The sequence below is a fragment of the Lithobates pipiens genome, unplaced genomic scaffold (genome assembly GCF_037356315.1).
Source record: "Lithobates pipiens isolate NorthernLeopardFrog02 unplaced genomic scaffold, aLitPip1_a1.2 Scaffold_101, whole genome shotgun sequence".
Classification (NCBI taxonomy): Eukaryota; Metazoa; Chordata; class Amphibia; order Anura; family Ranidae; genus Lithobates; species Lithobates pipiens.
In genome coordinates this window covers 38,872-110,960 of record NW_027507688.1, presented here as the reverse complement: position 1 = coordinate 110,960, position 72,089 = coordinate 38,872, and the positions used below count along the sequence as shown (strand labels likewise).

At 49.0% G+C, this 72,089-nt stretch overlaps 1 protein-coding gene and 1 non-coding gene across 2 annotated transcripts; both read left to right on the top strand.

Moving 5' to 3' along the window:
- Nucleotides 1-34,665: 34,665 nt before the first annotated feature.
- On the top strand, nucleotides 34,666-34,737 carry TRNAG-UCC (transfer RNA glycine (anticodon UCC)). Its single transcript has one exon. It is a non-coding gene; the product is annotated as a tRNA-Gly (tRNA).
- A 7,626-nt stretch (nucleotides 34,738-42,363) lies between these two features.
- On the top strand, nucleotides 42,364-61,693 carry LOC143958096 (TOG array regulator of axonemal microtubules protein 2-like; the record flags this gene model as incomplete). The annotated part of the gene is made up of 7 exons (XM_077467551.1): nucleotides 42,364-42,563; nucleotides 43,297-43,414; nucleotides 43,761-43,867; nucleotides 45,951-46,161; nucleotides 55,728-55,944; nucleotides 58,384-58,470; nucleotides 60,753-61,693. Coding segments are annotated over 7 exons (1,194 nt in total), but the record flags the coding sequence as incomplete, so codon positions are not given.
- Nucleotides 61,694-72,089: the final 10,396 nt, after the last annotated feature.

Here is a 72,089-nt window from a genome sequence, read left to right as displayed (position 1 = left end):
AGAGACGGTCAATAGACTGAGGACACAATGCAAGAGACGGTCAATAGACTGAGGACACGATGCAAGAGACGGTCAATAGACTGAGGACACGATGTAAGAGACGGTCAATAGACTGAGGACACGATGCAAGAGACGGTCAATAGACTGAGGACACGATGCAAGAGACGGTCAATAGACTGAGAACACGATGCAAGAGACGGTCAGAGAGGACACGATACAAGAGACGGTCAGAGAGGACACGATACAAGAGACGGTCAATAGACTGAGGACACGATGCAAGAGACGGTCAATAGACTGAGGACACGATACAAGAGACGGTCAGAGAGGACACGATACAAGAGACGGTCAGAGAGGACACGATACAAGAGACGGTCAGAGACTGCAGACTGCATTTTTCCTGAGCTTTTCTTGCAGTAAAAAGGTGCCAATAATGGGCAACAATAACCTCATATTAATTAATATCCTCAATTTAATAAGTCAAATATAATACAATTGTATATAAAAATAAAGGTTTTCGGTTTTCCACTAAGTGCATCCTGCATTTTCGGTTTCAGCACCCCTAATTTTTCTGAATTATGGAGTGTCCATAATCAGAGCCCGTCGGTGTCGATCGGACGAGGATCTGTTTCTGGCCACTTACAGGACACGGTGTCCCCGCACATGAAAATAAAACACACATCTAGAAACGGTGACACGAGAGATAATTATTTTATTACACGACTACTGAGAGATTCTACATCACTTCCATTAAACAAACTGCATTTCAATATATAGAATTTTTCTCTTTTATTTTTTTATTTTTTTGCTGATAGAAATCCACACTGCGGCACACCCGGGAGATGGCGAGGGGGGCGGGGGCAGGTGGGAGGAGCCTGGCTCACCCGCTAACCCCCCCAGCTGCTCTATGAGGCGCTGACCAGCGCACGCTCCCGCAAAACACTGGACCCTGAAAATGCGGCATTACAAGCTGATCCGTATGATAAGAGGCTGCTGAAAGGAGAACAAAGAAGGAATATCGATCGACACATTTATTGTTCCTAAGTGAACAAATAGATTTTACTAGATCACATCCCCGCTTCTGCTCCCTTACCAGGGCTTCAATTACCATCAATAGAGGGGCCCAGGAGGTGGAAGCAGAAGAGGGACTTTTTTTTTTTTCATTTCTGGGGCGTAGGTGGATAAAGTCAGTGCTGCTGTTCTGCTACACCCCTTTGTAGGCGAGGTTGGGGGGCCTCATCAGGAAGGATATATGGGGCCCCATGATTTCTAAGTGGCCTTGCCTACATATACTTACCTTTCTGGCAGCTTGTTTCTTGAGAAGCCAATAAGTGGTAAAACAAGCCTTTTTTTTGCACATGTTGTCCCTGTCGGTATCTTTTAATGTGAACAAAATAGGTCCACTTGGAGGTGTAACTCTAGCATTGCAGTATAAGGATGCTGAGAGCCTGGGGGGGGATTGGCGTTCCAAAAGAGCCATTTACATGAGGAGCCCGGGCACACTGGCAAAGCTGTGCCCATTAAATGTTGCCATCTCTTGGGGCACCATAGAGGTATAAGGAGACGTTGATGCCCATTGTGGTCTCCTGAGGTTGTAATTTGTGCCGTTCTCCTCCACAGTCACCGAAACAGCGCAGTGAGGAAATGTACGGCCAAACATCTGCTCAGGGTGATGGAGCTCCTGGGGGCCCAGAAACTTCTGTGTGGAACCAGAGAAAGTACAGACACCTTCCTCCGCACCCTCGTCAGACTGGTTCAGGATGGACAGCAGGACACCAGGTACTTTCATACAGAGGTCACCCTCCCAGCCATGCCATTTGATGGACTTTGACTTATTATGGGATTATTTTATAGCTCCCTTCCTTGGAGGGGCCCCTTTTCCTCTGCCCAGGGCAACTCACACATGCCATCAGGGCCGCCGATAAGGGGTACCACCAGGCCTCCTGTAGGGGGCCCAGGAACACAGGAGGGCCCAGAGAATTGGCACGGAGGGCTAGAAGGACAAGTACAGAACGATGCACTGTGTCTGTGTCTCTCCCTCCAGCAGCAGAAAGCTGTTTTCTCTCCTCTCCCTCCTGCCAGCTTTTAGCTGCTGGAGGGAGAGACACAGACACAGTGCATCGTTCTGTAATTGTCCTCCCACCATCCCACCATACTGACCCCCCTCCCTGTGCTGACCACATCTGATTCCCCCATGTACCTCCCCTCCTCCCCCTGCAGACCGCCCCCCCGAATCCAAAGAAAATTCAAAGGGTGCGGGGCCAGGGACACTGGATGTCCTCCTCTTAGGAAATGAGGCAGGGTTTATCTGACTTTCTGCAGCTTCTAATGCCCATTGTGAGAAGCTGACAGTGTGCAGTGACATCAGAGTAAGACATTCCAGTCCATGAGAAGAGCCGCTACAACTGTGCAAGACTGAAGGGGGGGGGGCGGAGGGAGGATTTAAGTGACCACCTCCCCCACCTACAGTCCTGAGTGTATTCCACACATTGTAATAATGATCACCCGTATTGCAGGTTTTACGGACGTCGGATGTTCAGCCTGGTCATGGCTCATCCCAAGTTTGAGGTGCAGATGGAACGTTTGATCCTGTCACATGAGCTCCGCGACCTCATCGCCACTGTGAAGCAGAAAGTATGTGAGCTGTGTGATGTGCCTCATATGCCTCATATTTCAGGTTTTACACCAGGGGTCTCCAAATGTTCTAAAAACAAAGTGCCAGCTTACTGCCCTTCAAATGTGAAGGGGGCCGGACTGTGGCCAATGGGTATAGAAAATGCCCCGGCATCGGAGGGAGTAATCAATGGCACAGGCTTGGTGGTCAGCGGGAGTAAAATAATCATTGGTGTCAGTGAGAGAATTTGTTTCCCATCTCTGGTATCATTGGGAGGGATAGTGCCCACATCCGGCCCACGGGCCGCAGTTTGGAGATCCTTGTTTTACACAAACTTTATAATACATGATATGATGATTATTCCAGGAGCTGAGTGACAGCGTCTCCGAGATCCCGTCCGCTAGAAGCCAGCGTCCTCCTCAGAAGAATAGCGCCACCGTGATGACCCAGGATGTCCAGCAACCAGAGGAAAGGTAAAGTGTGTGTGTGTCTGTGTGTATATATATATATATATATATATACAGTGCCTTGCGAAAGTATTCGGCCCCCTTGAACTTTTCAACCTTTTGCCACATTTCAGGCTTCAAACATAAAGATATAACATTTTAATTTTTTGTGAAGAATCACCAACAAGTGGGACACAATTGTGAAGTGGAATGAAATCTATTGGATATTTTAAACTTTTTTAGCAAATAAAAAACTGAAAAGTGGTGCGTGCAAAATTATTCGGCCCCTTTACTTTCAGTGCAGCAAACTCACTCCAGAAGTTCAGCGAGGATCTCTGAATGATCTAATGTTGTCCTAAATGACTGATGGTGATAAATAGAATCCACCTGTGTGTAATCAAGTCTCTGTATAAATGCCCCTGCTCTGTGATAGTCTCAGGGTTCTGTTGAAAGCGCAGAGAGCATCATGAAGACCAAGGAACACACCAGGCAGGTCCGTAATACTGTTGTGGAGAAGTTTAAAGCTGGATTTGGATACAAAAAGATTTCCCAAGCTTTAAACATCCCAAGGAGCACTGTGCAAGCGATCATTTTGAAATGGAAGGAGTATCAGACCACTGCAAATCTACCAAGACCTGGCCGTCCCTCTAAACTTTCAGCTCAGACAAGGAGAAGACTGATCAGAGATGCAGCCAAAAGGCCCATGATCACTCTGGATGAACTGCAGAGGACTACAGCTGAGGTGGGAGAGTCTGTCCATAGGACAACAATCAGTCGTACACTGCACAAATCTGCCCTTTATGGAAGAGTGGCAAGAAGAAAGACATTTCCAAAAGATATCCATAAAAAGTCTTGTCTAAAGTTTGCCACAAGCCACCTGGGAGACACACCAAACATGTGGAAGAAGGTGCTCTGGTCACATGAAACCAAAATCCAACTTTTTGCCCACAATGCAAAACGATATGTTTGGCGTAAAAGCAACACAGCTCATCACCCTCAACACACCATCCCCACTGTCACACATGGTGGTGGCAGCATCATGGTTTGGGCCTGCTTTTCTTCAGCAGGGACAGGGAAGATGGTTACAATTGAGGGGAAGATGGATGCAGCCAAATACAGGACCATTCTGGATGAAAACCTGTTGGAGTCTGCAAAAGACCTGAAACTGGGACGGAGACTTATCTTCCAACAAGACAATGATCCCAAACATACAGCAAAATCTACAAAGGAATGGTTCACAAATAAACGTATCCAGGTGTTAGAATGGCCAAGTCAAAGTCCAGACCTGAATCCAATCGAGAATCTGTGGAAAGAGCTGAAAACTGCTGTTCACAAACGCTCTCCATCCAACCTCACTGAGCTCCAGCTGTTTTGCAAGGAAGAATGGGCAAGAATTTCAGTCTCTCGATGTGCAAAACTGATAGAGACATCCCCCAAGCGACTTGCAGCTGTAATCGCAGCAAAATCATTTTGCACGCCCCACTTTTCATTTTTTTATTAGTTAAAAAAGTTTCAAAAATCCAAAAGATTTCGTTCCACTTCACAATTGTGTCCCACTTGTTGGTGATTCTTCACAAAAAATTAAAATTTTATATCTTTATGTTTTGAAGCCTGAAATGTGGCAAAAGGTTGAAAAGTTCAAGGGGGCCGAATACTTTCGCAAGGCACTGTATAGCAGGGAGGAGATTCCCTTGGACACTGCAAAGTTGCTCCATCTTTATAATGGGGTCCTTGGTGTGCAGCCTGCATTGTCCCCGGAGGGAACGCCATGGACAGCCATGGACAGCCATGGACAGCCATGGACAGCTATGGACAGCCATGGACAGCCATGGACAGCCATGGACAGCCATGGGCAGCCATGGACAGCTATGGACAGCCATGGACAGCCATGGACAGCCATGGACAGCTATGGACAGCCATGGACAGCCATGGACAGCTATGGACAGCCATGGGCAGCCATGGACAGCTATGGACAGCCATAGACAGCTATGGACAGCTATGACGTATGAGAACTTGTCCTCTCTCTGGATCCTGAGGATCAGTTTGGAATAAATAAAACATATTTTTTTTTTCTGTAGCATTACCAGACCTGCAGATGTGGAAGCAGAAGCGCAGGAATCCCCGGTCCCTGGAAGGCCGCCGGTCCGGGCAGCGGAAGTGACGGAGCAACTGAAGGAGCTCAGCAAACTTCTCTCCGCTAAGGAATATCAAAGCAAAATGGAGGGAGTGACGCTTCTCCTGGAGCGCTGCAAGAACAACGTGAGGTTTGTCACCTCCAACATCACTCCAGTAAGTGGAGAAGCAGAAAAAAAAGAACGATTTAGAAATAACGATCAATGAGATAAGAGGCTTCTGATCAGTTTAGTTCTGCAGGAGAAACATTATTGGCATCTTGTTATACATTGTAGATCATTTGTTATCCTGTATACACTTACCTCCGTAACCTCTGCTATTGTGTAGCACCCTGCTCTGTAACCTACCTACTCAATAAGCCTTTATTTTATAAAAAAGAAAAATTGTTTCCTGTGACTATAGTTGTGTAATTACTCATTCCTATTCACTTTGCTGAAGAATCTGTTGTAGCATGACCACCAATGAGGTCTGTAGTCAGTGGCGTAACTAGAACCTTCAGGGCCCCGATGCAAGAAACCATGAAGGGCCCCCCCTTTAGGTGCCCTATTGGGGGACTGTCCCTAGGCAGGATTGGGTCCCCACCCCAGAAGAGATGAGGTCCTTTTCTCCAGGGCAGATGAAGTTACTGCCCACAGGTGAGAAGGGGTCCCTGTCCCCAGGGGAGATGGGGGTCCCTGTCCCCACGTGAGAAGGGGCCTCTGTCCCCTGGGGGAGATGGAGGGGGTAAGTAATGGTGTGTGGGGGATGGGGTCCTCTCACTCACCATGACCAAGCTGTAGGCTGCGCACTCATCCATGTTGGCCTGGGGAGAACAGACATCGGACTGAGAGGCAATGCATGGAGCAGGAGAGGGGTACTCTGAGGAGCCGGCCGAGGACACAGGTCATGTGGGGAATTCACAACTAAAGAGCAGCCAGTGCGATAGTCAAGCATGGAGCTCTGCTAGTCACCCTCCACCTCCAGCCACCCGTGTGCATGGTGCACTGGTACCCCTAGCTGCCTATGCTGCTGCCGGCCATATGTAGAGGGGGTTGCATGGGCCCCCTGCATCACATGGCCCAGTTGCGGTCGCAACTGCTGCACCCCCTATAGTTACGTCCCTGTCTCTAGTGGCCAATCACATTCCAATCTGGCTCTTCTTCTGTAATCTTCAAGACATTTCGTATCTTCTCCAAGCCGCTCCATTTAAGAATCTCAGCAATGAAAACTTGGCAGAGGAATCCAACCTTTCCCTAATCTATCCAAATAAAAAAGAATAGATTTGGCTGGAGTTATACTCGAATGCAACGTCCACACCATCGCACTTCCCCACAACAAAACCGCGGATTATTGTTGGAAGGCTGTTGGCTCCAACTTGTCTTGTATACACACGGCCAGGGGTGGACTGACAACTCATGGGGCCCCCAGGCAATAGGAGAAGATTATGGGGCCTCCGGGCAATAGATTATGGGGCCACACAGTATACACACACATACAGTATACACACAGACACACAATATACACACACAGAATACACACACACACCCTGAAAAGGTATTGGAGAGGCGGGGCAGCTATAATCTTGGGATTTTTTTAAAAAAAAACACAGATTTTTACATACTGTCGCTGGTTTTATTGAGGCTGGCAACCCTGATGGGGCCCCTTAGTGGCATGGGGCCCTCGGGCAGAGCCCGAGTGCCCGAATGGTCAGTCCGCCCCTGCACACGGCACACAAATGTTGGCCAACAACTCCGAACGTAGTGGCGTACAAGACGTACGACGAGCTGATAAAAAAGAAGTTCTATAGTCATGTGATCTCTCCATTACGGACGCTAGTTTTACAAGACCTGGCGCTTCCGGCTCATACTTGATTCCGGGCGTGCGTGAACTTTTGTGCGTCAGACTTGTGCGCACACGATCGGAAATTCCCACAACAAAGTTTTGTTGGTGGAAAATTTGAGAACCTGCTAGCCAACATTTGTTGGCAGAAAAAGTCCGACAACAAATGTCCGATGGAGCGTACACACGGTCCGACTTTCAGCCAACAAGCTCACATCCAACATTTCCCATCGGAAAATCCAACCGTGTGTACGAGGCATAAGCCCTTCCCTCATGAAGGCCAAATCCTGCCCCTTGTCAAATGCCAGCACTTTAGTGGGCAGTAGAGCCTCTGGGGCAAGTACTTATCCTCAGCAGGGGGTGGGGCTTATTCTCTTCTTGGGCAGAAGTCCTGGTCTAGGATCCAAGGGATTCTTCAGGGACCGATTTGAAGACCAACACAGGTACCTTTACCATTTATACGAAGCTGCTAAAAACCGCTCTGACCCAAAAGAGGTATATGGGTGTGGAGGCTGAAAGGGTTAATGTTTTCACCCAAGATTCTCACAACTTTCACCCAAGGTTCAAATATTTTCCACATAGGATTCCATTAGAAACGAGTGAATCTTATGTGAAAGTCTTGGGAATTTTAAGAGACAACCTTGACAAATAGACCCCTAGTATGGGGAAGGTGAATTTCCAAGGGTAATGGGGACGCTATAATGGAAGACTCCTATAGAAGGTGTGTAGGAGGAACGTCACAAGCTGATCGCTGGGAGATTATAGGTGGCTGTGGAAATGTTTAGTAAATGAACTTTGTTCCAAATTCACATAACTTCATGAAACCAATTCATATTATACAGGATCCTCGCCAACAACCGTCATTTTATTACATCTTATTTTTATTATATTCACAGATATTTGATGCCTTTAACCCGAGGATGCAGGACGCCAACAAGAAGGTCAATCAGTACGCTCTGGAGTCTGCGGTGGTCATGATCCCGATTCTGAAGGACAGTCTGCACCATGTGTTAGTCCCTATGGTGACTGTCGTCACGGACAACCTGAACTCCAAACACACCGGTATCTACACGGCCGCAGTGACCGTCCTGGACACACTCATGAAACATATAGGTAAATCATTGCTGACTGTATCCGGTACTCTTCCTTCCACATTAGGAGGACCTTCCACCTCCATCCTATATTCATCATTCCTGGCGTTATAGCCGGTAACCTTTATTGGGGTTTTTTCCTTTTCTTGCAAACACTCTTCTCACATTTTTTGGGATGAATAAATTCTCATTGACCTCCAAGGGCATATGAGGAACCTCAGGCCAACATTTCACCTCTGCATTTAGTTCTCAATGGAGTAGTATATGTTGTAACGCCATGACCCCCAAAGACATATGAGGAACCTCAGGCTAGCATTTCACCTCCTAGGTTTAGTCTTCAGTGGAGTAGTGTATGTTGCAGCACCATAACCCCCAAAGACATATGAGGAACCTCAAATGCGGGGCAGGCCAGTATTTCACCCCCAGGCCTAGTCCTCAATGAAGTAGTGTATGTAGCAATTCCATGACCCCCAAAGATATGTGAAGAACCTCAGACCAGCTTTTTACCCCCAGGTCTAGTCCTCAATGGAGTAGTGTGTGTGTGTTGCCACCCCATGACCCCCAAATACATATGAGGAACCTCAAATGCTGGTCAGGCCAGCATTTCAACCCTAGGTCTAGTACTCAATGGAGTAGTGTATGTTGCTACCCCATGAACTCCAAAGACATATGAAGAACCTCAGACCAGCATTTCACCCCCATGACTAGTTCTCAATGGAGTAGTGTATGTAGCAATTCCATGACCTCCAAAGATAAGTGAAGAACATCAGACCAGCTTTTCACCCCCAGGACTAGTCCTTAATGGAGTAGTGTATGTTGCTACCCCATGACCCCCAAAGGTATATTAGGAACCTCAGGTGCGGGGCAGGTTAGCATTCACGCCAAGGTCTAGTCCTCAGCAGGAGTGAAGCAGTGTGAACAGACGGTCAGTTTTTAGACCAAATAAAGAGTTCATTACGTTTCACCCAATACTCCCGAAGGAGAGGGCTGGGGCATAGGACACCCATGGACTTGGCATTTCACCTCTACATTTAGTTCTCAATATAGTATTATATGTTGCAACCCCATGACCCCCAAAGACATATAAGGAACCTCAGGCTAGCATTTCACCTCCTAGGTTTAGTCTTCAGTGGAGTAGTGTATGTTGCAGCACCATAACCCCCAAAGACATATGAGGAACCTCAAATGCAGGTCAGGCCAGTATTTCACCCCCAGGCCTAGTCCTCAATGAAGTAGTGTATGTAGCAATTCCATGACCTCCAAAGATAAGTGAAGAACATCAGACCAGCTTTTTACCCCCACGACTAGTCCTCAATGGAGTAGTGTGTGTGTTGCCACCCCATGACCCCAAAGACATATGAGGAACCTCAAATGCAGGTCAGGCCAGTATTTCACCCACAGATCTAGTTCTCAATGGAGTAGTGTATGCAGCAATTCCATGACCTCCAAAGATAAGTGAAGAACATCAGACCAGCTTTTCACCCCCAGGACTAGTCCTTAATGGAGTAGTGTATGTTGCTACCTCATGACCCCCAAAGTTATATTAGGAACCTCAGGTGCGGGGCAGGTTAGCATTCACGCCAAGATCTAGTCCTCAGTAGGAGTGAAGCGGTGTGAACAGATGGTCAGTTTTTAGACCAAATAAGGAGTTTATTGGATTTCACCCAATACTGCCGAAGGAGAGGGCTGGGGCATAGGACACCCATGGACTTAACTGTCACCAGGAGAGTGGCAAAAAGTACTTACAGCCTTCACAGATTGAGAACCTTTAAGTCAACCCAACATTCTGTGAAATTAGATACTAAATAGTTCAGTGACCGCCTCCTAGGGGAGAGACCACCACACTGCAGTCAGGGGCAAAGCGTCTGTCCAGTTTCTCAGATACCCGGATTGAAGTTGAGTTCTTCCATGGTGCTTTTACCCCTCACTTACCTCACCAAGTCCCAATCCTTGGCCTCTATCCAAACAAATGGTCACTCTACCCAGGCAGCGGGCCTAAGAGGTCCAGCCATCTACATCCTCCCACCCTCCATGATTAGTGCAGCCCCCCACACTCCATGATTAGTGCCGCCCCCCACACCATTCTCGGGGGCACTACCCAGCAGCAGGCAGAAGCAAACGAATACCAGAGAGTTCCAAGAACGACGAACTATCAATCTAGCTCTGGCTGACTACAGCCTAGTAACTCTAATTCTAAATCGATGTTCCTGCTCAGGGCGGGGGGGGGCTGCATTTAGATGACAGTTCAGAGGCTGCGTTTGGATTTTGCGTTGCATTTCTTCGCATGCAGTGGCTCCAATTGAGGGGAATTTGGATTGCAGGCAAAGCAACTCACACAAAGCCTTTCCTTGCCGACCACTGCGGCCTGCATTGGGACGCATGCATTTGTGCAGCGCTGCGTTAGAATGGAGAAGGTTGCGTTTGACTTGAACTCTTCTTCTGCTGTCAGACAGCGTGATGTAGTCGGGGGCGGGGAGAGACGCATTTTTTGGAATGTCGGTCACATGACTGAGAAAAGCGTGAACTCTCAGCTTTCCCTACAAACAGGAAATCTTTATTGACCATCATTTTTACATTACAGACAATCTGTGGCTTCTGCAACCATTCGCCAGCCGCATCCGCTTCCTCAGCGGCCGCGCCATGAGTGACGTGACCGAACGATTGTCAGGTAACTCACCTCAACGCAGGAAGTAGATTGACTGGAAGGCTTAAAGGGGAACCAATGAGGATGGAGACATGGGAGATGCCGTGGCTTTAGAGTTCCATGTTCCTTCATTTTATAGCAAGAAAGGGAAAAGTAAGAACCTTTGTCAGAGTTTTGGTTGTCCGTCTCTGTCAGGGCGACTTCCAGAGACGTGAAGATCGCTGCGTTCCGAATCGGACACGTTTTTCATTATTTGATGAACCCGAATTTCCAAATTACAATAGAAACAAATTTAAACTGATCCGAAATAATGAAACAAAATTCAGCCGAAATTCAAATAGAAAATTAATTAAAATTTTTATTTGAAAACAAGAAAGAATAAAATAGAGAAAAAAAAAAAGAATAGAACAGATTAGAAAAGAATAGAATAGAAAAAACAATAGAATAGCATCAGAATAATAGAATAAAAAAAAAAAAATAGATAGGCTATAATCACCTTCCGAAATTTGAATTTTGAATAGAAAAGAATATAATAGAATAAAATAGAAAGAAAGATAATACAGTCTTTCAAATTTAGAATAGAATAAATTCGAATGCCGATTCAAATTTTCCAAATTCGATCAAATTGAATTCAATTCAACAGAATTCGGAAAATTTAAATCGAAAAGTGAATAAACTAAACAAATTCCAAAAATGAGTGAAGCAAATTTATCAAATTTAACTAGATTCAATTATTTAACAAAACAAAACAATTTTTTTCATTCTGCACATGTCTTTTGATTTCTCCTCACTTCCTGTGACGCCTCTAATCAGGACAGGAAGTGAAGGGAAACCTCTGCAATGGAGACACAGCCAACAATAAAAACCTGCCAGAGGTTCCGACTTTTCTCCACTCTATCCAGATCTTCTCCAGTACCGCGCAGTATTCCAAAGAATTCTCACACAGTCATTTATGGATCGCATGTTTTCATTTTAATGCCTAACAAACATACAACACCATCATACAATACAAACATACAACACCATCATACAATACAAACACACAACACCATCATACAATACAAACACACAACACCATAATACAATACAAACACACAACACCATCATACAATACAATGGAGCCCCCTTCTACTCCATGGCTCTGGGGGGGACTGCTTAGCATCAGCAGGGGTGTAACCACAAATTATGGAGCCTCCTTCTACTCCAGAGCTTTGGGGGCACTGCTTAGCATCAGCAGGGGTGTAACCACAAATTATGGAGCCTCCTTCTACTCCATGGCTCTGGGGGGGACTGCTTAGCATCAGCAGGGGTGGGGCCAGGGGATGTAATTACAAATAATGGGACTCTCTCCTACTCCAAGGATCTAGGGGCACTGCTTAACATCAGCGGGGGTGGAGCCAAGGGTATATAACTATGAAGTATGGCGCCTCGCCTAATCCCGGGCTCTGGTAGGACTGCTCAGCATCAGCAGGGGTTTAACTAGAAATTATGAAGGCCCCTTCTACTTCAGGGATCTTTGAGACACAGCTTAACATCAGCAGGGGTGGGGCCTGCGGTGTAACTATGAATTATGAGGCCCCTTCTACTCCTGGTCCAGGGCTCTGAGGGCACTGCTTAGCATCAGCAGGAGAGTGACTAGGGGCATAACTACAAATTACGGGGCCCCCTTTTACCCCAGGTGCCACATGGGCCACTCTGGCTGTTGGTTATGCCACTGGGTGGAGCTTAATCTCTTCCTGGGCAGAATTCTTCATCTAGAATTCAGGGGGTTCAGCGGGGGATGGGACTGATTTGAAGACTAACACTGGTACTTTCATGGTCTACAAGGTGAGGCACATAGTGCTGTTGCTCTAACAAAAATTTTAGGCCACGTCTGATGGCATTTGCAAGAAGCCCCTGAAGGTAAAAACTGTATTATGTGGCGGGTTCTCACCGCATTATTATTATTAGACATGTGCATTCGTTTTCGTCCGAATGCATTTTCGTCCGAATTTCAGGTATTTTCGTTTTCGTTTTGACAAACGATAACGAAAGTGCAGATTCCGAAAAACGAAAGATCCGACATAAATAAATGCTTTTTTTCGTTTTCGTTGTTACAACAGTTCGATATAGAATAGGAGATTCGAAGTGGCCGTTCGATATAGAATAGGAGATTCGACGTGACTCCATATGTCTATTGAACCTGTGGTCGAATGTGCCTAATTTTCGTTTACCTCTATTAGTCCTATTATATAGAAAAGCTTCGACAGAGAGTAAATATTCGACATAGAGAGAACAGAATCGACAGAGAGAAGCGATACTGGAATTGGGTGGGGGAAGTAAATTAAAAAAAAATAATGATAATATTCGACGGGATCGTTGCACGTTTATAATAATATTCGACGGGATCGTTGCACGTTTATAATAATATTCGACGGGATCGTCGCAACTATACGACACTGCAATCGTACATTTCGGCAATCGAATGCTCCGCCTATAGGCTATATAGTTTAGCAGCTCCATCGAATCTTCTTTATCCATTCGACAGATACCATAAGCCTTCCAAGACAGATTCGACCGTAATTCATGTGGATTTTCGGACGAATGCAATTTTTGCACAAAAAACGAAATAAATAAAAACGAATTTCGGGAGTAACTAAATAAATAAAATTTACAGACGAAAACGAAAAAACGAAACGAAATATTCTAGTCTGCACATGTCTAATTATTATTATTTCTATAATGAACCCCTCAACATTTCTCCATTGCCCCCCCAGGTCTTGTATCCTCTGTCTACCCCCGGAAACCGCAGGCCGTGGAGCGCCACGTTTTGCCCGTTTTGTGGTTCTTCCTGAGTAATATAACCGGGAACGGAGTGCTGCCCGGCCGAAACGGTAACTTCAAGGACGTCATCACCAAACTTACCAATAACTTACACCGAGTGATGGGGCGGAGCCTGGAGGAGCCTGGAGGAGTACGCCTCTGGACAGTCCCAACACGCCACCAAAATGCTGGCCGACATAATTCCAAACAATTTGAACTAATTATAAAAAGGCTGAGTTAATCAGATGAGTCAGAGGAATGACTGATCTCCCCCCTTCTCCTTCCCTCCCTGCCCGCTCTCTTCATAGAGGTTTAGGGAGTTTCAATTAGAGAGAGAGAGTCTGAAGGCAAACAGCTTCTGGTTGTTCTTTATAAATGCTCTGTGACACCACTATTGTGTGTGCGTTGGCTATTAATTGCTTACTTGTAAAATGAAGAATATGGTAAGTAAATTAAGATATATATTTTTTTTTTTTTACCATTAGCAAATCAGTATAAAGACGTATAATTCATACAGAAGTAATACAAAGCAGTGTGCAAAAAAAAAAAAAAAAAAAATCATACATATGAAATAAAATCATTACTGTGAGATACTAAAGTGAGATATAATCACATTACATCGCATATACAAAAAACAAGTCTTGCGCTAAACATACATTTTGCTCATAAAGTGTTAGAAAAAGTCCAATTGTGAAAAAACTCAAAAGACACAAATCCGTGAAATTGCAGATGAATCCAGAAGAGCCCCACCTCGTGCAGATACCTCCCCCACAAGCAGCATAGCCTCTTACCAGAGGGCCTGGACCCTTTATTACAGAGGCTTGATGTAATGGTCTTTGCCGGGGTAGTCAGCTGGAGATGTGTCCTCAGATCAAAGTAAGAATTTTCATTGGACAATCGTGGGGCTCCATTCACCCCATGACCTCAATGACGGGTTCCATGGCTTGAATCCAGAACTGCTCAGCTCTTGGCTGGATTGAGGCTTTTCAAGGTCTGAGCAGCAGTAGGGATTGGCGGAGCCGGAAGAGTCTTGTAGAGGGGAGAATTATCGTTTTATCTCTGGAGTTGATCCCTTTTTAATGCCAATATTCTGTTTGCTTTGTTAGCAGCAGCTTGGCATTGCTGAGCCCATCATCTACTAGGACCCCCAGGTCCTCCTCCATCCTACATCCCCCCAGTGGTTCCCCTCCCCCAGTCTATAGATTGCATTCAGATTTTTGCCGCCCAAATGCATTATTTTATATTTTTCTACATTGAACCTCATTTGCCATGTAGTTGCCCCTCCCCCCATTCATTTGTTCAGATCTTCTTGCAAGGTTTCCACTTCCTGCGGAGAAGTTATTGCCCTGCTTAGCTTAGTATTGTCCGCAAATAGAGAGATTGAACTGTTTCCCCCATACCCATCCTCCAGGTCATTTATATACAAATTAAATAGGATTGGTCCCAGCACAGAACCCTGGGGGACCCCACTACCCACCCCCGACCATTCCTAGTACACCCCATTTATCACCACCCTCTGAACTCACCCTTGTAGCCAGCTTTCAATCCATGTACTCACCCTATGGGAGTTATCCAGCCAGGCTTCAGGGGGACAGGAAAGGCTGACAGATCTGACATTTGTAATAAAGAATATTTCTACAAATGGCGCCCTCTATGTGACACTTCAGGGGCCACTTTAATGTAATCGGTAAGCTTAGCCCATGGGCGTCCGCAGCAGGGGGCAAGGGGAGTCAAGTGCCCCCCCCTGGAATCCCCAAGGTGTTGCAGCAGCCAGCAGCGTCTGCCGCCGCCGCCGCCATGCTGCCTTTTTTTCACTGAGTCCACTGGCGGCTGCATCCTCCGCCCTCTCCTATGGATCACAGCACTGGCTGGCTGGCTCTGTGTTCGGCGGCCGCGCTGTAACATGGCCCCCCCCAAGACCAGCTCGTGTGATAGTAGAGAGAATCAACGTTCCACCTATCACATGAGCCGGTCTGAGGGGGCGGGGCCATGTTACAGAGCGGCCGCCGAACACAGAGCCAGCCAGTGCTGTGATCCATAGGAGGAGATACTGCAGGTACAGCCCGCCTTGTGTGCCACAGTGCCTGGATAGGAGGATCGAAGGGGTGGGGGGGGGGCGATTCTCCTATCCAACTTATTTTACTGTCTCCAGTTCACCTTGTGCTCCCTGCCCCCCCCCCCAGTGCTCTTCTCCACCACCACACTCTCCTGCCCCCCCCACAGTTCTCTCCTCCCCTGTTCTTGCTGCCCGCCCTGCTCTCCAGCTCTCCCCATCCTTCTCTAGCCACCATCCCAGTGCTCTCCCCCCATGTTCCCCCCCAGTCCTATCTCCTCCGTGCTCTTCCCCCATTCTCCTCCCCAGTGCTCTCCCCCCTGTTTTTCCCCCCCGTGCTCTCCCCCTGTTCTTCCCCCCCCCGTGCTCTCCCCCTGTTCTCCCCCCCCCCAGTGCTCTCCCCCAATGCTCTCCCCCTGCCCCCACCAGTGCCCTCCACTCCCCCCTGTTTTTTCTCCCCCTTTTCTTTCTCCCCCCCGTGCTCTCCACTCCCCCCCAGTGCTCTCCACTCCCCCAGTGCTCCCCCCGTGCTCTCCCTCCTGTTCTTGCCCGCCACCAGTGCTCTTCAGCTCTCCCCATCACTCTCCAGCCCCCACCCCAGTGCTCTCCAGCCCCCCATTCTCCCCACCCCTGTTCTTTCTGCCCCCCCTGGTGCTCTCCACCCCCCCAGTGCTCTCTACCCTCCGTGCTCTCCACCCCTGTTCTTTTTGGCTCCCCCCAGCACTCTCCACTCCCCACCCCTGTACTCTCCACTCCCCCTGCATTTTGCCCCCACCCATGTGCTCTCCAACCCTACCAGTGCTCTCCACCCCCCATAGTGCTCTCCAGTCCCCCGTGCTTTCCACCCCTGTTTTTTCTGGCCCCCACTGGTGCTCTCCACTCCCCCCTGCTCTTTCTACCCCCCCAGTACTCTCCAGCCCCCATGCTCTCCACCTCGGTTTTTCTACCCCCCCAGTGCTCTTCACCGCCCCACACTCTTAGCCCCCCCCCCAGTGCTCTCAGCCTACCGTGCTCTCTACCCCTGTTCTTATTGGCCCCCCCAGCGCTCTCTGCTCCCCACCCCTGTGATCTCCACTCCCCCTCGCTCTTTGCCCCCACCCATGTGTTCTCCAACCCTGCCAGTACTCTCTGCCCCCCCTTCTCTCCGACTCCCACCCAGTGCTCTCCACTTCCCCAGAACCAGAGCGCAGGCTGACTGGGGCCGGAAAATGAGGACGGCTAAAGGTGCAGGTGGCCAGGGACCACTCCATCTCACAGCAAACAGATCCTCTGGAAGGAGCACCGTCCCCATCCAAAACGAGAACAGACCCTGCCTGCTGCTGTCCATCATGGATATCCTGATGGCATGCAAGGTACCGTACCGAGCATCAACAACACCCCTTCCCACAGACAGGGACTGCAGACTGGGACATGGGGCACAGGAGGGTCTGCAATGATGGGCACAGTTGAGACTGTATTCACGGCACAGTAAAGCTGCATTTGATGGACACAGTGAGGCGGCATTGTTGGGCACAGTGAGGCGGCATTGTTGGGCACAGTGAGGCTGCATTGTTGGGCACAGTGAGGCTGCATTGTTGGGCACAGTGAGGCTGCATTGATGGGCACAGTGGGGCTGCATTGATGGGCACAGTGAGACTGCATTGATGGGCACAGTGAGGCTGCATGTAAGGGGGGAGTGAATACGATAATGTAAGGGACACTGATATAAAGGGTTTCCTCCTTATATATATATTTTTTTTTTCACGGTGAATAAAGTTCGCTTTATTGATACTTGACACACAGGTTACAATCCAGAAAAAACAGAGTTAAAACATACAGCAAGAAAAGGAATAGGAATATAGTATATTCCACGTGCAATACAAGATTTTTTGTACAAACTTCTCTGACATTAACCAGGTGAGGCCAGTGGACACCCAGATACCGCAGAACAGTCAATGTAAAAAGGTAGCCACTGTACCCCCCATCAGACCCTGCAAGGGGGGAAAGGGGTGGAGAAGGGAGGGGGGGCGGGTAGGAAAGGGGAAGGCAAAGGGAGAAGGGGAACAAGAGTAGGAGCATGACAAGGGGAAGAAAAGGGAGAAGGGGGAAGGAAGGGGGGAAGGGAGGGAGACCATCCCCTACGGACCCAGCAGTAGCAGTTCTGATTTCTATATACCCTCTCTATCTCCTCCCTTCCAGGGCAACCATATCAAATTTCTTAGGACACTTCCTGCTTATATATGTCATTATGTATAACTGTAGGGCCTTATTAATGATGTCATCCGATGTCATAAAGCCACCGACGGGGGGAAGCAGAAGTCCAGCGAAGGAGAATGGCCTTCTTGGCATAATAAAGCAAAAACGCTATGCTGGTCCTCCTCCTGAATGCCAAGAAGAGCCAGCTCCGGGGACCGGGGTAAGGACAAGCCAAGACGCTCATCAATGGTGTCAAACACGTCAGTCCAGAAGCCGGCCACAGCCGGGCAGCTCCAGAACATATGGAAGAACGTTCCCATATCCGTTTTGCACCTGGTACAGGCAGGGTCTCTTTGCTGGTACAGTCTGTGCAGCCGCTGTGGGGTATAATAAACTCTATGTAGAAACTTGGTCTGAATTACTTTATCCCTAGATGAAATCACCAGGCCTAGGCTATCCTCAAAGCAGTCATTCCAATCCTCTCTCGCCAGGGTAGGAATATCCCTCTTCCAGGCCTCCCACAATTTCTCCATCTTAGGAGAGTCTCCACACAAATTAGCGAGATGTATAAGGACGAGAGAGGCTTGGAGTGCTGGTCCTGGGTCAATAGCTCCTCCATGGGGTCCATAGAGAGGCACGTGACTTCTGGCAGATGCGCCCTGGCTGCATGTCGCAGTTGGTGGTAGCGGAAGTACATCCACCCGGGCAATTTAAATTTGGTGGCGAGTTCCCCATACGACCCCAATCTTCCATCTATGATAATGTCTCCTACCGTCTTCACCCCGTAGCGCACCCACACTATCGGGTCAGGTACAGTCCGAAAATACGGGAACACAGGGTTCTCCCACAGGGGCTACCGGGGAGACCAGACCCCTGGCCTAATAAACCGTCTCCTAGCCAACCCCCACACCCTAAGTGTCGTCCTAGTCGGCAGTGGAAGCCCAGGGTGTGCGCCAGGCCCTCTGTACACTAAATCGCCAAGGTTGTCCAAAGAACCCACTCCAGCTGCCTCAATGCAGACCGCAGCGTTTGTCCTAGAACGGGCAAACCACCAACGGACCGACACGAGGATCGCTGCCCAGTAATAGACCCTAAAGTTGGGTAGGGCCAGCCCTCCACCACGCACGGGTAGACACAGAGTGGATCGTGCAAGTCTAGGGGTGGAGCCCCCCTAAATAAATGACCCAACACAACTATCTAGATTAGCAAAAAATACACCCGGGATCAAAACGGGGGAGTTCCTGAATAGATAGATGAATTTGGGGAGGAACATCATTTTCAACAGGTTGATGCGACCCAACAAATTCAGGGGAAGCTTCCCCCAGGAGGCACATCTAGCCTTCAGCTGAAGGAGGGCAGGCTTCAAGTTAAGGTCGTAATAGGTCGACGGGTCACTGCCCACCACCACTCCGAGATACTTAAATTCATTGACCCACTGGAGTTGGGTATCCGCTGCAGCCGCTCTCGACCCCAGGTCCAGAGGAAACAGGACAGATTTGGTCCAGTTTATTCTGACCCCAGAAAAACTACCAAACTCGTTAAAAATTTCCAGAGCCGCTCGTAATGAGGAGTCCGCGTCCTTCAAGTAGAGCAGGGCATCATCGGCGTAGAGCGACACCTTCTCCTCAAGGGAGCCAATTCTCAACCCCTCCACCCTTGAGGACGCTCACAGGGCTACCGCCAGAGGCTCCAGCGCCAGCGCAAATAACGAGGGAGAAAGGGGGCAGCCCTGACGGGGACCCCTCTCCAACTGAAACCCCTCCGATAGCCTACCATTAATCCGCAACCGAGCTCTGGGTCGCCTATAAAGCAGCTGCAGCCAACTCAGGTAATGGGAACCATACCCATATCTGTGCAATACCGCCATAGGTATCCCCATTCCACTGAGTCAAATGCCTTTTCGGCATCCAGTGAGGCAATGACCCTGGTCCCAGCATTATCATGGGGGATAGACAAATTAAGAAACAGATGCCGTACATTAATGTCGGTGCCCTTACCAGGCATAAACCCCGTCTGGTCAACATGGACAAGCTCCTCCAGGACCTGCGCCAGCCGATTCGCCAACACCTTTGCCAGCAATTTGGCATCGACATTAATCAAGGTTATTGGACGGTAGGACGCACAGTCCTCGGGATCCTTACCTGGCTTGGGCACCAACACAATAATCGCCTCTGACATGGAATAGGGGAGCAACCCCCTCTCCAGAGACTGGGCAAACAAAGATACTAGCTTAGGGACGACCGTCTCCTGATAAGTGGAATAAAATTCCACGGGAATACCATCCGCCCCCCGGGGACTTCCCTGCCTGCATTTGGGCCATTGCCACCTGAACCTCCTCCAATGATATGTTCCACTCCAGGTGGTCCACTGCCCCCCGGGACAGGTTAGGAAGTTCCACCCCGTCCAGGAAGGCCAGCAGAGCCGAGTCATTGTAGTCTACCCTAGTGAAATATAAGGTGCTATAATAGTGCACAAACCTAGACAGGATCTCTTCCAGGTCCGGGATAGCGGTCCCCCCCTCGTCTCTGACCCTGCCAATATGGGCACTGGTAGAATGTCCCCGGGCTAACCACGAGAGCAGCCTTCCATTTTTATCCCCATACTCAAAGATTTTCTGAGCAGTGCCCAGCATAGACTTCTTAGTGAAGTCTATCCTGTGCAGCTCGACCGCCCTAAGTGCCATTCCTGATAGCTAGGGGGGGGTGGGGTCCGCCACGTGTCTACTCTCCTTTTCTCTCAACGACCCCTCTAATTCCTCCAGCAACTGCACAGACCGTTTGCGACACCTGAGAATTCGGGAAATGTATTCACCCCTCAGCCAGCCCTTGAATGCATCCCAGACCACCAGGGGTTCGGTAGAGTCCGCATTATCCAACCAGTAGTGACACAGGGCCTCCGGCATATCCTCCTGAACCCCAATGTCCGCTATCCAATACCCCGACAGCCTCCACAGTCCCCTCCACAAGGGGAGCCCAAGGGACACCCCAAGGAGGAGGGGAGCATGATTAGACACCCCCCTAGGCAGAATCCGCACGTTCGCCACTCGCTGCAGCATAGCTGTCATGAAATGGTCCACCCGTTGGTGGCGCTGTTGATCTCTTGGGTTGCAGTACCAGTGTCCACCAGCGGGTGTCTTCTAACACCCAGGGCCTGTAATAAGAGGACATACCTCCTGGTGGCACTATTGGATCCCTGGACTGTAGTACCAGCGCTCACCAACGGGTGTACTCCGGCAGTGTGGAACAGACAGCACCTGCAGCGATCAGCTGTTACGTGAGGGAAATCAGTAGTCTTATAAAGACCCAGCAAGCCCTAACATGCTTGTCTCAGTATCACACTCTCTTCATGTAACCTGAACCTTTGGACCTGAACCTTTGGACCTGAACCTTTGGACCTGAACCTTTGGACCTGAACCTTTGGACCTGAACCTTTGGACCTGAACCTTTGGACCTGAACCTTTGGACCTGAACCTTTGGACCTGAACCTTTGGACCTGAACCTTTGGACCTGAACCTTTGGACCTGAACCTTTGGACCTGAACCTTTGGACCTGAACCTTTGGACCTGAACCTGTACTTTGTATTTTCCTGACTTGTCCCTTCCTGATTCTTAGCCCATCCTGGACCCGTCCCTCTTGTATCCTGCTACCTTGATCCCTGCTCTGCAGCCCATCCATCCGTCCTTACACTTCTACTGTTTTCCCGGTGTTTGACCTCGGCCTGGCTTTCGTTGACGTCACTGGTAGTCCCATTTATTATATATATATATTACTTGTTATGGTTGGTAGTGCACTGTTTGTTTTCATTTTCCTTTTTATTTATAATAAACACGTTTGTTATTGCATTCACATGCGTTTGGGTTTCCTCTGTGCAGTCCACACAGTCTGGTCTAATCACTCCCTGACAATAGCCTGCGAAACATACCCCAGGTCTATACGGGAGAAGGTGCGAAACGTGGAGGAATGGCAAGTAAACTCTCTGCCCGAGGGGTGAAAGTGGCGCCAGACATCCATCAACCCAAAAGTATCGGCCCAACGTGTCAGACCCGGCGCCTCACGGGAGGACCGGTGGAGCCTATCCAGCTCTGAGCACGGGGCCATGTTATAATCCCCTATCAACAGAACATTCTCTACGCCATACCTTATAACTAAGTTCATAATGACAAACAAAAGGTCAGTATCCGCAGGGGGAGGCAGGTATATACCCACCAGGACATAGTGCACCTTTGCGATGGTAGCATGCAGAACAACAAACCTACCCAGGGCCGTCTTTAATGTTGATTGGGCCCTGGGCAAACATTTTCTTGGGGCCCCCAACTGCTATTAGACATATAACAAATAGCAGCAAGACCCAAATCAGTTTACTGCAGCAGATCAGGCAGCAATTGCAATTGGTTGCCAGAGGATACAGCATATTAATACCGATCACTGACTGGTTGCTAGAGGTTACAACACATAATTTCTGCTTCCACATTCATTGCTAGAGGTTACTGCACATCATTACTGCTCACTGAGAAACGTAAGACAGGAGATGACCAGAGACTGCGGATCTAATACAGGAGATGACCAGAGACCGCGGATCTAATACAGGAGATGACCAGAGACTGCCGATCTAATACAGGAGATGACCAGAGCCTGCCAATCTAATACAGGAGATGACCAGAGACTGCGGATCTAATAGAGGAGATGACCAGAGACTGCGGATCTAATAGAGGAGATGACCAGAGACTGCGGATCTAATAGAGGAGATGATCAGAGACTGCGGATCCAATATAGGAGATGACCAGAGACTGCGGATCTAATGCAAGAGATGACCAGAGACTGCGGATCTAATACAGGAGATGACCAGAGACTGCGGATCTAATACAGGAGATGACCAGAGACTGCGGATCTAATACAGGAGATGACCAGAGACTGCTGATCTAATACAGGAGATGACCAGAGACTGCGGATCTAATACAGGAGATGACCAGAGACTGCGGATCTAATACAGGAGATGACCAGAGACTGCGGATCTAATACAGGAGATGACCAGAGACTGCAGATCTAATACAGGAGATGACCAGAGACTGCGGATCTAATACAGGAGATGACCAGAGACTGCGGATCTAATACAGGAGATGATCAGAGACTGCGGATCTAATACAGGAGATGACCAGAGACTGCGGATCTAATACAGGAGATGACCAGAGACTGCAGATCTAATACAGGAGATGACCAGAGACTGCGGATCTAATACAGGAGATGACCAGAGACTGCGGATCTAATACAGGAGATGACCAGAGACTGCGGATCTAATACAGGAGATGACCAGAGACTGCGGATCTAATACAGGAGATGACCAGAGACTGCGGATCTAATACAGGAGATGACCAGAGACTGCAGATCTAATACAGGAGATGACCAGAGACTGCGGATCTAATACAGGAGATGACCAGAGACTGCGGATCTAATACAGGAGATGACCAGAGACTGCGGATCTAATACAAAAAACATCCCTTGTGACAGTAATAGGTGGTGACAGGTACTCTTTATGGAGGGACCCCTCCTTTACACTTCAAAGTATTCAGATCGCCAAAAACGGCGATTCTGAATACCGTATATATTTTTAAAACCGGCGCCATTGGCAGCCGAGTAAAAGGGAAGGATATAGTCTCACAGCCCCCTCCCCCTTGATGAAAACAGCCAATAGAGTGACAGTATGAGATGAATATATGACCACAACAGATGTATTGCAATGTAAAGAGATGTAGATTCTCTAGGCTATATGGGCCTGGAACACGGCCGCCAGAGTCACTCCCAATACAAAGTGAAGATGAATTATCTCTTATATAACACAAATGTATTACCAGTGGAAAGATTTTCATGAGATTGTTGAAAAGGGGCGGAGCATGAGCGGCCTTAAAATGATGCCCCCCCTTGGAAAAAGTTGTGCGGACGCCCATGACTTAGCCCATAATAAGGCTGGAGCGATCACTGTAACCATGGAAACCAAATGTAAGCTGTGGTGAAAAACTGGGATTTCCTATGGCTGCATTCTGTAAACACTTTTCACTAAAACTGAATCTAGAAATCTCTGATCTAGAACTGGAATTTCTATTCTGGGCGGAGCCGGCGAGATTTCTACATTAAAAGCCCTCTACAGCTCCGGCCCTCGAGGGCCGCCTATGGACAAGGTGTTGGAGGGGACAGAATGATCCCACCGTACCTCCATGCCTGCCGTCCTCCACCTAGAGGAATCCTATGGGAGTGGGCGGAGCCTGGCCCTCGAGGGCCGCCTATGGACAAGGTGTTGGAGGGGGCAGAATGATCTCACCGTACCTCCATGGCTGCCGTCCTCCACCTAGAGGAATCCTATGGGAGTGGGCGGAGCCTGGCCCCCACGGACTGGAGTTCTGCACATCTCATTATGGAGAGTCTATCCGGATTGGATGTAGGCGCCATAACTGGGAGGAGTTATAATCCGCAGCCGTCCTCTCCCCTCCTCCACCTAATGACAGCTAATAGATGATCAATAAAGTCCCAGTACACAGATGGTGACCATAGCAACAGTCCCCGCCCACCCCCTGTGTCTGCAGAGCTCTCATTGGCTGCTGCAGATTACAGTTTTTTTTATAATAAATCCTGAGAGCTAACAGTTTAGACTGACCTTATTAGCATAATAACAGCCCCCCGCTAACAGTTTTACCGTATTTACCATAATATACCGACCTTGTTTTACCTCCCAAAGTGATGTCACAAGATATAAACCACTTGTCTTGGTAAACATGTCCCGCCTATTAGGGTGAATACAACTAACGGCTAACGGCTGACGGTCATATAAAAGGGCTGCAGCAGAGGGCTGGGCATCATTTGTACCGGAGCAATCCTGAAGGTAAGTTCACCTTTTCTCCTCTCCTGAGACCCGGGACAGATTTCCACCCAACATACCCAGAATGACCCCACATCACAAATTTCCCACAATCCCCCGCTTCTCATGTATTCAATGTATTCATCCATTTACAAAATATATCAAAATATTTTTTTTTTTTTTTTATAAATTTGATAAGAAAAAAAATCCCTCCCGATCTCATTATTGATCATCGTTATTGGAGCTCATTGATATTACAGAGAGGATTTTATATGTTAAATATCAGATTGATCAGAGTTTCCATAACATGATTGATATTTATAAAAATTATATATTATATATATATATATATATATATATATATAATAAAAAAAAAAAAATATATATATATATATCCCTGCTTCTCATTTATTCATCCATTTACAAAAATATATCAAAATAATTTTTTTTTTTTTTATAAATTTGATAAGAAAAAAAATCCCTCCAGATCTCATTATTGATCATCGTTATTGGAGTATTGGAGCTCATTGATATTACAGACAGGATTTTATATGTTAAATATCAGATTGATCAGAGTCACCATAACATGATTGATATTTATAAAAGTTATATATATATATATATATATATATATATATATATATATATATATATATCCCTGCTTCTCATTTATTCATCCATTTACAAAAATATATCAAAATATTTTTTTTTTTTTTTATAAATTTGATAAGAAAAAAAATCCCTCCAGATCTCATTATTGATCATCGTTATTGGAGCTTGTTGATATTACAGAGAGGATTTTATATGTTAAATATCAGATTGATCAGAGTCTCCATAACATGATATATATATATATATTTCCCACAATTCCCTGATTCTCATGTATTCATACATTTACAAAAATATATCAAAATAATATATATATATTTTTTTATAAATTTGATAAGAAAAAAAATCCTTCCAGATCTCTCATTATTGATCATGGTTTTTGGAGCTCATTGATATTACAGAGAGGATTTTATATGTTAAATATCAGATTGATCAGAGTTTCCATAACATGATTGATATTTATAAAAATTATATATATATATATATATATATATATATATATATATATATATATATAAAAAAAAATATATATATATATATATAAAAAAAAAAATATATATATATATATATATATATATATATATATATATATATTTCCGACAATTCCCTGCTTCTCATTTATTCATCCATTTACAAAAATATATCAAAATAATTAAAAAAAATAACTGATGGGAAATAAAATCCCTCCAGACTTATGATTATTGATCATTTTTATTGGAGCTCATTGATATTACAGAGATTGATAAGTCTCCATAACATGATAGATATTATATATATACATATGTATATTTATTAAAAAATGTTCTATCTAATATTTCATAGATGGATGTAATAGATTGATTATGTATATATTATATACAGTCACAGGTCACAAAGCTCCCACACAATGGGGGGGTGGGGTGATCTTTGTTATCAGTCATGTGATTTCAGTTACAAACCCCCCTGAATGGGGTCTGTCAGTGGCAGTTTATTTTTAGCTGATCCCAATGATATTTGAAAATGGCAGCCAGCCAGGCCCGGATTGGCCATAGGGCACACCGGACAATTGCCCGGTGGGCCGGGGCCGCCGGGCTGCAAGTCCATGGAGGGCACAAGGCTCTTTGAGCCCGCGCCCCTCATGCAGTCTCTCCGCGGTAGCTCGGCTCAGCCCATCGGTGGCGGGGGACGTACACAAAGGGGGGGTGGAGCTAGATGAGAAGCCTTCAGCCTCTCCGCGGCTGCTTGTATAGGTCAGCCATCTGTACCAGGGGGCGTGACTGCAAAGGGGGAGGAGCCAGAGCAGACGCCTGTCGTTGAGTCCTGAAAACTTGAAGCCAGATAACAGTAAACGTGAGTTCCGCCCATTCTCTGCGCTCACCCCCCTGTAACCAGGATAGGAGGAGCGGTGGGGGGGCAGCTGCATATAGAACAATCATTCTCTCCATCTTCCTCCTGCAGTATTGGAATGCCTGTGAGAGGGAGAGGAGAAGCAGGAGACTGCAGGAGGAAGATGGAGAGAATGATTGTTCTATATGCAGCCGCCCCCACCGCTCCTCCTATCCTGGTTATTTCTGCTGCCCCTCCCGGCTCCCCACACCACCCATGCTCTTTGCCTCCTCATGCTCTCTGCCACCCCCAGTGCTTTCCACCTCCCCCCTGCTCTCTGCCGCCCTCCCTGTGCTCTCCGCCACCCCCCTGCTCTCTGCCACCCCCCTGCTCTCTGCCACCCCCCATGCTCTTTGCCCCCCCACGTGCTCTTTGCCAACCCCCGTGCTCTCCGCCACCCACCCCGTGCTCTCCGCCACCCACCCCATGCTCTCCGCCACCCACCCCATGCTCTTTTCCACCCCCCATGCTCTTTTCCACTCCCCGTGCTCTTTGCCACTCCCCGTGCTCTTTGCCACTTCCCGTGCTCTCTGCCAACCCCCTTCTTCTCTCCTCCCCCCCTGTGCTCTCTGCCGCCCTCCCCGTGCTCTCTGCCGCCCTCCCTGTGCTCTCTGCCGCCCTCCCTGTGCTCTCTGCTGCCCTCCATGCTCTCCGCCACCCCCCATGCTCTCCACAACCCCCCATGCTCTCTGCTGCCCTCCCTGTGCTCTCTGCCACCCCAGCATGCTCTCCACCACCCCCGCATGCTCTCTGCCACCCCCCCATGCTCTCCGCCACCCTCCATGCTCTGCGCTCACCCCCCTGTGCTGTTCATATCCCCCCATGCTCTCCGCTTCCCCCTCATGCTGTTTGCTTTCCCCTGTGCTCTCCACCTTCCCCAGGTGCTCTTCACATCCCCCCATGCTCTCCACCTTCCCTTTGTGCTCTCCCACGCCCTCCCTGTGCTCGCTACCCCCATACGTTCTTCAAATCCACCATGCTCCCCGCCGCCCTCCCTGTGCTCTCCACTTCCCCCATGCTCTCCGCCGCCCTCCCTGTGCTCTCCACCAGCCCCCCTGTGCTCTCCACCTCCCCCATGCTCTCCACCACCCTCCCTGTGCTCTCCACCTCCCCCCCATGCTCCCCACCACCCTCCCTGTGCTCTCCACCTCCCCCCATGCTCTCCACCACCCTCCCTGTGCTCTCCACCTCCCCCATGCTCTCCACCACCCTCCCTGTGCTCTCCACCTCCCCCCATGCTCCCCACCACCCTCCCTGTGCTCTCCACCTCCCCCCATGCTCTCCACCACCCTCCCTGTGCTCTCCACCTCCCCCCATGCTCCCCACCACCCTCCCTGTGCTCTCCACCTCCCCCCATGCTCTCTGCTGCCTCTTGTGTTCTTCTCTTCCTCCCTATGCTCTCGTCCCACCCCATGTTCTCAAGGTTCTTCCCTGTGTTCTCCATCCCCCCATGCTCTTTCCTGGTCTCACCTCACCTCACCCCCCCCCCCCCACACACACACACCTCTGCTGGGTTCCCCTCTCACAGGGGATCTGTCAGGGTGAAGAGTGGGGAAGGGGTCGGTTAACATGTCATGGGCTGCTCAATCCAAAATGCCTGGGCCTATTTTTTGTCCCAGTCTGGGCCTGCAGCCAGCTGTGTAATATGAAGGTCCTCAGCCTTGTGTTAGAGCTTTGTGAATGAAGCCTCTCTGATTCAGTTGCCCGGGGGATGTGTACATCCGATTTGTACCCGTCTGCACTGACTTAGAGGATCCCATTATTTCCGGTTATACGTCCGCCCCGTTACATAAGCCCATTTCCAGCTGAACTCTCACCCGGCAGTTTCCCTTGACAACGACATCACCCACAATTCTCCATAGGGGGCACTCTGAGAGCCTTTACATTCCATCAGTTTAGAGTTATCTGTGAATGGCGGCCCCAGAACGATCAATGTCATTGGGGTGTGTGCGCCCCATCCCTAATATGTGCACCCCACATCCGCGCTTAAATTGTAGCCCCGCCCCCTATTAGTCTCACTGTTATTTAGCACCTTCAAAATGTTCCTCATTGAAATAATCTGCAACTCTTTATAATAATTTCGGGGGGGGGGGGATGGAACCTCAGTTGGTGATAATTACTGGCATCTGTGATGTGGTTGGTAGACTTTCCCTCACTTCTTTTCCTTCTGAGAGGACAGGAAGTGCGGGAAACTTTCCCAGGCAGGTCACAGAAAACAAGGAAAACCTCAGAAAAGTTTGAGCCCCGCCCCCAACTCCATACAAATCTAAAAGAAAATGTTTTGGAGTGAAGTTTTGCTTTACAATCTGAACGTCTACTTACCCTTTCTTTTTTCTTTTTATAGGTTCAAAGTGATTGAGTGATGTATTACAAAACTAAAAATATGATGTCGGAATTAGACGAATGGAGAAGAGTGGAGGAGGATTGGGATTTTATAAGGATGACCGAAAGACAAGTGAACGAGAGGAGAGAGTTTCTAAACAGAGCTAAAGACATGGTGGCGGAAATTAAGAGAATGGCGGAGGATGAATGGAAGAAATTCCGCGCTCTGAAGGCACTCTCCAGAGGAGAAGCCGAGATGGAGGAGAAGAAATATGAGGAGGGTAAGGTGGAGGAGCAGACAGGCGGGGAGCTGAAGAAAGCAGAGGAGAGAAGACTTTTCCAGAAAGCCTATACACTGAAGGCATACTGGGAGAAGGAAAGAAAGATGCTTACAGCAGAAAGAAAAGGAGAGCTTCTGCAGAAAGTTCGGGCAAGAAAAGCCCAGATAGAGGAGAGTAAGGTGGAGGAGCAGACAGACCTGCAGCTGAAGAAAGAGGAGAGAAGACTTTTCCAGAAAGCCTATACACTGAAGGCATACTGGGAGAAAGAAGGAAAGCAGCTGACAACAGAAAGAAAACGAGAGCTTCTGCAGAAAGTTCGGGCAAGAAAAGCCCAGATGGAGGAGAGTAAGGTGGAGGAGCAGACAGACCTGCAGCTGAAGAAAGAGGAGAGAAGACTTTTCCAGAAAGCCTATACACTGAAGGCATACTGGGAGAAGGAAGGAAAGCAGCTGACAACAGAAAGAAAACGAGAGCTTCTGCAGAAAGTTCGGGCAAGAAAAGCCCAGATGGAGGAGGGTAAGGTGGAGGAGCAGACAGACCTGCAGCTGAAGAAAGAGGAGAGAAGACTTTTCCAGAAAGCCCATGCACTGAAGGCATACTGGGAGAAAGAAGGAAAGCAGCTGACAACAGGAAGGAAAAGAGAACTCCTAGAGAAAGTGCGGGCAAGAAAAGCCGCGATGGACAATCAAAGATACGGGGATCAATGGGAAGTCGGCCCTGATGAAGGCAGAGACAGACAGGTAAGTACATGTTCTTGCATATAGAATATATAAAGTGAAGGGGGGACATTGCCTTCATGGAGGATTACACATCAGTAGGAGGATATTATGCTGGTTGGGTATAAAATATCCGTATGTTATAGACACGCCCAGATATAGGCAACAGAGATTGTTGGGGGACCTTCTCATGTCCCTCATATGGAAATCCATAGAAGTGATCAGTAGGCAGAGCTCCTCCAATGATCAGATAGATTAGATCTAGACCAGATATAACCATACAGGAAGGCAATGAATGGACTATATAGAAGGTGATCCTTCCTTCATTGTTGGATAGTGGAGGAATGAGCGGCAGGGAGGCTCCGTACCTAAAGACAATATATCCGAGTGAAATATAGGAAAGTTATCACGTCTGCAAAATAGGGGATAGATTTATAGCATTTTTATTATTGCTCTTTTTTTTTTACCGGTTATGGCGGCGATCTGCCATTTTTATCGGGACTGCGACATTACGACACATCGGACACTTTTGACACATTTTTGAAACCATTGACAATTATACAGCGATCAGTGCTATAAAAACGCACTGATTACTATGTAAATGTCACTGGCAGGGAAGGGGTTAACACTAGGGGGCAATCAAGGGGTTAACTGTGTTCCCTAGTGTGTGTTCTAACTGTGGGGGGAGGGGACAGACTATAGTAGATGACAGATCGTGGTTCCTAGCTATTAGGACTCACGATCTGCCTCTCCTCTCCTCTCCTCACAGAACAGGGATTTGTGTGTTTTACCCGTTTGGATGCTATTTATGTCGTTCCCTGGTGTGCTGGCAAATATCTTCCCTTTACAGACACACATCCCTGTTCTGCCTCTCGTGCCCATGATCGCGTGCGGTCATCGCGTCTGCCGGTCTTGAGCATTGGCACCCCCCTGCAATGCAGCGGGCACGCGCATGCCTGCTATCCCGTTTAAAGGAGCCGACGTACAGTGACGACGGCTCGCGGGATTGTGCCGACCTGCCGCAGTATAATGACGGCGGCTGGTTGGCAAGTGGACCAAAAACAGTAACAGTTTGTTCCAGAGCAAGGCAAAAAAAAAACTGCGGTCAGGGATCGGGGGGCAGTTTTGTCTCATAAAGACAGACGGATTCCTCGGTGACCTCACACAGGCAGTTGTCGCAATTCCCTGGATCAAACTATTTCCTCTTCAGCTTAATCAGTCAAGCAATGGGAGAAATGCAGAAACTTCTACCAACCAATCAGAAATCATCTATTGCTTCACCTGCTTTGAACTGAAGGATGTTATATGATAGATCTGTTTTATGTCATCCTGGAGCTTCTATGATAACGAATATGACTTTTTTTTCTCTTTAGTTTTGGATTGAGAGTGAGATCCCCGCTGTCCCACCATCAGAACCCATCGACATAATGATACACCTCGATGATGGGGAATTCCATACAAGCAGCAGATCTCCAATCAACACGTAAGTTTCTTCATTGGAATTTCCTTTGTACAATGTGACATCACCAATGATGGTGCACTGATCTTTAGATCTGGAGGATAATCTGTAGTGATAGTAAAATTGGAAAAACAGGGTCATGGGAGGGATTTTTGCTACTCTTAATGGAAAGGTTATATTGTATTCTTTGCACAAAGCTCATCTAAGATTCCCCTAATGGTAAATGAATTATGTAAAGTGTTGGTGTCCATGGTAACCAAACTGCAATTATCATTCAGTTGGTTTCCCGATTTCTCTAAACTGATTTGGGATCCAGATGATCATTTGATGTTCTGGATTATTGGACGAGGCCAATCACTAATGACTGGAGATGACAAGTCCCATGAGCCCATGATACGAATTCCAGTCACTGGAAGAGAAAACGTCTGGTGGGGAAAAGTGAGAAGAGCCTCTCGGTTAGATAATGATGATTAGTGGTGAAATATGTAACTACCAGCAGCTCACTTTATGAAGAAATAACAAGAGAGCCAGGTCTGCCACCTATGCAGTAGGACCATATAATGTCCTTCCATCCAGCCATTAATGGCATTGCAGATTATGCTGAAGATCCAGATACTAATGTATTCCCCTAGGTGTATATTTGGGTGTGGAGTTAGGAGTGCCGAGTACACTGTTATTATGTCCTGGGGATTCATTGTACATGTTTTTTAGTTAAGTTGTATACGGCCAAGAAGCCTCATTTAAGGATAAAATGGCTACATTGTCATGTTCCTTCTAGCCGTATGAGGAGCTATCTCTTTCCCTGGAAACACAGACTAGACCCCCGCATGGGCAATATTCAGCCATGTCCATGGAGGGTTCCTTATTTTCTGGCCAGAAGGTGGCAGAGGAAAGGGGGAGGCAAGACTCCAATACACCACCAAGGCAGCGGCCATGCTTGCTTCCTTCTTGGCCCGGCACATCAGTCCAGGCTGACAAATGATCTCTCCCAGTCCTTCTAATGACATTTTACAACATCTCATAACTTTAGTAAAAAATAACAAATGATTTACCTTCCAATTTCTCTTACAGGAGTGAAGAAGAAGCTATGGTCACTGAGGATGCATACCCAACTTCATCCCGGCCTGACACAACCACACAACAGACTCACAATGCTGGACTATTCATAAGCTTTCTGAGATCCATCCCGATTATCGGGAATATGGCTGGACCATAATAGTAAGTATCCTTTCCTGTAGTTACATAGTTATCTAGGATAAAGTCCCCTGTCTATGAAGTATGATCTCCCATACACGGGGGCAGTTGTGGATTAGAGGAGGGAGAACAAAACCTTTTGGTATCTGGAGGACATTTTAGAGGGGACCAAATCTCAGTTCATATGGAATTTTCCAAAGTTGCAGATCTTTGATGAATGTTCCTTTCCTAGTGTTATGAGGAAGGTGGGGGAGGGGGGTGCTTTGTCCAGGGGGAAGAATAGTGATTAGGAAAGGTTTTCCGGCTTGCTTGGCAGTGGTTGGTCAGCCCAGTTGGGACATCCCATTAAGTGTTCCTCTAACTTCCCTCAGGGATCCCAGTAAAGTAATGTTCTCCTCTATGGCATTTGTTCTCCTCCAGTACCTAAGATGACTTGGCTCATGGCACTAGCTAAACATATAGAGAGGGTTCCTCTACCCAACACCAAAACCTCCGCCAAGTATCTGGCCAGCTGCTTCTGTGGAGAAGACCACCTTATATAAATGGACATTTGGGGAATTGGCATAAACTGATCAGTACTAGAAAACTGAGGGACGTCTTTAATGTAGATGGAAGGCCATAGTCGTGTGTAACATTCTGTAATATCTCTTCTTTTTCTCTTTCCACAGAGCTAGTCCAGTCAAGTGGTCCATTGAACCACCAAATCAGCTCACTGAGGGCTCCATTCAAAGCAGAAGAACTAAAATGCAATGCAGGCCCATTAGGGGCACCAGGGCGCCGCCCCCTCTCTCCTCTCCACCCCCTATATGTATCGTGCTGCAATTCACCTGCTGCCTGACCCACCACTAAGATGGGGTAAGTGGCAGGCATGCAGCGGGCGGGTGTCCTCCCAGATCAGTCCGCACCACTGACCGGGGGGTCTAGGAGGTGGCTGTGTGTCTGTGCTGCTGGCCGTGCGTGCCGGAGGGGGTGATTGGTTGGGAAAGTGCACTGGTGGGGGGGAGGGTGTTAGATAAGTCTGCTGGTGGGGGGGAGGGTGTTAGATAAGTCCGCTGGTGGGGGGGAGGGTGTTAGATCAGTCCGCTGGTGGGGGGGAGGGTGTTAGATAAGTCCGCTGGTGGGGGGGAGGGTGTTAGATAAGTCCGCTGGTGGGGAGGAGGGTGTTAGATAAGTCCGCTGGTGGGGGGGAGGGTGTTAGATAAGTAGGCTGGTGGGGGGAGGGTGTTAGATAAGTCCGCTGGTGGGGGGGAGGGTGTTAGATAAGTAGGCTGGTGGGGGGAGGGTGTTAGATAAGTCCGCTGGTGGGGGGGAGGGTGTTAGATAAGCCAGCTGGTGGGGGGAGGGTGTTAGATAAGCCCGCTGGAGGGGGGAGGGAGTTAGATAAGTTCGCTGGTGGGGGGGAGGGTGTTAGATAAGCCCGCTGGTGGGGGGGAGGGTGTTAGATAAGTCCACTGGGGAGTAGGGTGTTAGATAAGTAGGCTGGTGGGGGGAGGGAGTTAGATAAGTCCGCTGGTGGGGGAGGGTGTTAGATAAGTCCGCTGGTGGGGGGGGTGCCCTGCCCCCCGGCCCAGCCCGCCCCTGTTGGGGGAGGTGCATGCTCACCCACTCTTTCCTGGCCTGCCAGGCTGGGTGCACGGATGGGGGTCTGGTATAGATTTTGGAGGTCATTTTGTTTGCATGGAGTTCCCCCTTTACAGGTGAGTAGAAATTTTTCGAATGTTGTTGAAGTTGTGCTGTGTGAAGGGGAAGACACAACAAATATAAAGCAGTATTGTCAGTGGACTGTCTCCACCATCTATTAGGAGCAAGCCTTCCATTCCCAGGTGAGGTGTCCTGTCCCCGCCCCTTCAGGGTTCAGGTTGAAGATGCGGAGGAGGAGCGAGGGAGGAGGAGGAGGGGAACTTCCCTTTTTAGGTGAAGTTCCACATTAACATGGGGCAGCACAGAGGCTTAGCGGTGAGCCTTGCAGCACTGGGGTCCTCGGTTCAAGACCTGACCAGGACACCATCTGCATGGAGTTTGCATGTTCTCCCTGTGCTTGCGTGGGTTTTCCCCGGGTACTCCGGTTTCCCCCCACACAACAAAAACATGCAACTTTTTGTGTTGGTGGTGCAGTGGTGAGCACAGCTGCTTTCCAAGCAGACGACCCGGGTTCGATTCCCGGCCAACATAATCGCCAAGATTCTCCCCAGAGACTGGAATTATATGTGGAGTGCAGATTAGCGATGGGATAAAATGTAAAGGAATGAAGTGAATGTCGTGGGTTTGTATGGATTTTATTACACACCTTAGAATAGATTTCTTGCAGGTAGGTGTGATTGTTCTGTATTCTCAGTGTCAGCCAGTAGGTGGAGCACTCGGCTACCTTTCAGGTATTTTCTAGGCTCTTCTTCACAACTTTGCTGAAGAAAGGCCGGCTATGTACTATATACAGTGGGGGAAAAAACACCTACCAACCAACAATAACCCTCCCCCCACAGACTGGCTCCACTAGGTGCTCATGTGGTACACAGATTAGTCCTGTCAATGTAAGAAGGTTCTCCTAACGACCACTTGTTATGTGTATAGAAGACGCCTGTCCACAGAATCCCTTCCCTCCAATCCTCACCATCATGGGGAAGACCAAAGAGCTGTCAGAGGACGTCGGGGAGAAGATTGGAGACCTGCACAAGGCTGGAATGGGCTACAAGACCATCAGCAAGAAGCTTGGTGAGGAGAAGAAGACAACTGTTGGAGAGATTATTCACGAATGGAAGAAATACAAAATAACCATCAATCGCCCTCAATCTGGAGCTCCATGGAAGATTTCACCTTCATGGGGTGAGGATGGTCATGAGAAAAGTGAGGGATCCGCCCAGAACTACACAGGGGGGAGCTTGTGAATAGGGATGAGCCGAACACCCCCCTGTTCGGTTCGCACCAGAACCTGTGAACAGACCTAAACTTCGTGTGAACTTTAGAACCCTATTAAAGTCTATGGGACTCCAACGTTCACAATCTAAAGTGCTAATTTTAAAAGCTAATATGCAAGTTACTGTCATAAAAAGTGTTTGGGGACCCGGGTCCTGCCCCAGGGGGCATGGATCAATGCAAAAAAAAGTTTTAAAAACGGCTGTTTTTTCAGGAGCAGTGATTTTAATAATGATTAAAGTGAAACAATAAAAGTGTAATATTCCTTTAAATTTCGTGCCTGGGGGGTGTCTATAGTATGCCTGTGAAGGGGCGCATGTTTCCCGTGCTTAGAACTGTCCCTGCACAAAGTGTCATTTGTGCAGGAAAAAAAGTCTTTTAAAATCACTTGCGGCTATATTGTCGGCTCCCGTAATACAGAGAACATTCAATGAGTGTTCTCTGTATTAGCCGACAATTCATTCATTGATAAAAAAAAAAAAGCGTGGGGGTTCCCCTAAATTCAATTACCAGGCCCTTCAGGTCTGACATGGATATTAAGGGGAACCCTGTGTCAAATTAAAAAAAAAAATTGACGTGGGGGTCCCCCTAAATATCCATACCAGACCCTTTGGTTCCAGTGACCCCAATTTTGGAGTTATAATTGCTGAGAGTGACCCCAATGTTGGGGGTTATAATTGTTACCAGTGCCCCCAATGTTGGAGTTTTAATTGCTGCCAGTGACCCCAATGTTGGGGGTTATAATTGCTGCCAGTGACCCCAATGTTGTTGGTAATTATTGGTGCCAGTGACCCGAATGTTGGGGGTTATAATTACTACCAGGGACCCCAATGTTGGGGGTTATATTTGCTACCAGTGACCCCAATGTTGGAGTTATAATTGCTGCCAGTGGCCTCAATGTTGTGAGATAAAATTGCTACCACTGACCCCACTGTTGGGGATTATAATTTCTTCCAGAGACCCCAATGTTGGGGGTTATAATTGCTGCCAGTGATCCCAATGTTGGGGGTTATAATTGCCACTAGTGACCCCAATGTTGGGGGTTAAAATTGCTGCCAGTGACCCCAATGTGGGGTGTTATAATATCTGTCAGTGACCCCAATGTTGGAGGTTATAATTGCTGTCAGCGACCCCAATGTTGGAGGTTACAATTGCTGTCAGTGACCCCAATGTTGTGGGTTATTATTGCTGACAGTGACCCCAATGTTGGGGGTTATTATTGCTGACAGTGACCCCAATGTTGGGGGTTGTAATTGCTGCCAGTGAACCCAATTTTGGGGGTTATAATTGCTGCCAGTGACCCTAATGTTGTTGGTAATTAGTGGTGCCAGTGACCCGAATGTTGGGGGTTATAATTGCTACCCTTGACCCCAAAATTGGTGGTTATAATTACTTTGTAACCCCAATGTTGAGGGTTGTAATTGCTGCCAGTGACCCCAATGTTGGGGGTTATAATTGCTACCAGTGACCCCAATGTTGTTGGTAATTATTGGTGCCAGTGACCCGAATGTTGGGGGTTATAATTGCTACCCTTGACCCCAAAATTGGTGGTTATAATTACTTTGTGACCCCAATGTTGAGGGTTGTAATTGCTGCCAGTGACCCCAATGTTGGGGGTTATAATTTCTACCAGTAACCTCAATGTTGGGGGTTGTAATTGCTGTCAGTGACCCCAATATTGGGGGTTATAATTACTGTCATGGGGGGTCCAATCCGGTGGGTGTACAGTAGCTGAAAAAAGTAAGTACACCCCTCAGTAATGTAATTATCACCGGGGGGGGGTATTTTTAACCACTTGAGACCCGTGCTATAGCCGAATGACGGCTACAGCGCGGATCTCCTTTGCCGGGTCTACGTCTATTGACGTCGTCCCGTGCACGAGGGGCGCACGCGGCACGCTCTGTGATCGGCGAGTCTATGAGACTCGCCTGATCACTGATCCGAGCAAGGGGTCGATCCCGACCCCTTATCACATGATCAGCTGTCAGCCAATGACAGCTGATCATGTGATATAACGGAGACGGTAATCGGCTATTATTCCTCCTCGCGCTGACAGCGCGAGGAGAAAAAAAAAGATCCGATCACCAGCGGCCGTGATCGGGACATTAGTCCCGATCACGGCCTGCCCTGCCAGTGCCCACCTGCCCCCTCATCACTGAACATAATAAAAAAATAAGTGCCCCCGTCAGTGCCACCCTGCAGTGCCCACAGTGCCACCCAGCAGTGCCCACAGTGCCACCCAGCAGTGCCCACAACCTGCCTCAACAAAGGTGCTGCACCCCAGGGCCACATATCTGTGCCCATCAGTGTCATCTACCAGTGCCCATCAGTGCTCAGCAGGGCTGCCCATCAGTGCCACCTATCAGTGCCAATCAGTCTCATCTATCAGTGGTACCTATCAGTGCCCCTTAGTGCCACCCATCCGTGCCATCTTATCTGTGCCCATCGGTGCCGCCTTATCTGTGCCCATCGGTGCCGCCTTAACTATGCCTATCAGTGCCCACTAGTGCCGCCTCATCAGCGCACTTCAATGAATGAGAAAAATTACCTGTTTGCAAAATTTTATAACAAACTATTAAACATGATTTTTTATTTTTTTTTTGCATCTTTTTTTGTTTGTTTAGCAAAAAATAAATCTCCCAGCTGTAATTAAATACCACCAAAAGAAATATCTATTTGTGGGAAAAAAATGATAAAAATTTCATTTGGGTACAGTGTTGTATGACCGCGTAATTGTCATTCAAAGTGCATCAGCGCTGAAAATTGGTCTGGGCAGGAGGAGGGGTTTAAGTGCCCAGTAAGCAAGTGGTTAAGTAAATAACAAGGTAGATTGATTTCCAATATTTCATCATAGAATTTGATCAGTGATTGTTTATCATCGTCATGGTGATGGGAATAATTGGTGTCAGTCCCCCCATGATGTGTGGGGTTCCGTGCTCCGGATTTCTGTGGGGGGGGTATTGGTTGGTGACCTGAGTGGGGGGTCCTAGCAATACAGACATCCATCTGTGGACTTATAACCCCCAACATTGAGATCACGGGTGAAAATTGCTACCAATAGGGAATCTAATAAAGGGGGTCCGACCTGCTACTAGCAAGGAGGAAATAATAAAGTGGCCGGTGAGTGTACAGTATATGCAGTATGTGACAAAAGTAAGTACACCCCTCAGTGACATTTCTTCTCTCTTTTCATGTGACAACACTGAAGAAATGACACTTGTCTACAATGTAAAGTAGTGAGTGTACAGCTTGTATAACAGTGTAAATTTCCTGTCCCCTCAAAATAACTCAACACACAGCCATTAATGTCTAAACCGCTGGCAACAAAAGTCAGTACAGCCCTAAGTGAAAATCTCCAGATTGGGCCCAAAGTGTCAATAGATGGCACACACATCCAGTGGCGGGAAATGTAAACAGTGTGACGTCCATCACAGGAGGTGGGACTTCGTTACTGCGGCCTCCCGGCCCGAGAAATTCAAATCCAGCTCCATGACACAGCGGGAAATCGCCGCTCTAAACGACCCAGACACTGGTAGGCTGCCTTTGATGGGCGCTGATATTTAAGTAAGGCTGCAGACACGATGCAAGAGAAGGTCAATAGACTGAGGACACGATGCAAGAGACGGTCAGAGACTGAGGACACGATGCATGAGACGGTCAGAGACTGAGGACACGATGCAAGAGACGGTCAGAGACTGAGGACACGATGCAAGAGACAGAGACTGAGGACACGATGCAAGAGACAGAGACTGAGGACACGATGCAAGAGACAGAGACTGAGGACACGATGCAAGAGACGGTCAGAGACTGAGGACACGATGCAAGAGACGGTCAGAGAGGACACGATGCAAGAGACGATCAATAGACTGAGGACACGATGCAAGAGATGGTCAATAGACTGAGGACACAATGCAAGAGACGGTCAATAGACTGAGGACACGATGCAAGAGACGGTCAATAGACTGAGGACACGATGCAAGAGACGGTCAATAGACTGAGGACACGATGCAAGAGACGGTCAATAGACTGAGGACACGATGCAAGAGACGGTCAATAGACTGAGGACACGATACAAGAGACGGTCAGAGAGGACACGATACAAGAGACGGTCAGAGAGGACACGATACAAGAGACGGTCAGAGAGGACACGATACAAGAGACGGTCAGAGACTGCAGACTGCATTTTTCCTGAGCTTTTCTTGCAGTAAAAAGGTGCCAATAATGGGCAACAATAACCTCATATTAATTAATATCCTCAATTTAATAAGTCAAATATAATACAATTGTATATAAAAATAAAGGTTTTCGGTTTTCCACTAAGTGCATCCTGCATTTTCGGTTTCAGCACCCCTAATTTTTCTGAATTATGGAGTGTCCAGAATCAGAGCCTGTCGGTGTCGATCGGACAAGGATCTGTTTCTGGCCACTTACAGGACACGGTGTCCCCGCACATGAAAATAAAACACACATCTAGAAACGGTGACACGAGAGATAATTATTTTATTACACGACTACTGAGAGATTCTACATCACTTCCATTAAACAAACTGCATTTCAATATATAGAATTTTTCTCTTTTATTTTTTTATTTTTTTGCTGATAGAAATCCACACTGCGGCACACCCGGGAGATGGCGAGGGGGTGGGGGCAGGTGGGAGGAGCCTGGCTCACCCGCTAACCCCCCCCAGCTGCTCTATGAGGCGCTGACCAGCGCAAGCTCCCGCAAAACACTGGACCCTGAAAATGCGGCATTACAAGCTGATCCGTATGATAAGAGGCTGCTGAAAGGAGAACAAAGAAGGAATATCGATCGACACATTTATTGTTCCTAAGTGAACAAATAGATTTTACTAGATCACATCCCCGCTTCTGCTCCCTTACCAGGGCTTCAATCAGGGGCGGATCCAGGGGGGGGGCAGCGGGTCAATTGCCCCCTCCGAGAATACCGGCAAAGCCGGTTCCGCGGGTCCAATCGCGGCCGGTTCCGCGGGTACCCGCGGGCCGGTTCCGCGGGTCCAATCGCGGCCGGTTCCGCGGGTACCCGCGCGGCCGGTTCCGCGGGTACCCGCGCTGAGTGGATGGGTGAGGGAGGGCTGCTGGCCAATCAGGCAGCCAGCAGGCAGGGGAGCAGGGAGATGACATCATCTCTCACTGCCCTGCATCCCTCCAGTCCTGCCCTCACTGTGTAGGAAGCTGTGTGCAGCAGAGAGATTGCAACATCTCTCTGCTGCCTATCTTCACTCTGGGACCCAACAAAAGACCACCTTAGCAGAAAAGTGACACAGTAGGTGACAATCCGCAATGTGTGGCAGGCTTCGTGGCAAGTGGCAATCCGCAATGTGTGGCAGACTACGTGGCAAGTGGCAATCCGCAATGTGTGGCAGACTACGTGGCAAGTGGCAATCCACAATGTGTGGCAGACTACGTGGCAAGTGGCAATCCGCAATGTGTGGCAGGTGACCTGGCAAGTGACAATCCGCAATGTGTGGCAGGTGATGTGGCAAGTGACAATCCGCAATGTGTGGCAGGTGATGTGGCAAGCGACAATCCGCAATGTGTGGCAGGTGACGTGGCAAGTGGCAATCCGCAATGTGTGGCAGACTACGTGGCAAGTGGCAATCCACAATGTGTGGCAGACTACGTGGCAAGTGGCAATTCGCAATGTGTGGCAGGTGACGTGGCAAGTGGCAATCCGCAATGTGTGGCAGGCAACGTGGCAAGTGACAATCCGCAATGTGTGGCAGGTGACGTGGCAAGTGGCAATCCGCAATGTGTGGCAGGCAACGTGGCAAGTGACAATCCGCAATGTGTGGCAGGTGACGTGGCAAGTGACAATCCCCAATGTGTGGCAGGTGACGTGGCAAGTGGCAATCCACAATGTGTGTCAGGCAACGTGGCAAGTGACAATCCGCAATGTGTGGCAGGTGACGTGGCAATCCGCAATGTGTGGCAGGCTACGTGGCAATCCGCAATGTGTGGCAGGCTACGTGGCAAGTGACAATCCGCAATGTGTGGCAGGTGACGTGGCAAGTGACAATCCGCAATGTGTGGCAGGCTACGTTGCAAGTGGCAATCCGCAATGTGTGGCAGGCTACGTGGCAAGTGACAATCCGCAATGTGTGGCAGGTGACGTGGCAAGTGACAATCCACATTTGGTGGCAGGCGACATGGCAAGTGACATCCTCAGGGCTCCCACTGATTCTGCATTATGGTGAGATGAACCATTTAATTTTATATTACAATGTATTCATAGAAATAATGCGCTTCAATCATCCTGACACCATAACAACCATGGTGCCGTAATGATTGAAGTGCCAATACCAGCCATTTCCCATATAAATTGCCCCCAAAAAAACATATTTTATAGCAGTGCCCCTCCCGAGACTAGACTCTGGATCCGCCCCTGGCTTCAATTACCATCAATAGAGGGGCCCAGGAGGTGGAAGCAGAAGAGGGACTTTTTTTTTTTTCATTTCTGGGGCGTAGGTGGATAAAGTCAGTGCTGCTGTTCTGCTACACCCCTTTGTAGGCGAGGTTGGGGGGCCTCATCAGGAAGGATATATGGGGCCCCATGATTTCTAAGTGGCCTTGCCTACATATACTTACCTTTCTGGCAGCTTGTTTCTTGAGAAGCCAATAAGTGGTAAAACAAGCCTTTTTTTTTGCACATGTTGTCCCTGTCGGTATCTTTTAATGTGAACAAAATAGGTCCACTTGGAGGTGTAACTCTAGCATTGCAGTATAAGGATGCTGAGAGCCTGGGGGGGATTGGCGTTCCAAAAGAGCCATTTACATGAGGAGCCCGGGCACACTGGCAAAGCTGTGCCCATTAAATGTTGCCATCTCTTGGGGCTCCATAGAGGTATAAGGAGACGTTGATGCCCATTGTGGTCTCCTGAGGTTGTAATTTGTGCCGTTCTCCTCCACAGTCACCGAAACAGCGCAGTGAGGAAATGTACGGCCAAACATCTGCTCAGGGTGATGGAGCTCCTGGGGGCCCAGAAACTTCTGTGTGGAACCAGAGAAAGTACAGACACCTTCCTCCGCACCCTCGTCAGACTGGTTCAGGATGGACAGCAGGACACCAGGTACTTTCATACAGATGTCACCCTCCCACCCATGCCATTTGATGGACTTTGACTTATTATGGGATTATTTTATAGCTCCCTTCCTTGGAGGGGCCCCTTTTCCTCTGCCCAGGGCAACTCACACATGCCATCAGGGCCGCCGATAAGGGGTACCACCAGGCCTCCTGTAGGGGGCCCAGGAACACAGGAGGGCCCAGAGAATTGGCACGGAGGGCTAGAAGGACAAGTACAGAACGATGCACTGTGTCTGTGTCTCTCCCTTCAGCAGCGGAAAGCTGTTTTCTCTCCTCTCCCTCCTGCCAGCTTTTAGCTGCTGGAGGGAGAGACACAGACACAGTGCATCGTTCTGTAATTGTCCTCCCACCATCCCACCGTACTGACCCCCCTCCCTGTGCTGACCACATCTGATTCCCCCATGTACCCCCCTCCTCCCCCTGCAGACCGCCCCCCTGAATCCAAAGAAAATTCAAAGGGTGCGGGGCCAGGGACACTGGATGTCCTCCTCTTAGGAAATGAGGCAGGGTTTATCTGACTTTCTGCAGCTTCTAATGCCCATTGTGAGAAGCTCACAGTGTGCAGTGACATCAGAGTAAGACATTCCAGTCCATGAGAGCCACTACAACTGTGCAAGACTGAAGGGGGGGGGGCGGAGGGAGGATTTAAGTGACCACCTCCCCCACCTACAGTCCTGAGTGTATTCCACACATTGTAATAATGATCACCCGTATTGCAGGTTTTACGGACGTCGGATGTTCAGCCTGGTCATGGCTCATCCCAAGTTCGAGGTGCAGATGGAACGTTTGATCCCATCACATGAGCTCCGTGACCTCATCGCCACTGTGAAGCAGAAAGTATGTGAGCTGTGTGATGTGCCTCATATGCCTCATATTTCAGGTTTTACACCAGGGGTCTCCAAATGTTCTAAAAACAAAGTGCCAGCTTACTGCCCTTCAAATGTGAAGGGGGCCGGACTGTGGCCAATGGGTATAGAAAATGCCCCGGCATCGGAGGGAGTAATCAATGGCACAGGCTTGGTGGTCAGCGGGAGTAAAATAATCATTGGTGTCAGTGAGAGAATTTGTTTCCCATCTCTGGTATCATTGGGAGGGATAGTGCCCACATCCGGCCCACGGGCCGCAGTTTGGAGATCCTTGTTTTACACAAACTTTATAATACATGATATGATGATTATTCCAGGAGCTGAGTGACAGCGTCTCCGAGATCCCGTCCGCTAGAAGCCAGCGTCCTCCTCAGAAGAATAGTGCCGCCGTGATGGCCCAGGATGTCCAGCAACCAGAGGAAAGGTAAAGTGTGTGTGTGTCTGTGTGTATATATATATATATACAGTGCCTTGCGAAAGTATTCGGCCCCCTTGAACTTTTCAACCTTTTGCCACATTTCAGGCTTCAAACATAAAGATATAACATTTTAATTTTTTGTGAAGAATCACCAACAAGTGGGACACAATTGTGAAGTGGAATGAAATCTATTGGATATTTTAAACTTTTTTAGCAAATAAAAAACTGAAAAGTGGTGCGTGCAAAATTATTCGGCCCCTTTACTTTCAGTGCAGCAAACTCACTCCAGAAGTTCAGCGAGGATCTCTGAATGATCCAATGTTGTCCTAAATGACTGATGGTGATAAATAGAATCCACCTGTGTGTAATCAAGTCTCTGTATAAATGCACCTGCTCTGTGATAGTCTCAGGGTTCTGTTGAAAGCACAGAGAGCATCATGAAGACCAAGGAACACACCAGGCAGGTCCGTAATACTGTTGTGGAGAAGTTTAAAGCCGGATTTGGATACAAAAAGATTTCCCAAGCTTTAAACATCCCAAGGAGCACTGTGCGAGCCATCATTGGAAGGAGTATCAGACCACTGCAAATCTACCAAGACCTGGCCGTCCCTCTAAACTTTCAGCTCAGACAAGGAGAAGACTGATCAGAGATGCAGCCAAGAGGCCCATGATCACTCTGGATGAACTGCAGAGAACTACAGCTGAGGTGGGAGAGTCTGTCCATAGGACAACAATCAGTCGTACACTGCACAAATCTGCCCTTTATGGAAGAGTGGCAAGAAGAAAGTCATTTCTCAAAGATATCCATAAAAAGTCTCGTCTAAAGTTTGCCACAAGCCACCTGGGAGACACACCAAACATGTGGAAGAAGGTGCTCTGGTCACATGAAACCAAAATCCAACTTTTTGCCCACAATGCAAAACGATATGTTTGGCGTAAAAGCAACACAGCTCATCACCCTCAACACACCATCCCCACTGTCACACATGGTGGTGGCAGCATCATGGTTTGGGCCTGCTTTTCTTCAGCAGGGACAGGGAAGATGGTTAAAATTGAGGGGAAGATGGATGCAGCCAAATACAGGACCATTCTGGATGAAAACCTGTTGGAGTCTGCAAAAGACCTGAAACTGGGACAGAGATTTATCTTCCAACAAGACAATGATCCCAAACATACAGCAAAATCTACAAAGGAATGGTTCACAAATAAACGTATCCAGGTGTTAGAATGGCCAAGTCAAAGTCCAGACCTGAATCCAATCGAGAATCTGTGGAAAGAGCTGAAAACTGCTGTTCACAAACGCTCTCCATCCAACCTCACTGAGCTCCAGCTGTTTTGCAAGGAAGAATGGGCAAGAATTTCAGTCTCTCGATGTGCAAAACTGATAGAGACACCCCAAGCGACTTGCAGCTGTAATCGCAGCAAAAGGTGGCTCTACAAAGTATTAACGCAAGGGGGCCCAATCATTTTGCACGCCCCACTTTTCATTTTTTTATTAGTTAAAAAAAGTTTCAAAAATCCAATAGATTTCGTTCCACTTCACAATTGTGTCCCACTTGTTGGTGATTCTTCACAAAAAATAAACATTTTATATCTTTATGTTTGAAGCCTGAAATGTGGCAAAAGGTTGAAAAGTTCAAGGGGGCCGAATACTTTCGCAAGGCACTGTATATATATATATATATTTATAGCAGGGAGGAGATTCCCTTGGACACTGCAAAGTTGCTCCATCTTTATAATGGGGGCCTTGGTGTGCAGCCGGCATTGTCCCCGGAGGGAACGTCATGGACAGCTATGGACAGCCATGGACAGCTATGGACAGCTATGGACAGCCATGGACAGCTATGGACAGCTATGGACAGCCATGGACAGCTATGGACAGCCATGGACAGCCATGGACAGCCATGGACAGCTATGGACAGCCATGGACAGCAATGGACAGCAATGGACAGCTATGGACAGCTATGGACAGCCATGGACAGCTATGGACAGCTATGGACAGCTATGGACAGCTATGACGTATGAGAACTTGTCCTCTCTCTGGATCCTGAGGATCAGTTTGGAATAAATAAAACATTCTTTTCTGTAGCATTACCAGACCTGCAGATGTGGAAGCAGAAGTGCAGGAATCCCCGGTCCCTGGAAGGCCGCCGGTCCGGGCAGCGGAAGTGACGGAGCAACTGAAGGAGCTCAGCAAACTTCTCTCCGCTAAGGAATATCAAAGCAAAATGGAGGGAGTGACGCTTCTCCTGGAGCGCTGCAAGAACAACGTGAGGTTTGTCACCTCCAACATCACTCCAGTAAGTGGAGAAGCAGAAAAAAAAGAACTATTTAGAAATAACGATCAATGAGATAAGAGGCTTCTGATCAGTTCAGTTCTGCAGGAGAAACATTATTGGCATCTTGTTATACATTGTAGATCATTTGTTATCCTGTATACACTTACCTCCGTAACCTCTGCTATTGTGGAGCACCCAGAGAAGCACGGATTATGAATGCAATGATATAAGGAGTGCTGGACATGACAGTGTGGATGAGGGACACAGAGGGTTAAGCTTTATGGGTGGAGTTCAGGAAAAGGTTTGCAGGAAACAAGTTCAGTGTAGGGGAGGGGTCACATAAAAGGGAGAGGTGTGGCTTTAAGGAATCATTCGGAGCCCAGTGTGACACAGAGGAGGCAGTTTTTTCGCTGCTCCTCTGCTATGGCGGACCTCGAGGGACTCTTCGCGCGGCTGCGACGGGCGGCGGAGGTGCACGGTGCGGACTGGCTGCGGGAACGTGTGGGTGACCTGACGGACGGCGATGTGGACGGCGGCGGGACAGGTGAGGTTCCACTGCGCGCGCGGAGGTCTCGGCCTCCGGCGCGTTTTTCTCCTGGGCCTACTCCTCGGCCGCCTCGTGACTCCCGGAGCCCGGGGGTGGACCGATCGGTCCCCCCGGCAAAACGACAGGTTATCGGCTCCCCCCGGTCCGGGCGGTCGTTACGCCGCCGAACGGAGGGGGGCGGGGCTTCACGGCCGCATGCAAATGGCGCCGGGACCGCACGGGGCCCGGTGGAGGTGGGGGGGAGTGTGGATGGCTCTGGGTCGGCAGGCCAAGGGGGGGGGGTGCACGTGGCGGGGGATCTGCGGCAGGCTGGGTCTGGGGCCAGCATCCGCGCGGTGGGGGGGAGGGGGGCGCTCCGGGGGGGTCGCGTGCCGGAGGGGGGGGAGGGTGGGTCGCAGAAGGCTGCCAAGGTGCCTGGCAGGGCTGGTTTTAGACGCCGGCATGCCGGGGGCGGCGGGGGGAGGAGGACATTGCCTGCAGTCCCGGATCGCAGGGACCGGATGGACCGCGCGGAGCACAGGGGGATTGCCGCGTCCCCGGTGCGCGTTGGAGAGGTCGGTTCGGAGAGCGAGCTGTCCCAGGAGGAGGAGGGGTCCTTTTCTACACCCGGACCGGTACCGGTCGCCGAGGCCCCTGGGGGCCCGGGTAAGTTGCGGGAGTCTACATTGCTGGCGGATGCCTTGCGGGATCTGATGGGGGTGGCGCAGGGGGGTGCGGTGCCCACGGGATCCCGGGATGTAGTGGGGGGGGTTGCGGCAGGTTCAGCGCAGGGGGCGGGGCCTGTGGCCCCGGGGGGGCCGTCAGGTCAGTTGCAGGAGCTGTTGGGGGGGCTGCAGGCCCTGGTTGGTAAGTTTGCTGGGGGCTCCGGGTCGCCTCAGGTGGCCCCCTGGATGGGTACTGTGGGGGGGGCCGGGGGGGCGGAGGTCATTCCTGCGCGGGATGCACCGCCTGCCGCGGTGTCGGGGAGCACGGATGCGGGGGCTGTGGGCCCGGGGGTCCCCCCGGTGCCCGCGGACCCGGGGGCGCGGTCTGACCTGGTTAGGATCGCGGATGCTGCCCGGTGCGAAGTCTATGTTTGTTTCGAAGGCCCATTGGGGGCGCATTTGAAGCAGGAGGTGCGGGACAAGATCGGCAAGGGTGAGTATGTGGAGATTTTCTCCTTGCTCCCCCTCGAGAAATTTAATTTGGACAGGGTTAAGCCGGACAGTTCCAAGAAGGACGACGAGGAAAAACGTAGGTATCGGCTGATCCCGCGCACATTTGCAAATTGGCTTCAGGCGTTCGCTATATTGGCTAGCGTGATAGGGGAAAAGAACCCCGAGCATTGCTCGGCGTTATTTTGTTACCTGGACGCGATTGGGGAGGCTCACCGAGTGTATGGAGGGCTGGCTTGGCTGCGCTATGATGAGCAGTTTCGTCAGCGTAAGGCAGTGCGGGCTGACCTGCGGTGGGATCACAAGGACATAAGCCTCTGGATGAGGCTTATGTCTGCTCCGCGGGCCCCCACTCCGTTTCTTCAGGGGGGGGCCGGGAGTGCGTCTTCCTCGGGACTGCCGGCCGGAAAGAAGTGGGGGGTGTGCTGGCCCTTTAATGAAGGGGCTTGTAAATTCGGAGGCGCGTGCCGCTTCAAGCATGAGTGCTCCGGGTGCGGCGGCACCCACCCCCTGTCTCGCTGTTTCAAAAAAGGTCAGCGTGCCAGTGCCGCCGGTCACAAAAGGGATGACGCCGGTGAACCTGGGAAGGATGCTTCCTTTCCTAAATAGGTATCCGGATGGTGCGGCGGCGCGTGGGTTAATTCTGGGTTTTCGGGACGGTTTTAGGATTCCCTGTTCTTTGGGAGGGGTGCCGCCGTTGGCCAGGAATTTGCGATCGGCTTTAGATCACCCGGGGGTTGTGGATGAAAAATTGGGTAAAGAGGTGGCGCTGGGCCGGATGGGTGGCCCTTTCGAAGTGCAGCCGTGGGGGGACCTGGTGGTCTCCCCGTTGGGTGTAGTTCCTAAGAAGGAGCCGGGGAAGTTTCGCTTGATTCATCACCTGTCTTTTCCGAAAGGGGGGTCGGTCAATGATTTCATTGACCCGGAGGCGTGTACGGTTTCCTACACTTCTTTTGACGCGGCGGTACGGTGGGTCAGGCGGTATGGTCGTGGGGCTCTCATGGCCAAGGCGGATGTGGAATCGGCGTTTCGCCTTCTGCCGGTCCACCCGGACAGCTTCCGGCTGTTGGGATGCCATTGGCGGGGCAAGTTTTATGTGGACTTGTGCCTGCCCATGGGTTGTTCCATTTCATGCGCCTACTTTGAAGCTTTTAGTTCATTCTTGGAATGGGTGGTGAGAGATGTTTCGGGCCTGGAGTCGGTCATCCACTATTTGGATGATTTTCTGTGCGTGGGCCCGCCTGCCTCCAGTGTGTGTGCGATTCTTCTGTCCACGTTGCAGCACATTGCGGGCAGGTTCGGGGTGCCGTTGGCGGGGGATAAGACGGAGGGCCCGGTGACGGAATTGAGTTTTCTGGGAATCGTGATTGATTCTGTGGCAATGGAGTGTCGATTGCCAGAGAATAAATTACGGGATCTGCAGGCGGAGTTGGCAGGCATGCAGGGCCGGCCGAAGGTTCAGCTTCGGGCCCTGCAGTCCCTGTTGGGCAAGCTGAATTTCGCTTGCCGGATCATCCCTATGGGCCGTGTGTTCTGCCGACGGCTGTCGGGGGCCACTGCCGGGGTAACCGCCCCTACCCACTTCGTGCGTTTGCGAAGGGAACACCGGGAGGACCTGCGGGCTTGGCATGAATTTTTGGAGTCGTATAATGGGCGGGCTATGTGGATGTCGGGGCCAGTGAGCAACTTCGATGTGGAGTTGGTTACTGACGCGGCTGGCTCAACGGGTTATGGGGCATTTTTCCGGGGTCGGTGGAGTGCGGAACCTTGGCCACGCTCATGGGAGGTTGCGGGGTTGTTGGGCAATTTGGTTTTGCTAGAATTGTTCCCGATAGTGGTGGCATTGGAGTTATGGGGGGCGGAGTTTCGTAATTTGAAGTTGCGCATCAATTGCGATAACATGGGGGTGGTCCAGGTCCTCAATCGGATGACTGCTTCTTCCCCCCCGGTCATCCGGCTGCTGCGACACCTGGTCTTTCGATGTTTGCGGCTCAATGTTTACGTTTATGCTGTGCACATACCTGGGGTGGAGAATTCTTTGGCTGACTCGCTCTCTCGTTTTCAGTGGGACAAGTTCCGGCAGCTGGCGCCGGGAGCGGAGGAGTCGGGGGCGCCATGCCCCGGGTGGATGTGGGAACTTCCCTTGGAATCGCCGCAGGTTGGTTAAAAAGGTCGTTGAGTGAGGCTACATGGTCCGCTTACTCTAGAGTGTGGGCGGAATGGTGGGCGTTCCTGCGGGAGGTTGGAGTGGCTGGTCGGGGCTCCGACCGGCGCTGGGTGGTATTGTACTGGGTTGCCCGGAACATTGAGACGGGCCTGTCTCCCGCATCTATTGAGCGGAAGCTGGCGGGGTTGGCCTTTTTGTTCAAACTGTGGGGGGAGCCGGACGGGACGAAGGATTTTTGGGTGAGGCAAACGTTGAAGGGGTACAGGAGGGATTGGAAGGGTAGGGATGCGCGCCGGCCGGTGTCATTTGACAATCTGGTGGCAATTTGTTCTCGGCTGGTGGACGTTTGCTCGTCTGCTTACGAGACCGTCCTGTTTACGGCAGCGTTTTCGCTGGCGTTTTATGGGGCTTTTAGGATTGGGGAGTTGGTGTGTCGCTCAAAACGGGTGGCTGGGGGTCTGTTGGATCAGGACGTGCAGGTGGTTGCGGATCGGGTGAGTATACGGTTGCGTAGGTCTAAGACTGATCAACGGGGCAAGGGAGTGGCGATTACGCTGCTCGCCCTGCCGGGCTCGGTAGTGTGCCCGGTGGCGGCGGTACGGGCTTTCCGGGCGGTGCGGCCTGGGAGGGCGGGCCCCTTTTTGGTGCACGAGGAGGGCTCTTTTCTATCCCGTTTTCAGTTTGTGTCGGTCTTTCGGCAATGCCTGAGGGCGGTGGGTTTGGATGAGCGGGACTACGCGTCCCACTCTTTTCGGATTGGGGCGGCCACGGAGGCGGCTCGATGTGGGCTGGAGGAGGCGGTGGTTCGCCGGATTGGTAGATGGGAGTCCCGGAGGTTCCGGTCCTATGTCCGGCCGCAGTTGCTACTGGGGTAAGGATGGTGCGGCTGGGGGTTGTTTGCTGTGGGATTTATGGGGGGGAGGACTGTGCTTGTAACATTCCTTTGGTTGTTGTGTTATTTCTCTTGTTTTCATTCCAGATGGAGGTTCTCAACGCCTCGTTTGGATCCTGGGGCATTCGTACGTCTGCTGGGGGGCCAGGAGAGGTGATTCTCTACCAGCAGGCAGGCAATTAGGTATCCCCAGGGAGGTAGCTAGGGTGATGTGGTTGGGTTTCCCGGGCATGAGGTGGGAGCGTGTCATGAGGGAGGTGGAGCGTTTCGCTTTGAGGGATAGGCCCCCGGATGTGCTGGTCGTTCATGCGGGGGGCAATGACCTGGGAGTTCGAAAAGTGAAGGACATTTTGGCGGATATCAAGGCTGATGTGTTGCGCATGCGAGTCCTTTTCCCGGGCACCATTTTGGTGTGGTCAGACATTGTGGCCAGAACGGTGTGGCGGGGGGCCAGGTCTTTAGCCAGCCTTGAGAAAACCAGGATTAGGGTTAATAAGGTTGTTGGGCGGTTTGTAGTGCAGAACGGGGGCATTGTGGTAAGACACAGGGAATTGGAGGTGAATGTAGGGCTTTATCTTAGGCGGGATGGCGTTCATCTATCGGATGTGGGGATTGACCTCTGGTCCTTTGGCTTACAGGAGGGCATACAGAAAGCTCTTCGGGTGTGGGGCGGCCCTCAAGGTTGAGGGGGTCACCCTTTCGGGCTGTGGCGGTGTGTTTTCTGGTGGTTTCTGACGGTAGACAGGTACTCAGAAGGGATCTGAGGGTGTGGGGGGCTCATCTAACGATCGGCCCCTCTGGGTATTCCTGAACGTTGGAGGGAATACGGTTATGTTCACTGGCGGAAGTTGTCTCCGACCGGTCACAGGTGGAGGCCTTTGGGAAGTTGGTCAGGTGTACCGCAGTGATTGGGTATTGGCTTAAGTGTGGTCACCGTCAGAGATCACCAGAATGGGCAGTTAATGTTAATTTAAATGTGGTTTAATGTTAATAAAGTTATTTATATTTATATATTTATATATATATTTATATATTTATATATTTTCATATTTACAAGTTATTGGAGTAATTTTGAGTTATGTTTAATAAAGGCTGTTGTGGCCAGTTTACTCCAACCTATGGTGTGGTCTCGTTTCTAATAGATAAGGAATAGTATAAGGGGAACATTCAGACTACACTAGTCAAGAGAAGCACGGATTATGAATGCAATGATATAAGGAGTGCTGGACATGACAGTGTGGATGAGGGACACAGAGGGTTAAGCTTTATGGGTGGAGTTCAGGAAAAGGTTTGCAGGAAACAAGTTCAGTGTAGGGGAGGGGTCACATAAAAGGGAGAGGTGTGGCTTTAAGGAATCATTCGGAGCCCAGTGTGACACAGAGGAGGCAGTTTTTCCCACCCTCCCGCCCTATTGTTATGTGTTTGTTTTGTGGTGTTTTGTTGCTGGTCTTTTTCTTCTTTTGCAGGTTTCATCGGTTGTCACGGCAGCTGAAAGTTTTTCGTGTTGGCGGTGTGTTTTCTGGTGGTTTCTGACGGTAGACAGGTACTCAGAAGGGATCTGAGGGTGTGGGGGGCTCATCTAACGATCGGCCCCTCTGGGTATTCCTGAACGTTGGAGGGAATACGGTTATGTTCACTGGCGGAAGTTGTCTCCGACCGGTCACAGGTGGAGGCCTTTGGGAAGTTGGTCAGGTGTACCGCAGTGATTGGGTATTGGCTTAAGTGTGGTCACCGTCAGAGATCACCAGAATGGGCAGTTAATGTTAATTTAAATGTGGTTTAATGTTAATAAAGTTATTTATATTTATATATTTATATATATATTTATATATTTATATATTTTCATATTTACAAGTTATTGGAGTAATTTTGAGTTATGTTTAATAAAGGCTGTTGTGGCCAGTTTACTCCAACCTATGGTGTGGTCTCGTTTCTAATAGATAAGGAATAGTATAAGGGGAACATTCAGACTACACTAGTCAAGAGAAGCACGGATTATGAATGCAATGATATAAGGAGTGCTGGACATGACAGTGTGGATGAGGGACACAGAGGGTTAAGCTTTATGGGTGGAGTTCAGGAAAAGGTTTGCAGGAAACAAGTTCAGTGTAGGGGAGGGGTCACATAAAAGGGAGAGGTGTGGCTTTAAGGAATCATTCGGAGCCCAGTGTGACACAGAGGAGGCAGTTTTTCCCACCCTCCCGCCCTATTGTTATGTGTTTGTTTTGTGGTGTTTTGTTGCTGGTCTTTTTCTTCTTTTGCAGGTTTCATCGGTTGTCACGGCAGCTGAAAGTTTTTCGTGTTGGCGGTGTGTTTTCTGGTGGTTTCTGACGGTAGACAGGTACTCAGAAGGGATCTGAGGGTGTGGGGGGCTCATCTAACGATCGGCCCCTCTGGGTATTCCTGAACGTTGGAGGGAATACGGTTATGTTCACTGGCGGAAGTTGTCTCCGACCGGTCACAGGTGGAGGCCTTTGGGAAGTTGGTCAGGTGTACCGCAGTGATTGGGTATTGGCTTAAGTGTGGTCACCGTCAGAGATCACCAGAATGGGCAGTTAATGTTAATTTAAATGTGGTTTAATGTTAATAAAGTTATTTATATTTATATATTTATATATATATTTATATATTTATATATTTTCATATTTACAAGTTATTGGAGTAATTTTGAGTTATGTTTAATAAAGGCTGTTGTGGCCAGTTTACTCCAACCTATGGTGTGGTCTCGTTTCTAATAGATAAGGAATAGTATAAGGGGAACATTCAGACTACACTAGTCATGCTCTGTAACCTACCTACTCAATAAGCCTTTATTTTATAAAAAAAGAAACATTGTTTCCTGTGACTATAGTTGTGTAATTACTCATTCATATTCACTTTGCTGAAGAATCTGTTGTAGCATGACCACCAATGAGGTCTGTAGTGACCAATCACATTCCAATCCGGCTCTTCTGTAATCTTCAAGACATTTCGTATCTTCTCCAAGCCGCTCCATTCAAGAATCTCAGCAATGAAAACTTGGCAGAGGAATCCAACCTTTCCCTAATCTATCCAAATAAAAAAGAATAGATTTGGCTGGAGTTATACTGGAATGCAACGTCCACACCATCGCACTTCCCCACAACAAAACCGCGGCTCCAACTTGTCTTGTATACACACGGCCAGGGGCGGACTGACAACCTATGGGGCCCCCGGGCAATAAGAGAAGATTATGGGGCCCCCGGGCAATAGGAGAAGATTATGGGGCCCCCGGGCAATAGGAGAAGATTATGGGGCCCCCAGGCAATAGGAGAAGATTATGGGGCCCCCGGGCAATAGGAGAAGATTATGGGGCCCCCAGGCAATAGGAGAAGATTATGGGGCCCCCAGGCAATAGGAGAAGATTATGGGGCCCCCGGGCAATAGGAGAAGATTATGGGGCCCCCGGGCAATAGGAGAAGATTATGGGCCCCCCAGGCAATAGATTATGGGGCCACACAGTATACACACACACACACACATACATTATATACACACAGACACACAGTATACACACACAGTATACACACACAGTATACACACACAGTATACACACACACACACATACAGTATATACACACAGACACACAACATACACACACAGAATACACATACACACACTGAAAAGGTATTGGAGAGGCGGGGCAGCTATAATCTTGGGATTTTTTTAAAAAAAAACACAGATTTTTACATACTGTCCCTGGTTTTGAGGCTGACAACCCTGATGGGGCCCCTTAGTGGCATGGGGCCCTCGGGCAGAGCCCGAGTGCCCGAATGGTCAGTCTGCCCCTGCACACGGCACACAAATGTTGGCCAACAACTCCGAACGTAGTGGCGTACAAGACGTACGACGAGCTGATAAAAAAGAAGTTCTATAGTCATGTGATCTCTCCATTACCAACGCTAGTTTTTACAAGACCTGGCGCTTCCGGCTCATACTTGATTCCGGGCGTGCGTGAACTTTTTTGCGTCAGACTTGTGCACACACACGATCGGAAATTCCCACAACAAAGTTTTGTTGGTGGAAAATTTGAGAACCTGCTAGCCAACATTTGTTGGCAGAAAAAGTCCGACAACAAATGTCCGATGGAGCGTACACACGGTCCGACTTTCAGCCAACAAGCTCACATCCAACATTTCCCATCGGAAAATCCAACCGTGTGTACGAGGCATAAGCCCTTCCCTCATGAAGGCCAAATCCTGCCCCTTGTCAAATGCCAGCACTTTAGTGGGCAGTAGAGCCTCTGGGGCAAGTACTTATCCTCAGCAGGGGGTGGGGCTTATTCTCTTCTTGGGCAGAAGTCCTGGTCTAGGATCCAAGGGATTCTTCAGGGACCGATTTGAAGACCAATACAGGTACCTTTACCATTTATACGAAGCTGCTAAAAACCGCTCTGACCCAAAAGCGGTATATGGATGTGGAGGCTGAAAGGGTTAATGTTTTCACCCAAGATTCTCACAACTTTCACCCAAGGTTCAAATATTTTCCACATAGGATTCCATTAGAAACGAGTGAATCTTACGTGAAAGTCTTGGGAATTTTAAGAGACAACCTTGACAAATAGACCCCTAGTATGGGGAAGGTGAATTTCCAAGGGTAATGGGGACGCTATAATGGAAGACTCCTATAGAAGGTGTGTAGGAGGAACGTCACAAGCTGATCACTGGGAGATTATAGGTGGCTGTGGAAATGTTTAGTAAATGAACTTTGTTCCAAATTCTCATAACTTCATGAAACCGATTCATATTATACAGGATCCTCGCCAACAACCGTCATTTTATTACATCTTATTTTTATTATATTCACAGATATTTGATGCCTTTAACCCGAGGATGCAGGACGCCAACAAGAAGGTCAATCAGTACGCTCTGGAGTCTGCGGTGGTCATGATCCCGATTCTGAAGGACAGTCTGCACCATGTGTTAGTCCCTATGGTGACCGTCGTCACGGACAACCTGAACTCCAAGCACACCGGTATCTACACGGCCGCAGTGACCGTCCTGGACACACTCATGAAAAATATAGGTAAATCATTGCTGACTGTATCCGGTACTCTTCCTTCCCGATAAAGAGGACCGTCCTCCTCCATCCTATATTCATCATTCCTGGCGTTATAGCTGGTAACCTTTATTGGGGTTTTTTCCTTTTCTTGCAAACACTCCTCTCACATTTTTTGGGATGAATAAATTCTCATTGACTTCAATGGAGTAGAGTATGTAGCAACCTCATGACCTCCAAGGGCATATGAGGAACCTCAGGCCAACATTTCACCTCTGCATTTAGTTCTCAATGGAGTAGTATATGTTGCAACGCCATGACCCCCAAAGACATATAAGGACCCTCAGGCTAGCATTTCACCTCCTAGGTTTAGTCTTCAGTGGAGTAGTGTATGTTGCAGCACCATAACCCCCAAGGACATACGAGGAACCTCAAATGCGGGGCAGGCCAGTATTTTACCCACAGACCTAGTCCTCAATGGAGTAGTGTATGTAGCAATTCCATGACCCCCAAAGATATGTGAAGAACCTCAGACCAGCTTTTTACCCCCAGGACTAGTCCTCAATGGAGTAGTGTGTGTGTTGCCACCCCATGACCCCCAAATACATATGAGGAACCTCAAATGCTGGTCAGGCCAGCATTTCAACCCTAGGTCTAGTACTCAATGGAGTAGCGTATGTTGCTACCCCATGAACTCCAAAGACATATGAAGAACCTCAGACCAGCATTTCACCCCCAGGTCTAGTCCTTAATGGAGTAGTGTATGTTGCTACCCCATGACCTCCAAAAATATATTAGGAACCTCAGGTGCGGGGCAGGTGAGCATTCACGCCAAGGTCTAGTCCTCAGCAGGAGTGAAGCGGTGTGAACAGACGGTCAGTTTTTAGAGCATATAAAGAGTTTATTAGGTTTCACCCAACACTCCCGAAGGAGAGGGCTGGGGCATAGGACACCCATGGACTTGGCATTTCACCTCTACATTTAGTTCTCAATGGAGTAGTATATGTTGCAACCCCATGACCCCCAAAACATATGAGGAACCTCAAATGCGGGGCAGGCCAGTATTTCCCCCCCAGGCCTAGTCCTCAATGAAGTAGTGTATGTAGCAATTCCATGACCTCCAAAGATAAGTGAAGAACATCAGACCAGCTTTTTACCCCCACGACTAGTCCTCAATGGAGTAGTGTGTGTGTTGCCACCCCATGACCCCCAAAGACATATGAGGAACCTCAAATGCAGGTCAGGCCAGTATTTCACCCCCAGACCTAGACCTCAATGGAGTAGTGTATGTAGCAATTCCATGACCTCCAAAGATAAGTGAAGAACATCAGACCAGCATTTCACCCCCAGGACTAGTCCTTAATGGAGTAGTGTATGTTGCTACCCCATGACCCCCAAAGTTATATTAGGAACCTCAGGTGCGGGGCAGGTTAGCATTCACGCCAAGATCTAGTCCTCAGTAGGAGTGAAGCGGTGTGAACAGACGGTCAGTTTTTAGACCAAATAAAGAGTTTATTGGATTTCACCCAACACTCCCGAAGGAGAGGGCTGGGGCATAGGACACCCATGGACTTGGCTGTCACCAGGAGAGTGGCAAAAAGTACTTACAGCCTTCACAGATTGAGAACCTTTAAGCCAACCCAACATTCTGTGAAATTAGATACTAAATAGTTCAGTGACCGCCTCCTAGGGGAGAGACCACCACACTGCAGTCAGGGGCAAAGCGTCTGTCCAGTTTCTCAGATACCCGGATTGAAGTTGAGTTCTTCCATGGTGCTTTTACCCCTCACTTACCTCACCAAGTCCCAATCCTTGGCCTCTATCCAAACAAATGGTCACTCTACCCAGGCAGCGGGCCTAAGAGGTCCAGCCATCTACATCCTCCCACCCTCCATGATTAGTGCAGCCCCCCACACTCCATGATTAGTGCCGCCCCCCACACCATTCTCGGGGGCACTACCCAGCAGCAGGCAGAAGCAAACGAATACCAGAGAGTTCCAAGAACGACGAACTATCAATCTAGCTCTGGCTGACTACAGCCTAGTAACTCTAATTCTAAATCGATGTTCCTGCTCAGGGCGGGGGGGGGCTGCATTTAGATGACAGTTCAGAGGCTGCGTTTGGATTTTGCGTTGCATTTCTTTGCATGCAGTGGCTCCAATTGAGGGGAATTTGGATTGCAGGCAAAGCAAGTCCAACAAAGCCTTTCCTTGCCGACCACTGCGGCCTGCATTGGGACGCATGCATTTGTGCAGCGCTGCGTTAGAATGGAGAAGGTTGCGTTAGACTTGAACTCTTCTTCTGCTGTCAGACAGCGTGATGTAGTCGGGGGCGGGGAGAGACGCAATTTTTGGAATGTCGGTCACATGACTGCAGATTAGCTGCAAAGAAAGGAGAGAAAAGCGTGAACTGTCAGCTTTCCCTACAAACAGGAAATCTTTATTGACCATCATTTTTACATTACAGACAATCTGTGGCTTCTGCAACCATTCGCCAGCCGCATCCGCTTCCTCAGCGGCCGCGCCATGAGTGACGTGACCGAACGATTGTCAGGTAACTCACCTCAACGCAGGAAGTAGATTGACTGGAAGGATTAAAGGGGAACCAATGAGGATGGAGACATGGGAGATGCCGTGGCTTTAGAGTTCCATGTTCCTTCATTTTATAGCAAGAAAGGGAAAAGTAAGAACCTTTGTCAGAGTTTTGGTTGTCCGTCTCTGTCAGGGCGACTTCCAGAGACGTGAAGATCTCTGCGTTCCGAATCGGACACGTTTTTCATTATTTCATGAACCCGAATTTCCAAATTACAAGAGAAACAAATTTAAACTGATCCGAAATAATGAAACAAAATTCAGCCGAAATTCAAATAGAAAATTAATAAAAATTTTTATTTGAAAACAAGAAAGAATAAAATAGAGAAAAAAAAAAAGAATAGAACAGATTAGAAAAGAATAGAATAGAAAAAACAATAGAATAGCATCAGAATAATAGAATAAAAAAAAACAAAAACAAATAGACTATAATCACCTTCCGAAATTTGAATTTTGAATAGAAAAGAATATAATAGAATAAAATAGAAAGAAAGATAATACAGTCTTTCAAATTTAGAATAGAATAAATTCGAATGCCGATTCAAATTTTCCAAATTCGATCAAACTGAATTCAATTCAACAGAATTCGGAAAATTTAAATCGAAAAGTCAATAAACTAAACAAATTCCAAAAATGAGTGAAGCAAATTTATCAAATTTAACTAGATTCAATTATTTAACAAAACAAAACAAAACAATTTTTTTCATTCTGCACATGTCTAGTGATTTCTCCTCACTTCCTGTGACGCCTCTAATCAGGACAGGAAGTGAAGAGAAACCTCTGCAATGGAGACACAGCCAACAATAAAAACCTGCCAGAGGTTCCGACTTTTCTCCACTCTATCCAGATCTTCTCCAGCACTGCACAGTATTCCAAAGAATTCTCACACAGTCATTTATGGATCGTATGTTTTCATTTTAATGCCTAACAAACATACAACACCATCATACAATACAAACATACAACACCATCATACAATACAAACATACAACACCATCATACAATACAAACATACAATACCATCATACAATACAAACATACAATACCATCATACAATACAAACACACAACACCATCATACAATACAAACATACAACACCATCATACAATACAAACATGCAACACCATCATACAATACAAACACACAACACCATCATACAATACAAACACACAACACCATCATACAATACAAACATACAACACCATCATACAATACAAACACACAACACCATCATACAATACAAACACACAACACCATAATACAATACAAACACACAACACCATCATACAATACAATGGAGCCCCCTTCTACTCCACGGCTCTGGGAGGCACTGCTTAGCATCAGCAGGGGTGTAACCACAAATTATGGAGCCTCCTTCTACTCCAGGGCTTTGGGGGCACTGCTTAGCATCAGCAGGGGTGTAACCACAAATTATGGAGCCTCCTTCTACTCCATGGCTCTGGGGGGCACTGCTTAGCATCAGCAGGGGTGTAACCACAAATTAGGGAGCCCCCTTCTACTCCATGGCTCTGGGGGGCACTGCTTAGCATCAGCAGGGGTGGGGCCAGGGGATGTAATTACAAATAATGGGACTCTCTCCTACTCCAAGGATCTAGGGGCACTGCTTAACATCAGCAGGGGTGGAGCCAAGGGTATATAACTATGAAGTTTGGGGCTTCGCCTAATCCCGGGCTCTGGTAGGACTGCTCAGCATCAGCAGGGGTTTAACTAGAAATTATGAAGGCCCCTTCTACTTCAGGGATCTTTGAGACACTGCTTAACATCAGCAGGGGTGGGGCCTGCGGTGTGTAACTATGAATTATGAGGCCCCTTCCACTCCTGGTCCAGGGCTCTGAGGGCACTGCTTAGCATTGGCAGAAGGGCGACTAGGGGCATAACTACAAATTACGGGGCCCCCTTTTACCCCAGGTGCCACATGGGCCACTCTGGCTGTTGGTTATGCCACTGGGTGGAGCTTAATCTCTTTCTGGGCAGAATTCTTCATCTAGAATTCAGGGGGTTCAGCGTGGGGCTGGGACTGATTTGAAGACTGACACTGGTACTTTCATAGCCTACAAGGTGAGGCACATAGTGCTGTTGCTCTAACAAAAATTTTAGGCCACGTCTGATGGCATTTACAAGACGCCCCTGAAGGCGAATACTGTATTATGTGGCGGGTTCTCACCGCATTATTATTATTATTTCTATAATGAACCCCTCAACATTTCTCCATTGCCCCCCCAGGTCTTGTATCCTCTGTCTACCCCCGGAAGCCGCAGGCCGTGGAGCGTCACGTTTTGCCCGTTTTGTGGTTCTTCCTGAGTAATATAACCGGGAACGGAGTGCTGCCCGGCCGAAACGGTAACTTCAAGGACGTCATCACCAAACTTACCAATAACTTACACCGAGTGATGGGGCGGAGCCTGGAGGAGTACGCCTCTGGACAGTCCCAACACGCCACCAAAATGCTGGCCGACATTCTGGGGACCAATAAATAAATACCGACCCCCGATCCACGGTGCCGGAGGAGGCGGAGCACGGTGATGTAATGGGGGCGGAGCCTGCGTTCTCTGTATTTAGTGTAAATTCTGTATTTAAGATTAAAAACTATTATAATAGAAGAAGAAGAAGAAGAACTGATTCTTTCTATAGATTGGGAATTTATTAATACGGGATGTGATGCATCTCCGATATATATAACTGAATGGTAGCCTGTTAAAGAGGACCTGTCATGCAAAAGTTCACTATCCTAGTGACGGTACTGCTGTTAGAAATCACGGGGCCCATACAGCACAGAACCAATCCCCCTGGAGTGCAGCCGGAGGGAGCGAGAAGAGGAGGAGCCAATTTAAGATATTATTCAATGATCTGACACCATAGTAGAGTCTGTCCACATAGCAGCCCATCCTGATGGTAGGTATATATATATATATATATATATATATATATATATATATATATATATATATATATATTGATATGGATATTATATTTTACTATATACTGTAGTTATTAATACAACATGTGAAGTTCTGAAATGAAGACAATCTTATTCCTGAGCTTTCTGTATATTAATTTATAGTCAATATCTGAACAATATGCTGGAATACCCCCATTAAACCCTGATGGAGCTCATGTATGTATATACTGTATTATTGGAATTAGCATTAAATTGTATTTTTATATGTTGTTTTTGTCTTTTTTTTTTTTTTTATAATTCCAAACAATTTGAACTAATTATAAAAAGGTTGAGTTAATCAGATGAGTCAGAGGAATGACTGATCTCCCCCCTTCTCCTTCCCTCCCTGCCCGCTCTCTTCATAGAGGTTTAGGGAGTTTCAATTAGAGAGAGAGAGTCTGAAGGCAAACAGCTTCTGGTTGTTCTTTATAAATGCTCTGTGACACCACTATTGTGTGTGCGTTGGCTATTAATTGCTTACTTGTAAAATGAAGAATATGGTAAGTAAATTAAGATATATATATTTTTTTTTTTTTACCATTAGCAAATCAGTATAAAGACGTATAATTCATACAGAAGTAATACAAAGCAGTGTGCAAAAAAAAAAAAAAAAAAAAATCATACATATGAAATAAAACCATTACAGTGAGATACTAAAGTGAGATATAATCACATTACATCGCATATACAAAAAACAAGTGTTGCGCTAAACATACATTTTGCTCATAAAGTGTTAGAAAAAGTACAATTGTGAAAAAACTCAAAAGACACAAATCCGTGAAATTGCAGATGAATCCAGAAGAGCCCCACCTCGTGCAGATACCTCCCCCACAAGCAGCATAGCCTCTTACCAGAGGGCCTGGACCCTTTATTACAGAGGCTTGATGTAATGGTCTTTGCCGGGGTAGTCAGCTGGAGATGTGTCCTCAGATCAAAGTAAGAATTTTCATTGGACAATCGTGGGGCTCCATTCACCCCATGACCTCAATGACGGGTTCCATGGCTTGAATCCAGAACTGCTCAGCTCTTGGCTGGATTGAGGCTTTTCAAGGTCTGAGCAGCAGTAGGGATTGGCGGAGCCGGAAGAGTCTTGTAGAGGGGAGAATTATCGTTTTATCTCTGGAGTTGATCCCTTTTTAATGTCAATATTCTGTTTGCTTTGTTAGCAGCAACTTGGCATTGCTGAGCCTATCGTCTACTAGGACCCCCAGGTCCTTCTCCATCCTACATCCCCCCAGAGGTTCCCCTCCCCCCAGGTCCTCCTCCATCCTAGACCCCCCAGAGGTTCTCCCCCCAGTCTATAGATTGCATTCAGATTTTTGCCGCCCAAATGCATTATTTTATATTTTTCTACATTGAACCTCATTTGCCATGTAGTTGCCCCTCCCCCCATTCATTTGTTCAGATCTTCTTGGAAGGTTTCCACTTCCTGCGGAGAAGTTATTGCCCTGCTTAGCTTAGTATTGTCCGCAAATAGAGAGATTGAACTGTTTCCCCCATACCCATCCTCCAGGTCATTTATATACAAATTAAATAGGATTGGTCCCAGCACAGAACCCTGGGGGATCCCACTACCCACCCCTGACCATTCCGAGTACACCCCATTTATCACCACCCTCTGAACTCGCCCTTGTAGCCAGTTTTCAATCCATGTACTCACTCCTATGGGAGTTATCCAGCCAGGCTTCAGGGGGACAGGAAAGGCCGACAGATCTGACATTTGTAATAAAGAATATTTCTACAAATGGCGCCCTCTATGTGACACTTCAGGGGCCACTTTAATGTAATCGGTGAGCTTAGCCCATGGGCGTCCGCAGCAGGGGGCAAGGGGAGTCAAGTGCCCCCCCCCTGGAATCCCCAAGGTGTTGCAGCAGCCAGCAGCGTCTGCCGCCGCCGCCGCCGCCGCCATGCTGCCTTTTTTTCACTGAGTCCACTGGCAGCTGCATCCTCCGCCCTCTCCTATGGATCACAGCGCTGGCTGGCTGGCTCTGTGTTCGGCGGCCGCGCTGTAACATGGCCCCCCCCCCAAGACCAGCTCGTGTGATAGTAGAGAGAATCAACGTTCCACCTATCACATGAGCCGGTCTGAGGGGGCGGGGCCATGTTACAGAGCGGCCGCCGAACACAGAGCCAGCCAGTGCTGTGATCCATAGGAGGAGATACTGCAGGTACAGCCCGCCTTGTGTGCCACAGTGCCTGGATAGGAGGATCGAAGGGGTGGGGGGGGGGGGCGATTCTCCTATCCAACTTATTTTACTGTCTCCAGTTCACCTTGTGCTCCCTGCCCCCCCCCCCCCAGTGCTCTTCTCCACCACCACACTCTCCTGCCCCCCCCACAGTTCTCTCCTCCCCTGTTCTTGCTGCCCGCCCTGCTCTCCAGCTCTCCCCATCCTTCTCTAGCCACCATCCCAGTGCTCTCCCCCCATGTTCCCCCCCAGTCCTATCTCCTCCGTGCTCTTCCCCCGTTCTCCTCCCCAGTGCTCTCCCCCCTGTTTTTCCCCCCCGTGCTCTCCCCCTGTTCTTCCCCCCCCCGTGCTCTCCCCCTGTTCTCCCCCCCAGTGCTCTCCACTCCCTCCAGTGCTCTCCCCCCCAATGCTCTCCCCCTACCCCCACCAGTGCCCTCCACTCCCCCCTGTTCTTTCTCCCCCTTTTCTTTCTCCCCCCGTGCTCTCCACTCCCCCCCCAGTGCTCTCCACTCCCCCAGTGCTCCCCCCGTGCTCTCCCTCCTGTTCTTCCCCGCCACCAGTGCTCTTCAGCTCTCCCCATCACTCTCCAGCCCCCACCCCAGTGCTCTCCAGCCCCCCATTCTCCCCACCCCTGTTCTTTCTGCCCCCCCTGGTGCTCTCCACCCCCCCAGTGCTCTCTACCCTCCGTGCTCTCCACCCCTGTTCTTTTTGGCTCCCCCCAGCACTCTCCACTCCCCACCCCTGTACTCTCCACTCCCCCTGCATTTTGCCCCCACCCATGTGCTCTCCAACCCTACCAGTGCTCTCCACCCCCCATAGTGCTCTCCAGTCCCCCGTGCTTTCCACCCCTGTTTTTTCTGGCCCCCACTGGTGCTCTCCACTCCCCCCTGCTCTTTCTACCCCCCCAGTACTCTCCAGCCCCCATGCTCTCCACCTCGGTTTTTCTACCCCCCCCAGTGCTCTTCACCGCCCCACACTCTTAGCCCCCCCAGTGCTCTCAGCCTACCGTGCTCTCTACCCCTGTTCTTATTGGCCCCCCCAGTGCTCTCAAGTTCCCCCCCAGCGCTCTCTGCTCCCCACCCCTGTGATCTCCACTCCCCCTCGCTCTTTGCCCCCACCCATGTGTTCTCCAACCCTGCCAGTACTCTCTGCCCCCCCTTCTCTCCGACTCCCACCCAGTGCTCTCCACTTCCCCAGAACCAGAGCGCAGGCTGACTGGGGCCGGAAAATGAGGACGGCTGAAGGTGCAGGTGGCCAGGGACCACTCTATCTCACAGCAAACAGATCCTCTGGAAGGAGCACCGTCCCCATCCAAAACGAGAACAGACCCTGCCTGCTGCTGTCCATCATGGATATCCTGATGGCATGCAAGGTACCGTACCGAGCATCAACAACACCCCTTCCCACAGACAGGGACTGCAGACTGGGACATGGGGCACAGGAGGGTCTGCAATGATGGGCACAGTTGAGACTGCATTCACGGCACAGTAAAGCTGCATTTGATGGGCACAGTGAGGCGGCATTGTTGGGCACAGTGAGGCGGCATTGTTGGGCACAGTGAGGCGGCATTGTTGGGCACAGTGAGGCTGCATTGATGGGCACAGTGAGGCTGCATTGATGGGCACAGTGAGGCTGCATTGATGGGCACAGTGAGACTGCATTGATGGGCACAGTGAGGCTGCATGTAAGGGTGGAGTGAATACGATAATGTAAGGGACACTGATATAAAGGGTTTCCTCCTTATATATTTTTTTTTTTTCACGGTGAATAAAGTTCGCTTTATTGATACTTGACACACAGGTTACAATCCAGAAAAAACAGAGTTAAAACATACAGCAGGAAAAGGAATAGGAATATAGTATATTCCACGTGCAATACAAGATTTTTTGTACAAACTTCTCTGACATTAACCAGGTGAGGCCAGTGGACACCCAGATACCGCAGAACAGTCAATGTAACAAGGTAGCCACTGTACCCCCCATCAGACCCTGCAAGGGGGGAAGGGGGGGAGAAGGGAGGGGGGGCAGGTAGGAAAGGGGAAGGCAAAGGGAGAAGGGGAACAAGAGTAGGAGCATGACAAGGGAAAGAAAAGGGAGAAGGGGGAAGGAAGGGGGGAAGGGAGGGAGACCATCCCCTATGGACCCAGCAGTAGCAGTTCTGATTTCTATATACCCTCTCTATCTCCTCCCGTCCAGGGCAACCATATCAAATTTCTTAGGACACTTCCTGCTTATATATGTCATTATGTATAACGGTAGGGCCTTATTAATGATGTCATCCCACAAAGCCACCGACGGGGGGGAAGCAGAAGTCCAGCGAAGGAGAATGGCCTTCTTGGCATAATAAAGCAAAAACGCTACCAGGAGTCTGGAGTAGCGAGACCGCTGGTCCTCCTCCTGAATGCCAAGAAGAGCCAGCTCTGGGGACCGGGGTAAGGACAAGCCAAGACGCTCATGAATGGTGTCAAACACGTCAGTCCAGAAGCCGGCCACAGCCGGGCAGCTCCAGAACATATGGAAGAACGTTCCCATATCTGTTTTGCACCTGGTACAGGCAGGGTCTCTTTGCTGGTACAGTCTGTGCAGCCGCTGTGGGGTATAATAAAATCTATGTAGAAACTTGGTCTGAATTACTTTATCCCTAGATAAAATCACCAGGCCTAGGCTATCCTCAAAGCAGTCATTCCAATCCTCTCTCGCCAGGGTAGGAATATCCCTCTTCCAGGCCTCCCACAATTTCTCCATCTTAGGAGAGTCCACACAAATTAGCGAGATGTATAAGGACGAGAGAGGCTTGGAGTGCTGGTCCTGGGTCAATAGCTCCTCCATGGGGTCCATAGAGAGGCACGTGACTTCTGGCAGATGCGCCCTGGCTGCATGTTGCAGTTGGTGGTAGCGGAAGTACATCCACCCGGGCAATTTAAATTTGGTGGCGAGTTCCCCATACGACCCCAATCTTCCATCTATGATAATGTCTCCTACCGTCTTCACCCCGTAGCGCACCCACACTATCGGGTCAGGTACAGTCCGAAAATGCGGGAACACAGGGTTCTCCCACAGGGGCTGCCGGGGAGACCAGACCCCTGGCCTAATAAACCGTCTCCTAGCCAACCCCCTACACCCTAAGTGTCGTCCTAGTCGGCAGTGGAAGCCCAGGGTGTGCGCCAGGTCCTCTGTACACTAAATTGCCAAGGTTGTCCAAAGAACCCACTCCAGCTGCCTCAATGCAGACCGCGGCGTTTGTCCTAGAACGGGCAAACCACCAACGGACCGACACGAGGATCGCTGCCCAGTAATAGACCCTAAAGTTGGGTAGGGCCAGCCCTCCACCACTCACGGGTAGACACAGAGTGGATCGTGCAAGTCTAGGGTGGAGCCCCCCCAAATAAATGACCCAACACAACTATCTAGATCAGCAAAAAATACACCCGGGATCAAAACGGGGGAGTTCCTGAATAGATAGATGAATTTGGGGAGGAACACCATTTTCAACAGGTTGATGCGACCCAACAAATTCAGGGGAAGCTTCCCCCAGGAGGCACATCTAGCCTTCAGCTGAAGGAGGGCAGGCTTCAAGTTAAGGTCGTAATAGGTCGACGGGTCACTGCCCACCACCACTCCGAGATACTTAAATTCATTGACCCACTGGAGTTGGGTATCCGCTGCAGCCGCTCTCGACCCCAGGTCCAGAGGAAACAGGACAGATTTGGTCCAGTTTATTCTGACCCCAGAAAAACGACCAAACTCGTTAAAAATTTCCAGAGCCGCTCGTAATGAGGAGTCCGCGTCCTTCAAGTAGAGCAGGGCATCATCGGCGTAGAGCGACACCTTCTCCTCAAGGGAGCCAATTCTCAACCCCTCCACCCTCGAGGACGCTCACAGGGCTACCGCCAGAGGCTCCAGCGCCAGCGCAAATAATGAGGGAGAAAGGGGGCAGCCCTGACGGGGACCCCTCTCCAACTGAAACCCTTCCGATAGCCTACCATTAATCCGCAACCGAGCTCTGGGTCGCCTATAAAGCAGCTGCAGCCAACTCAGGTAATGGGAACCAAACCCATATGTGTGCAATACCGCCATAGGTATCCCCATTCCACTGAGTCAAATGCCTTTTCGGCATCCAGTGAGGCAATGACCCTGGTCCCAGCATTATCATGGGGATAGACAAATTAAGAAACAGATGCCGTACATTAATGTCGGTGCCCTTACCAGGCATAAACCCCGTCTGGTCAACATGGACAAGCTCCTCCAGGACCTGCGCCAGCCGATTCGCCAACACCTTTGCCAGCAATTTGGCGTTGACATTAATCAAGGTTATTGGACGGTAGGACGCACAGTCCTCGGGATCCTTACCTGGCTTGGGCACCAACACAATAATCGCCTCTGACATGGAATAGGGGAGCAACCCCCTCTCCAGAGACTGGGCAAAGATACTAGCTTAGGGGCGACCATCTCCTGATAAATGGAATAAAATTCCACGGTAATACCATCCGCCCCTCGGGGACTTCCCTGCCTGCATTTGGGCCATTGCCACCTGAACCTCCTCCAATGATATGTCCCGCTCCAGGTGGTCCACTGCCCCCCGGGACAGGGTAGGAAGTTCCACCCCGTCCAGGAAGGCCAGCAGCGCCGAGTCATTGTAGTCTACCCTAGTGGAATATAAGGCGCTATAATAGCACACAAACCTAGACAGGATCTCTTCCAGGTCCGGGATAGGGGTCCCCCCTCGTCTCTGACCCTGCCAATATGGGCGCTGGTAGAATGTCCCCGGGCTAACCACGAGAGCAGCCTCCCATTTTTATCCCTATACTCAAAGATTTTCTGAGCAGTGCCCAGCATAGAATTCTTAGTCATGTCTATCCTGTGCAGATCGACCGCCCTAAGTGCCATCTGCCATTCCTGATAGCTAGGGGGGGGGGGGGGGGTGGGGTCCGCCACGTGTCTACTCTCCTTTTCTCTCAACAACCCCTCTAATTCCTCCAGCAACTGCACAGACCGTTTGCGACACCTGACAATTCGGGAAATGTATTCACCCCTCAGCTAGCCCTTGAACGCATCCCAGACCACCAGGGGTTCGGTAGAGTCCGCATTATCCAACCAGTAGTGACACAGGGCCTCCGGCATATCCTCCTGAACCCCAATATCCGCTATCCAATACCCCGACAGCCTCCACAGTCCCCTCCACAAGGGGAGCCCAAGGGACACCCCAAGGAGGAGGGGAGCGTGATTAGACACCCCCCTAGGCAGAATCCGCACGTTCGCCACTCGCTGCAGAATAGCCTGCGAAACATACCCCAGGTCTATACGGGAGAAGGTGCGAAACGTGGAGGAATGGCAAGTAAACTCTCTGCCCGAGGGGTGAAAGTGGCGCCAGACATCCATCAACCCAAAAGTATCAGCCCAACGTGTCAGACCCGGCGCCTCACGGGAGGACCAGTGGAGCCTATCCAGCTCTGAGCACGGGGCCATGTTATAATCCCCTATCAACAGAACATTCTCTACGCCATACCTTATAACTAAGTTCATAATGACAAACAAAAGGTCAGTATCCGCAGGGGGAGGCAGGTATATACCCACCAGGACATAGTCCACATTTGCGATGGTAGCATGCAGAACAACAAACCTACCCAGGGCCGTCTTTAATGTTGATTGGGCCCTGGGCAAACATTTTCTTGGGGCCCCCAACTGCTATTAGACATATAACAAATAGCAGCAAGACCCAAATCAGTTTACTGCAGCAGATCAGGCAGCAATTGCAATTGGTTGCCAGAGGATACAGCATATTAATACCGATCACTGACTGGTTGCTAGAGGTTACAACACATAATTTCTGCTTCCACATTCATTGCTAGAGGTTACTGCACATCATTACTGCTCACTGAGAAACGTAAGACAGGAGATGACCAGAGACTGCGGATCTAATACAGGAGATGACCAGAGACTGCGGATCTAATACAGGAGATGACCAGAGACTGCGGATCTAATACAAGAGATGACCAGAGACTGCGGATCTAATACAGGAGATGACCAGAGACTACAGATCTAATACAGGAGATGACCAGAGACTGCGGATCTAATACAGGAGATGACCAGAGACTGCGGATCTAATACAGGAGATGACCAGAGACTGCGGATCTAATACAGGAGATGACCAGACACTGCGGATCTAATACAGGAGATGACCAGAGACTGCGGATCTAATACAGGAGATGACCAGAGACTGCGGATCTAATACAGGAGATGACCAGAGACTGCGGATCTAATACAGGAGATGACCAGAGACTGCGGATCTAATACAGGAGATGACCAGAGACTGCGGATCTAATACAGGAGATGACCAGAGACTGCGGATCTAATACAGGAGATGACCAGAGACTGCGGATCTAATACAAGAGATGACCAGAGAGTGAAAATCTAATACAGGAGATGACCAGACACTGCAGATCTAATACAGGAGATGACCAGAGACTGCGGATCTAATACAGGAGATGACCAGAGACTGCGGATCTAATACAGGAGATGACCAGAGACTGCGGATCTAATACAGGAGATGATCAGAGACTGCGGATCTAATACAGGAGATGACCAGAGACTGCGGATCTAATACAGGAGATGACCAGAGACTGCGGATCTAATACAGGAGATGACCAGAGACTGCGAATCTAATACAGGAGATGACCAGAGACTGCGGATCTAATACAGGAGATGACCAGAGACTGCGGATCTAATACAGGAGATGACCAGAGACTGCGGATCTAATAGAGGAGATGACCAGAGACTGCGGATCTAATACAGGAGATGACCAGAGACTGCGGATCTAATACAGGAGATGACCAGAGACTGCGGATCTAATACAGGAGATGACCAGAGACTGCGGATCTAATGCAAGAGATGACCAGAGACTGCGGATCTAATAGAGGAGATGATCAGAGACTGCGGATCTAATATAGGAGATGACCAGAGACTGCGGATCTAATGCAAGAGATGACCAGAGACTGCGGATCTAATACAGGAGATGATCAGAGACTGCGGATCTAATACAGGAGATGATCAGAGACTGCGGATCTAATACAGGAGATGACCAGAGACTGCGGATCTAATACAAGAGATGACCAGAGACTGCGGATCTAATACAGGAGATGACCAGAGACTGCGGATCTAATACAGGAGATGATCAGAGACTGCGGATCTAATACAGGAGATGACCAGAGACTGCCGATCTAATACAGGAGATGATCAGAGACTGCGGATCTAATACAGGAGATGACCAGAGACTGCGGATCTAATACAGGAGATGACCAGAGACTGCGGATCTAATTCAGGAGATGACCAGAGACTGCGGATCTAATACAGGAGATGACCAGAGACTGCGGATCTAATACAGGAGATGACCAGAGACTGTGAATCTAATACAGGAGATGACCAGAGACTGCCGATCTAATACAGGAGATGACCAGAGACTGCCGATCTAATACAGGAGATGACCAGAGACTGCGGATCTAATACAGGAGATGACCAGAGACTGCGGATCTAATACAGGAGATGACCAGAGACTGTGAATCTAATACAGGAGATGACCAGAGACTGCGGATCTAATACAGGAGATGACCAGAGACTGCGGATCTAATACAGGAGATGACCAGAGACTGCGGATCTAATAGAGGAGATGACCAGAGACTGCGGATCTAATAGAGGAGATGATCAGAGACTGCGGATCTAATATAGGAGATGACCAGAGACTGCGGATCTAATGCAAGAGATGACCAGAGACTGCGGATCTAATACAGGAGATGATCAGAGACTGCGGATCTAATACAGGAGATGATCAGAGACTGCGGATCTAATACAGGAGATGACCAGAGACTGCGGATCTAATACAGGAGATGACCAGAGACTGCGGATCTAATACAGGAGATGACCAGAGACTGCGGATCTAATACAGGAGATGACCAGAGACTGCAGATCTAATACAGGAGATGACCAGAGACTGCGGATCTAATACAGGAGATGACCAGAGACTGCAGATCTAATACAGGAGATGACCAGAGACTGCAGATCTAATACAGGAGATGACCAGAGACTGCGGATCTATTACAGGAGATGACCAGAGACTGCGGATCTAATACAAGAGATGACCAGAGACTGCGGATCTAATACAGGAGATGACCAGAGACTGCGGATCTAATACAGGAGATGACCAGAGACTGCGGATCTAATACAGGAGATGACCAGAGACTGCGGATCTAATACAGGAGATGACCAGAGACTGCAGATCTAATACAGGAGATGACCAGAGACTGCGGATCTAATACAGGAGATGACCAGAGACTGCAGATCTAATACAGGAGATGACCAGAGACTGCGGATCTAATACAGGAGATGACCAGAGACTGCGGATCTAATACAAAAAACATCCCTTGTGACAGTAATAGGTGGTGAC